The following is a 72,089-nucleotide window of genomic DNA, read 5'->3' on the forward strand; positions in this document are numbered from 1 at the left end:
CCAATTAAAGTAATAAGCTTTTCTTTGACATCCATTACTTACTTATTATTGATTTGCTTAAGCAATAGTTACTGATTGACCTAGCAGAAAAAAAAATTTTTTTAAAACTTTGTTTAAATCCCTGAAAATGCATAACCAATTTCCTACTTTGCATCACAACCTCAGCATTTAGTCCTAACAAAACAATGGGAAATCACAAATTCTGCTTATGTTCTCTTCTCTACGGCAAATAAGAGAATGGTTCAATTCATGATTATTGACCGATTACACCGTTCCCCTTCTTTTATGCATATTATCTATAATACAATGCTAGATGCATCCCTCTGTCCGAAGCCTCTATAGACTGCGCAGACGCAGCGCGCCTGCGCAGTTTGACTTCAGACAGAAGACCGCATCCAGCCGTTACAGGTAAGAGGAGTGTATGGCGCTGGAGATCGCGGTATGCGTAGTCACTGAACGCTTACCGCGATCTCCGGCGCCATAAGGACATACTTACCTGACCCGGAGGAGTGTTGCTGTGGGGCGAATTGGTGATGAGGGGTACTTTGCTTACCAGGATAGTGATGAGGGGTACAATGCATACCAGGATACGGATGACAGGCCATACATACCAGGATAGGGATGAGGGGTACCATACATACCAGGATAGGGATGAGGGGCCATGCATACCAGGATACGGATGAGGGGCCATGCATACCAAGATTGGGGATGAGGGGGCCATACATACCAGGATTGGGGATGAGGAGGCCATATATACCAGGATATGGATGAGGGTCCATACATACCAGGATTGGGGATGAGGGGTACCATGCATACCAGGATTGGGAATGAGGGGGGCCATACATATCAGTATTGGGATGGGGAGCCATACATACCAGGATACGGATGAGGGGCCATGCATACCAGGATATGGATGAGGGGCCATACATACCAGAATAGGGATGAGGCAGTATAATGCATACCGGGATTGGGGATGAAGGGGGGCCATGCATACCAGGATTGGGGATGAGGGGGGCCATACATACCAGGATTGGGGATGAGGGGGTACCATGCATATCAGGATTGGGGATGAGGGGGTACCATGCATACCAGGATTGGGGCTGAGGGGGTACCATGCATACCAGGATTGGGCATGAGGGGGTACCATGCATACTGGGATTGGGGATGAGGGGGTACCATGCTTACCAGGATAGCGATGAGGGGTACCATGCTTACCAGGATAGGGATCAGGGGTACCATTCATACCAGGATACGAATGAGGGGCCATACATACCAGGAAAGGGATGAGGGGGGCCATACATACCAGGATAGGGATAAGGGGCCATGCATACCAGGATACGGATGAGGGGCCATGCGTACCAGGATTGGGGACAAGGGGTGCCATGCATACCAGGATTGGGCGATGTGGAGGCCAGACATACCAGGATAGGGGTGAGAGGTGCCATACATACCTGGATAGGGATGAGGGGCCATGCATACCAGGATTGGGGATAAGGGGCATCATGCATACCAGGATAGGGATGAGGGGATACCATGCATAGCAGGATAGGAATTAGGGGTGCCATGCATACCAGGATAAGGATGAGGAGTGCCATACATACCCGCATTGGGGATGAGGGGCGCAATACATACCAGGATAAGGATGAGGGGTGTCATGCATACGATGATAGGGATGAGGGGTGTCATGCATACAAAGATAGGGATGAGGGGTGCCATGCATACCAGGATAGGTATGAGGGATGCCATGCATACCAGGATAGGGATGAGGGGTGCCATGCATACCAGGAAAAGGGGTGCCATGCATACCAGGATTGGGGATGAGTTGTGCCATGCATACCAGGATAAGGATGAGGGATGCCATGCATACCAGGATAAGGATGAGGGATGCCATGCATACCAGGATGGGGATGAGGGGTGTCATGCATACCATGACAGGGAATGAGGAGTGCCATGCATACCAGGATAGGGGATGAAGGGTGCCATGCATACCAGGATAGGTGATGAGGGGTGCCAGGCATACCAGGCTTGGGGATGAGGGGTGCCATGCATATCAGGATTGGGGATGAGGGGTGAAATGCATACCAGGAAAAGGGGTGCTATGCATACCAGGATAGGGATGAGGGGTGCCATGCATACAAGTATAAGGATGAGGGGTGCCATGCATACCAGGATTGGGGATGAGGGGCGCAATACATACCAGGATAAGGATGAGGGGTGCCATGCATACGAGGATAGGGATGAGGGGTGCCATGCATACAAAGATAGGGATGAGGGGTGCCATGCATACCAGGATAGGGATGAGGGGTGCCAAGCATACCAGGATAGGGATGAGGGGTGCCATGCATACCAGGAAAAGGGGTGCCATGCATACCAGGATTGGGGATGAGTTGTGCCATGCATACCAAGATAAGGATGATGGGGCCCTTGCATATAAGGATGAAGGGTGCCTTGCATACCAGGATGGGGATCAGGGGTGCCATGCATACCGGGATGGAGGTGTGCCATGCATACTGGGATGGAGGGGTGCCATATACCAGGATATAATACAAAAAACAGAGAGGCGCCAGAGGGGTGCCGTATACCAGGATGGGGGATATTAACAGAATTGGGAGACATCTATAATATAACCAGGGATGTGTCCTTCTGTCCGAAGCCTCTATAGACTGCACAGGCGCGATGCGCTTGCGCAGTCTGGCTCCAGACTGAAGAACGCGTCCAGCCGTTACAGGTAAGAGAAGTATATGGCGCCAGAGATCGCGGTATGCGTAGACACAATACATACTGTGAGCTCCGGCGCCATGGGTACATACCTGACCCAAAGGAATGTTGCTGCGGCACCTCTGTTTTGGCCAGAGTCTGTGGGAGGAGTGCGGTGTCAGAATCGGCGCATGCGCATTGTGCACTATCTAGTGCCATTTTAGTGAAGACACATTGCCACCAGACAGCACGGTATGGGCACACGCGCACTCTGGCGGCACACTCCTACCCCAGCCTCTGGATGGGGACAGCACATAACAGGATGGGGGCAGCACATAACAGGATGGGGGCGCAGGATGGGGGCTGCACATCGAAGGATGGGGGCTGCACATAGCAGGATGGGGGCTGCACATAACAGGATAGGGGCGAAGAATGGGGGCTGCACATAACAGGATGGGGGCTGCACGTAGCAGGATGGGGGCTGCACGTAACAGGATGGGGGCGCAGGATGGGGGCTGCGCATAGCAGGATGGGGGCTTCACATAGCAGGATGGGGGCTGCACGTAACAGGATGGGGGCTGCACGTAACATGATGGCGGCAGCACGTAACAGGATGGGGGCGGCACGTAACAGGATGGCTGAGCATATACTAATAAAAATGCTCGCCACCCGGGCATAGAACGGGTTCAATAGCTAGTAGTATATATTAAAATTCTAAATGTCCTAAGTGCAACTCAGAAGCAGCAGATCTACTCCATATGTGTTGAGACTCCATGTCCGTTAGGGAATTTTTCGAAAAGGTTGTCTCATTTGTTACTGAGAGGCTGAATATTGTTTTGTCTGTTGAGTCTCTTTTTTGTTTATTTGATCACTCTATAGAGGTCAAGATAGATCCTAAGACTAAGGATCAAATTACTTTACTGTTATTATTTGCAAGGCTAGTTATTATACAAAGTTGAATGTAATAAAATTGCCCCCATCACATGTTTCAAACAGCAGCCCATCCCAGTCACGTGTCATCACCGGGCTGCAGTCTGAAGAAACACAGCTCCCGAGGCCTCTGTCTTAACTAGTAGAGGAGCTGTAGCCTTAGAACACATACTGAAGCAGCTGTAAAACTATGTGACAGGAAAATAAATAAAACTTTTCCTTGGCTGACTGAGCACACAGTATTTTCCCTCCAGCCTCAGTCCTCTGTGCTCAGTCAGACGAGTAGATTTATTTTTTCTCCTGTCACACACTTCTCTGGCAGTTTCATTATGTGTGCTTATAATACTGGTCTTCTCACTTTGAGACACAGGTCTTGGGAACTCTGTTTCTTCAGACTGCTGCTTGTCCTGACTCAAGATTAGGAAGGGCTACCATTTGAATTACTTGACCAGGATTTTATTACATTATTGGGGAACACCTTTAAGAACTGGATAACTTCTATACATACTCTGTTTTATACATGGAAGCAACTGTTTTGGCTAAGTTGCAGGTTTCGATATATTTAAAGCCAGAATGATAAGTATATTAAAACAGTTTTGGAAATATGGGTAGATTATTGATTGATTTTTCTTTTTTATCCTCTCCTCCTCTCTCTATCCTCTGTATGGATGGGTGTGGGGTTGAAGACAGGTTTGGCAGAAAAAAAGGAAAAATGATTGTGTTGTCTTTTTGTGCTCATATGTCTACTGTTTTTATTTGGGCAAATAAAAAAAAGGAAAAATCTTAAAATAAAAAAAAACAGTGTTCAATTATCATTGTTTCTTCATTTCATATTTTCAAAAGTAAGTAGTCTAATTGCTTTCTTCAACTAGTATATTTTTCAGACCATTAAACATCAGTCTAGAGTTATTCTTCCCATTTAATTTTGAAGTAATCAACATTCATTGCTAATTGGTCATCACCAATCAAACCAAACAAATTAATTATATTGGGGCAGTAGCTAACTTGATAGCATTTTATTTCACAGTTCTACTTTCATCAAAGAAAGCCATAATACATTAGGTACATTACACCTACAGGAGCTTTTATGATGTCCCATTGTAAATCCATCGGCATTAATATAGTGTTGCTCTCCCCTTTGCAGCTATAACACTGTCCACTGTTCTGGAAAACCTTTCTACAAGATGTTGGAGTTTGTCTATGGGAACTTCATCCAGAAGAGCATTTGTGAGGACAGACACTTATGTTAGACGAGAGAGTCAAGCTAGTAATCTCTTCTTTATTTCATCCCAAAAGTGTTAAATGGGGTTCAGGTCAGGGTTTTGTGAGGTTGTGTCAAGTTCTTCCACACCAAACTTAACCAACCATACTTTTATGGACATTGCTTTGTGGCCTAGGGCACAGTCTTGCTGGAACAGAAAAGAGCCTTCCCCAATCTGTTCCCACAAACTTGGAAGCATACAGTTGTCCAAAATGTCTTGGTAAACTAAGGAGCCTAGGCCAATTCCTGAAAAACAACCCCATCCCCGCCTCCACAAAATGTTACAGTTGGCACAAAGCAATCAATCAGATAACTTTCTCATGGCATTTGCCAACCCCAGACTCAACAATTAGTCTGCCAGTTATAGAATAAACTAAATGGGTCTATTTCCTCTCATCGGGTTGCCAGTTAGAGAAGCGTGATTCATCACTCCACAGAATATGTTTCCACTGCTTCATAGTTCAGTGGTGGTGTGCTTTACACCTCACCATCCGAAGCTTGGTATTGTGTTTGGTGATGTAAAGCTTGCCGGCTATGGAAACTGATGCCATGAAGCTCACAGCTCACAGTTTTTGTGCTGAGGTTAATGCCAGGAGAGGTTTAGAACTCTCCAGTTAGTGAGTCAGCAGAGTGTTGTTGACGTTTATGCACTATGCACCTCAGTACTCAGCTAACAAGCTCTTTAAATGGTCTCCACTCTGTTGCTGTGGTTCTGAAACGCTTTTACTATTTAATAATATCACTCACAGTTGATTGTGGAATATTTAGGAGGGAAGAAATTTCATGGCATCCTCTTATTACATTACAGAATTAGCTAATCACATGTTTAATAGTAGTCAGTATACAGCGGCCATAATTTAAAGTAATTCTGAGTAACTCCATACAAAGTTTTGCTCTTCAAGTAGGCTTTTACTGACATTTTCTTAGTTGCATTTTACAGAAAAAGCCATGGTCCATAACCAAAGTACAACACAGCAAAGGGATCTCATTGTTGAAAGTTATCATACAGGAGAAGGGTACAAAATTGTTTCCATCGCATTAGAAATACAATGGAACACTTTGAAGATGGTTATCAATAAGTGGTTTAAATTTGGCACTGACATTACCTAGACCTGGATTTCCCTCAAAAATTGTTGAAAAGACAAGAATAAAATTAGTCTAGGAGGTTGTTATGAGGCCTACAGCAACATTAAAGTGGCTGCAAGTATTTCGGGCAAATACTGGTTGTGTACTTCATGTGACAGCAATCTCTCATATCTTTCATATGTCTGGCTTGTGGGGTAGCGTGACCAGATGGAAGCCTTTTCTTACAAAGGAAAACATCCAAGCCCAGCTATGTTTTGCCAATACCTACTGTCATGCATCTGGATTCAAACCCTTCCTCCTGTGTTCTGTGGTTGGCGTCTCTTTCCGCTGAGCCACAGCAGATATACCTTTTATTTGGGTCTTTTAGCTCTGTTACCTTTGTTTCTGTCGGTTTTGGGTAACAGGTGTTTTTAATTTACTCTGTTTGTCTGGCCTATCACCTTTCGGGTGCAGTTTTATATACTTTCCTCTGCAGGTGTTTCCTGCTGGTGATAGTCTTTGCTGGATTCATTCACTTTGCTGTAGTTTATGTTGGTTGCAGCCATTCCGTGTGATTCCTTTATTCCTTAGGCAATTGCTACTTTAGTGATTCTAAGAGCTGCTAAGGACATTCAGGGTAAGCCGATGTCGAGTGGGGGTGTCATTGCATATTTTTTAGGATGCATAGGGTCAGTGTTAGAGTCTATGTTGTTTTATTATCGGCCATCTTGTTGTGGTTTGCTGGCTTCTAGTCTTTTCCTCTGGTGCTGGGTGTCTTGGTCACGTGATCTCTTCACTCTTTATTACTCAGCACCTGTCTCCCATTCCCCGCTGGACATCAGAGTTGTTTCGCTTGTGCTCTGGCTTAGTTGCCTTGTTAGTTTTTTGTGCTTAGGACAATTGATATCCTGGGACTTCTTGTTCCAACAGTTTTGTTTCCTTTTATCTTTGTTTCTGCAACTTACTTTTCTTTTAGGAGGTCTCCTGTTTTTGCTCCCAGTCCTTAGATCTTATAAGGACACCCTTTCCTCTTCTTTCAGGTCTTCGTTTAAGTTCAGTGCAGGAGTTTCGGTGGGGCTATTCACAAGGAATAGGGCACCCACCCCAGAGTAGGGTTAAGCTGAGTCTCAGTGCAGGGACAGCTTTTCCCTCCTATTCCTTAGTTCTAAGTTGCAGTATATAACAGTATGTCCAGCCCCGTTTAAAAAAAAAAAAGTTTTTTTTTTCTTTTTTTTTTCTCCTCTCCTCTTCCTGGGTTTTCTTCAGTATGAGTACCATCCAGGAGCTTGCTCAACGTTTGCAAGGATTGACTCTGGAGGTTGCCGGTCTTTAGCAGTACGTGAGTAAATACCCTGCAGAACGCTATGAAGAACCTAAGGTAGGATTACCTGAGTGTTTATCGGGGAAGCAACAGGATTTTTTTTCATTTAAAAATGCTTGTTTGTTGTATTTTCGGCTCAGACCTAGATCTTCTGGGAGTGAACTACAGCGTGTAGGGATTATTATGTCTCTATTGCGTAAAGAACCTCAAATCTGGACGTTTTCCTTGTCTCCTGATGATCATTGTTTGAGGTCTGTGGAGGCATTTTTTGATGCCATGGGTTTGCTGTATGATGATCCTGATCGGGTTAAATCAGCTGAGGCAGAGCTCAGTTGTCTCAAACAGGGTTCTCTGGTTGTTGAGAATTATTGCACCCTGTTCAGACGATGGTCTGCAGAGGTCAGGTGGAATGACCGTGCGCTCAAGTTTCAGTTTCTGGCAGGCTTGAGTGAAAGAGTTAAAGATTTGCTCATTGCATTCCCTGCACCTGATACTCTGCAAGTTGTCATGCAGTTAGCTATCCGTGTGGATAGAAGGTTGAGGGCCAGACAGAATGAGGAGAAGTTTCCTGTATTGCTGGATTCTGTTTCTCACGATATTCCTGTTGACACTGGGGAACCTATGAAGGTGGGGGCAATGTCATCCCGTTCCAAGGAGAGGGACAGGAGGTTCTCTTAGGGACTTTGCTTGTATTGCGGTAAGGCTGATCATTTTTTAAAGCAATGCAAGGTTCGCTTAAGGAAAGAAAAAAAATGTTTAGTAGAAATAACACTCCCGTTCGCATTGCGTTTTTACGTTCTGCTGGGTGTTTTTTCCTGGTAATACCACCTGTCAGGGTCGTTCGATTGAGTTTCAGGTTATGGTGGATTGTGGTTCTGCACTTAATTTGATTGATCAACAATTTCTTGAAAGGTATAAGTTTGGTTCTGAACCTTTGTGGTCTCCTTTTCCTGTGGTGGCAATTGATAATACTCCCCTGGAGCATGGGAGCATTCTTCGAAAGGTCACTGGGTTTTCCCTTACTATGAATATGGAACATCAGGAGCAGATGGACTTATTTGTACTTGCTAAGTTGCCTTCCCCGGTTGTCCTGGGGTTGCCCTGGTTAAAAGTGCATAATCCTTTGCTGGACTATTCCTCTGGTTCCATAAGATCCTGGGGTCAGGGGTGTTATGGTAAGTGTTATAATGTTCACATTGCGGCTGTTGTGAAGGGGGAGTTACCTGAACCAATTCAGGATTTTTGGAGGGTTTTTTCGGAGGTGGAGTCAAAGCTTTACCACCTCATAGAGATTACGATTGCGCTATTGAGTTCGTCCCTGATGCTAAGCTCCCTAAGAGTCGGTTGTTTAATCTGACAATTCCCGAGAGGGAGGCTTTGAAAGAATACCTTCAGACTAGTTTAGCTGCAGGTCACATAAGACCCTCTAAGTCTCCTGTGGCGGTAGGGTTCTTTTTTGTCAAAAAGAAGGATGGGGGTCTTAGGCGATGTCTGGATTTTCTGGAGATTAATAAGATCACTGTGCGCAATCCTTACCCTTTACCACTTATTCCGGATTTGTTTAACCAATTGACCGGAGCTAAATGGTTTTCTAAGATTGACCTTCGTGGGGCATATAATTTGCTGCAGGTGAAGGACGGAGATGAATGGAAGACAGCTTTTAACACCCCGGAAGGTCATTTTGAGTGTTTGGTGATGCCTTTTGGGCTTACTAACGCTCCTGCATTTTTTCAAGATTTCATCAATGACATTTTGAGACCCTTGATTGGTAGGAGTGTTATTGTTTATCTGCATGACATTTTGATTTATTCATCAGATCTTGAGTCTCATTGGCAGAGAGTCTGCGAAGTTCTTCAGATACTGAGAGATAACACACTCATTGCTAAATTGGAGAAGTGTCAGTTTGCTGTCAAGAAAATTAGTTTTTTTGGGTTACTTTGTCTCTTGTGATGGTTTTGAGATGGACCCGGTGAAAGTTCATGCTGTGCTGGAGTGGCCGAGGCCTGAGGGTTTGAAGTCCGTACAGAGGTTTTTGGGGTTTACCAATTGTTACAGGAAATTCATAAAGAATTTCTCTGTCATCGCTAAACCCATTACTGATCTCACCAAGAAGGGTGCTAATACAGTCCAATAGTCCACTGAGGCTATCGTAGCTTTTGAGTATCTCAAGGAGAGGTTCAGCTCTGCTCCTGTTCTTATCCAGACGGATGAGACCAAGCCATTTCTGGTTGAGGTGGATGCCTCATCTATAGGCGTAGGGGCTGTTCTGTCCCAGGAGGGTGAGGATGGAGTGCATCCCTGTGCTTTCTTTTCAAAAAAATTTTCTGAGACAGAGCTCAACTATGATGTTGGGAATCGTGAGTTATTGGCTATTAAACTCGCGTTCCAGCATTGGCGACATTTTTTGAAGTGGGCTCGACGTCCTATACAGGTTTTCTCTGATCATAAGAATTTGATTTATCTGGACGCAGCTAAACGTTTAAATTCCCGTCAGGCTAGGTGGGCACTGTTTTTTGCCCAGTTCAATTTTTCCTTAACCTTTGTCCAAGGGACAAAGAATGTTAAAGCTGACGCTTTGTCTCGTGGTTTCTCTCCAGCGGTGAATTCTGAGAGGAAGAAGTGTATTTAGCAGAGAGGGGTGGTGGTGGCCGCATTGGATTCAGAGTTGGAGAATAGCATCCTAGGAGCTCAGAGTGCGGCACCAACTAACACTCTGTGTGGTAGATTGTTTGTGCCTAAAGCCTTGAGGAGAGCGTTGTTTGTTGAATGTCATGAGTCTCGGTTGGTGGGTGACGCAGGGATTTCAGAAAGTAGGAAGTCTATCGGTCGGAGTTTCTGGTGGCCAGGGTGGCAAAGGGAAGTCATCAAGTGGGTGCGTCAGTGTTCTGTGTGTGCTAGGTCGAAGGCCTCTCACGCTCTGGCTGCGGGGTTGCTGTGCCCCTTGAAAGTTCCTAGTTCACCATGGACGCAACTTGCCATGGATTTTATCACTGATCTGCCTCTATCAGAGGGTTTTTCTGTCATCTGGGTGGTTGTGGACTGGTTTAGTAAAATGTGTCATCTGGTTCCGTTCAACAAGTTGCCTTGCGCCAAGACTCTTGCTAAGGCTTTTGTGAAGGAGATTGTCAGGCTCCATGGTGTTCCCACGGACATAGTTTCCGATAGAGGACCACAGTTTGTGGCTCGCTTTTGGCGTGCTTTTTGTGACAGATTGAAAATTCATTGGTCATTCTCGTCGGGGTATCATCCAGAGTCCAATGGAGAGACTGAAAGGAACAACCAGGATGTCGAGCAGTTTTTGAGATGTTTTGTGGCAGACAATCATGAAATGTGGTCAGAATTTCTACCACTTGCGGAGTTTGCCCTTAATAATCATACTTCTTCCTCGGCTGGGTGTTCTCCTTTTTTTTGTTGAACTGGCAGGCATCCATCTCTTGGTCCATTTTCCAAAGTAGGGGCTGCTGTATCGGAGGAGGACAATTTTTCTGGTGATTTGGAGAGGGTTTGGAACAGTATACGCCTGAATCTTAAAGAGGCTAACAGGAGATCAAAAAAGTATTTTGACAAAAGAAGAAAGGAGTCCTTGTTTGCTGTTGGGGACATGGTTTGGTTGTCCTCTAGGAATCTTCGTTTGAAAATTCCTTCTAAAAAACTGGGGTCTAAATTTGTGGGTCCTTTCAAAGTGCTTCAGATTGTCAACTCGGTAGTGGTGAGGTTGGGCATTCCCTCGTCCTGGAGGATTAATTCTGTGTTTCATGTGTCGTTACTTAGGAAGGCGGACACGCATGATAAGCAGGTGAAGCCTACTGTTCCTCCTGTTGATAAGGACGGTGAATTTGAAATTTCTCGCATTTTGGATTCCAGGTGGCATAGAGGGAGATTACAGTATCCTGTGTCCTGGAGAGGTTTCGGCACCGAGGATAATTCCTGGGTGAAGGCCGAGGACGTCTCGCCTCAAGGCTAATTAAGGCTTTTCATAGGAGATTTCCTGGTAAGGCTCGACCTAGACGATCAGGAGGATCCTCGTAAAAGGGGATGTAGTGTTAGAATCTATGTTGTTTTAGTATCGGCCATCTTGTTGTGTTTTGCTGGCTTCTAGTCTTTTACTCTGGTGCTGGGTGTCTTGGTCACATGATCTCTTCACTCTTTATTACTCAGCACCTGTCTCCCATTCCCCGCTGGACATCAGTGTTGTTTCGCTTGTGCTCTGGCTTAATTGCCTTGTTGGGGTAGGCGCCACACAGCTCTGGTAAAGTATATAGGTATGAACATGCCTGCGGAAGGCAGTACAGTTTACAATATATAGAAAAACTGGCACGTTGGTCCTACTTTAGCTAAGACCTGTAGTCTGATATGTATAACTCTGCACGGCATTTCATTGAAGAACTATTGATTACACTATGCCACTTTTGCTTAATCTAATTGTGGGTTTGATTGGGCAATTATTTGCATCTTTTCGCATGTACTATGTGATATAATATCCATATTTCGTATGTCCTCTGGATAATTACGTGCTATATTACTTGCCCCCTTATTTTGTTAATATATAAACAGTACAGGATATTATATCATATACATATAGACATATTGACTTACTTCTATCCTGGACTGCTTTTTATGAATCTGCATGGCACTTTATTGATCCAGTATATATTGCACTAAGGCACTTTTTCAACTCATGGATATTATGGTTCTGACCAATTAATTGTTTGTGCTTTTGTATTTATGCTATGAAATGATAATATTTTGATTCAGTATTTATTGCACTAGGCACTTTTTCAACTTCTAGTTATTATAGCCTTAATCAAATTAAATGTTGTGCTGTTCCATCAGTGCTGTGAAAGATATGATCAATGTTTTATAGTGTCTAGATGATCATGTATCACGTTGCTGGTAATTGTATCGATATATATGTTATGTTCATACTATATAGGGATAATGTATTTCCCCTAATGCACATCATTGTTGTGTGAGCGTCTCTCTGTGCAGTGCCATCTATTGACCGAACCATGATTTATTAAAGGTTTTTTAATGAAGTTGTCTACCTCTGATCTCCTTTGTTAGGTAATTCTCTGTTTGTTAATTGGTACTATATCAGCAAAGCATAATAAATAAAAGGGTGTGCAAGGATTTCAGTTTGTTTTTCAACTGAATTGTACTGATTATAGGGGACATTAAAGGTAGAAAAATCTATGAAATGATTCTACTTGGTATGATTTTTTTATATGAAGAATCATTTTAATGAGGGTGTGTAGAGTTTATGTCCAATGTATATGTGTATATTTATACATATATATATATATTTACTGTATATATATAAATATACAGTACAGACCAAAAGTTTGGACACACCTTCTCATTTAAAGATTTTTCTGTATTTTCATGACTATGAAAATTGTACATTCACACTGAAGGCATAACAACTATGAATTAACACATGTGGAATTATATACTTAACAAAAAAGTGTGAAACAACTGAAAATATGTCTTATATTCTAGGTTCTTCAAAGTAGCCACCTTTTGCTTTGATGACTGCTTTGCACACTCTTGGCATTCTCTTGATGAGCTTCAAGAGGTAGTCACGAGAAATGGTTTTCACTTCACAGGTATGCCCTGTCAGGTTTAATAAGTGGGATTTCTTGCCTTATAAATGGGGTTGGGACCATCAGTTGTGTTGTGCAGAAGTCTGGTGGATACACAGCTGATAGTCCTACTGAATAGACTGTTAGAATTTGTAATATGGCAAGAAAAAAGCAGCTAAGTAAAGAAAAATGAGTGGCCATCATTACTTTAAGGAATGAAGGTCAGTCAGTGCGAAAAATTGGGAAAACTTTGAAAGTGTCCCAAAGTGCAGTTGCAAAAAACATCAAGCGCTACAAAGAAACTGGCTCACATGAGGACCGCCCCAGGAAAGGAAGACCAAGAGTCACCTCTGCTTCTGAGGATAAGTTTATCCGAGTCACCAGCCTCAGAAATCGCAGGTTAACAGCAGCTCAGATTAGAGACCAGGTCAATGCCACACAGAGTTCTAGCAGCAGACACATCTCTTCAACAACTGTTAAGAGGAGACTTTGTGCAGCAGGCCTTCATGGTAAAATAGCTGCTAGGAAACCACTGCTAAGGACAGGCCAGAAGCAGAAGAGACTTGTTTGGGCTAAAGAACACAAGGAATGGACATTAGACCAGTGGAAATCTGTGCTTTGGTCTGATAAGTCCAAATTTGAGATCTTTGGTTCCAACCACCGTGTCTTTGTGCGACGCAGAAAAGGTGAACGGATAGACTCTACATGTCTGGTTCCCACCGTGAAGCATGTGTGGCGCCCAGGGGATGGGGACGACTCGGCGCCCGGGCCTTAATGCCTGGTCTTGGGGGACGTCGCGGTGGTCGGCTCCCGGGCCCGTACCCTGGGGTCTCTCTTAAAAAAGGGGAAAATAAAATGTCAAATTTCGTGACGCCACCTGTGGTGTCTGGTGAGGATCACCAGCGCTGCGGCGGTCCACTGAGGCCGGTGTTACGGCAGCTTTGATGGTGTAGCTCCCCACAGGTGGAGCTAGGCCTCAGGGCAGCGATGTTTAACGAGGTGCACGATATGGCGGTGACCCAGCCAGGTCCAAGGAAGAACAGGGGACACACACACATGGTTTGCTTCTGTACCTTTTACTGGTGGGAATGCAGGTACCGTCCGGAGCACTGTAGGGTGAGGGGTGCACTGCAGGACTCTCCCCAGTGAGCAGGTGTAGGGCCTCCTGTTTCTTCGCCGCTTAGTGTTAGTCTCTTGCCTGCCTGGAGCTAGGCCTAACTTAGTCTCTGTTCTGCACCGGCTGATCCTGTGGTAGGGCCTTCTGTTGGAGTACACACTCCCTGGTATATGGGGGCTCGGTAACTTCTGAACCTGGTATAACAGTCAGCGTTTGGTATTCCTGGGACATGTAGTTCGCCAGGGGTTCTGGTTGTCTTCTGCTGGGTGTAAAGAATCCCTGCAGACTCGGACCCTGTGTCTGGTATATGGTTTCTGGGGTGAGCAGGTAAAGCTCCTCTGCCCCCAATGCTACTCACTCCTCTAGCCTTCGGCCTACTAGGGCCCTCACAAGGCTATACACACTGGCAGTTAGGTGGCGGCCTCTTCTGCTGTTCTCTGAGCATCAGCAACGCTCCTAGCTCACTTAACTCGAGTTGCTTGAGTCTGACTGAGCTCCACTGCAGACTGACCTGTTTCTCTGTGTCTCACTCTGCAGGAACTGGCTATGGACTCCAGACTGTTCTGTCTCCACTCTCTTCCTGAGGAGAACTCACTCACAGACTCTCTCTCCTTCTGTGTCTGAGCAGAAACTAAAACCGCTGAATCACTCCACCTTCCCTATTTATATCCCTATCCAGGCTCCCTCTGGTGGTCTGGGGTGGAAGATGGAGGTGTGTGTATGCTCTGAGGGCCTCTTGTGGAGAAAACCTGAAATGCACCCCTCCAGGATCTGTGGCTCCATGCACAGCAGGGCGTCACACATGCAGGAGGAGGTGTGATGGTGTGGGGGTGATTTGCTGGTGACACTGTTGGGGATTTATTCAAAATTGAAGGCATACTGAACCAGCATGGCTACCACAGCATCTTGCAGCGGCATGCTATTCCATCCGGTTTGCGTTTAGTTGGACCATCATTTATTTTTCAACAGGACAATGACCCCAAACACACCTCCAGGCTGTGTAAGGGCTATTTGACCAAGAAGGAGAGTGATGGGGTGCTACGCCAGATGACCTGGCCTCCACAGTCACCAGACCTGAACCCAATTGAGATGGTTTGGGGTGAGCTGGACCGCAGAGTGAAGGCAAAAGGGCCAACAAGTGCTAAGCATCTCTGGGAACTCCTTCAAGATTGTTGGAAGACCATTTCCGGTGACAACCTCTTGAAGCTCATCAAGAGAATGCCAAGGGTGTGCAAAGCAGTCATCAAAGCAAAAGGTGGCTACTTTGAAGAACCTAGAATATAAGACATATTTTCAGTTGTTTCACACTTTTTTGTTAAGTATATAATTCCACATGTGTTAATTCATAGTTTTGATGCCTTCAGTGTGAATGTACAATTTTCATCGTCATGAAAATACAGAAAAATCTTTAAATGAAGTGTGTCCAAACTTTTGGTCTGTACTGTATATATATATATATATATATATATATATATATATATATATATATACACACAGATACTATATTCCTGGAAATCCTTTAAGGAGATATAAATTCCATGTCTTGTACATGTCTTGTAAACAAGTCCCGCTGCCTCAGTTGGCCTCATAATCACATCGATGGCTTTAGTTCTTAAAAAGTCTGGTATTATCATAATCTGATTTCCTGGCTGTATTTCAGTTTCTTCACACTCTAGTCCTGTATGTGGCTAATAATCACAGGTAATTGTCATCTCACGTGAAATGTTCATTTTAAGTTAAACTACTGCCAAATTATTTTTCTTTTTGCATTTTAATGCTGATGTATAGATTAGAATTGGAAGTTACTTTTTATTTTACTAACCATGACTTTTCTGTTTAAAAGTATCATTTTATATATATATATATATATATATATATATATATATATATATATATATAAACATTAGTAGCACCCATATAGTCTAAAGGAGTCTAGGAAGAAATAGCGAGAGAAAGATTTACAAAAGTTGAAAAATCACCTATATTTATTTATTTATTTTTTATCCAAAACCCTAACCGCACTGCATATAAATCTACATATTTTCTATATATAAGTGTAATAAAACACATTTTATTAGTGAAGTACTGTGTTAATATTTACTCATTACTGTTATCCAGCAATGTATACCATATTTAGAGAATAGAAGAAAGGGTAACAGCTATAAGTGTGACACCACATAGCATTATTGACGCAATAAATTGTCCTTCACTGCAGCACTGACGCCTGTCTCCTCCTCCATCATCTACTGAAAGAAATGCTGTTGAGGAGGCATCAGTGCCATCAAGCTCATCATTCATGTTTGCTGCGGCTTCCACAGTCCACCTTAACACATTGACCTTCAACTCCATGTCAGTGATCATCTCGTCCACCTTCAGAATTTCACTTTCTAGTTCACTGTGCTCCAATTTCTCTTTGTTAGTTGGTGAATTGCTGTAGTTGATGTTCTGGACGCTCAGTGCCCTGGAGGCAATAGCTGAAGTGTTCCCTGGAACATAAAAGGTACTTTAGAAGTCTGAAGCTGTATAACAGGTCAATAAGGATGCCTAGTACACGTCATTAGAGCCGTTATTTATAGTAGATTAGAAAGGAACAGACCGGATGCTCATGGCGAAATAACCACTCAATAATAAAAGAAAAGGTAAAGAAAAGAAAAAGTAGGTCATCCTAACTAATAACAACTATCATGCTGTTAGAACATTTAATACATTTATCCTTAGAAGTAGCTATTTTAATCCTAGCATGTAAAGAGCAATATCTGATACATGCGAATCAGGGGTGGCCATTGGGAAAAACCTGTGTAGCCACAGGGGCCCAAGAGGCAAGGGGGCCCACCTCCACCTTCAAAGCAGCAAGCAGCTTTTGTCATAGACACAAAGAGGGGCCCATATACTGTTCTTGCACAGTGGCCCTCTTCTATTTGTGTTCGCCCCTGATGCAGGTGTTTTCTTACTTCCAATATGATTTGGCTAGGTACGACTTACATTTGTCTCTTCTCCACATTTTATGATTTTCTTATTTTACATAATAAAATTACATAACAAAGGAACACAAATTTTTTCATGACAAGTGGTCCAGAACATAGATTCTTAGTGTTTTTCTACTAGGGTCTTAACAGGGGGAACATAAAATAGGAGCCTTAATATTGGTCATAGTACATGTCAAAATCAAGACAACTTAAAAGCAAGCACAATGTGGTCATTAATGTTGCTAACGTGGAGATTGGTGTAAATATAGAAAGACCTATATTTCATGATGTTGTCTGCCATAACTGCCTCCTTAGTTGAACTTTCCCATTTCTTAGTGTCCACCTTACTGTGTAATTATTTAACGGGGATATCCAGGACTTTGTGAAAAGCAAAAAAATGTGCCTAAGCATTGACAGGCAGGTAGTAGCTACCTACCTGCCTGTTGTGCCCAGCGCCATTCATTACCGGTACAGAGCGCACCTGCCGGCGATTCAGCTACCTGTGCTGACATCACATTGACAGAGAGGCCACTTCTTTTCCGCTACGCTTTGTTGACAGGGCGGGACTTCAACGTCATTTTGATTGACAGCCGGATTCCTGCTGCCTAACTGGGGGGCCAATCAAAATTATGTCGAAAGCCACACCCTGTCAACAGAGCAGGGTGGAAAATAAGCCGCCGGTCTGTCATCGTGACATCAACAGAGGCAGCTGAATCCCAGGCAGGAATGGTCTATGACCGCTCTGTGCCGGCAATGAATGGCACCAGGCACAACAGGCATGTAGGTAGCAACTACCTGCCTTTTAGTGCTTAGGTACATTTTTTGCTTTTCACAAAGTCCCGGATATCCCCTTTAAAATTAAATTGTAAGTTATATATACCTCAAAGGGAATTTTCAAATAAGGCTGACGATATGAAGCCTCTGTCACTCCAGCTCTATTCCCCACCCAGCACCACCTCTTCTTGCTTGACTGCCTCTATGCTGTATGACTTCAGGCAAAGAAGCCTTCAGTCAAGCAGGAAGAGGCGGTGCTGGCTAAGGAATAGACCTGGAGTGACAAAGCCTTTAGATCTTCAGCCTTATTAGTATATCAATTCAAACTTTGATTTCTTAGTAGCGGAGGAACAGACTAGCCATGTAAAGGTATTACTGGACTTGTCTTTGAAAGAACTATATATAAATAATTCGGGGTGTGAAATCCTGCTGACAGATTCCTTTTAATGTTATCTATATGTTCAAAATTAGTTATGGGTCATTTGCTGTAATGGAAAGGCTGAGGGTATGTGCCCACGGTGCAGATTTGCTGCGGTTTTGACGCTGCGTTTTTATGCAGAGTCAAAACCGCAGAGGCCAGATGTTACAGCTTAGTGGATGGGATTTCTAGAAATCCCATGCCCACTATGCGTTTTTGTGCACCTGCGGATCACCTGCAGAAACTGACATGAGGTGCGTTTTTCATATCCGCAGCATGTCTATTTCTCTCGCGGAAACGCATGCGGATTTTCCCCATAGACTTGCATTAGATGAGGAAAATCCGCATGCGTAAAAAACGCATGTGTGTTTTGTGTGCGTTTCTGCAGCGGAAACGCACACAAAAACGCTACTAGATGATCAATAAAGTTTGTTTAAAAAAAAGCTATTCCCTAATTTCAACATGAAGACATGGAAAACACATGCGGCAAAATCGCATGTAAAAACCGTACCTAAAACCGCAAGTAACCTAATTTGCATATTAGGTGCGGAAATGGTGTAGAAATTCTACAGCGTCAAAACTGCAACAAATCCGCACCATGTGCACATACCCTAATAGTATTGCAATCTATTTTCTTTATATTCTAAAACTAAATATCTGAATAAATGTTGTCTTGAGAAGACACTTAAGGTGTTAGGATTTTACAGTGGAATGTAAAAGTTTGGGGACCCCTGGTCAAAATTACTGTTATTGTGAACAGTTAATCAAGTTGAAGATAAAATGATCTCTGTAAGGCTATGTGCCCACGATGCAGAAATGCTCAGGATTTTTTCCTGAGCGTTTCTGCATCTCCCTGGCAGAAAAAAACGCATGCGGATTGTACATGTGGATTGTACATGCGAATTGTACATGCGTTTTCCTGCCAGGGACATGCGGAAGTGAAGCGTTCTTCACTTGCATTTCCATATGCGGGTTGACAAGCGCTTTCCAAGCAATTTTAGCATCACTTGGAAAGTGCTTGTCAACTTGGTCACACTATATAAATCCATGCAAACAGCATGGATTTATATAGTGTGACCCGAGAGAATGTCAAAAAATAAAAAAATAAATATATACTTACCCTCCGATGGCCCGCGCTGGCTTGCTTCGCTCGGTCCCGGCTGCCAGCAGCGGTAGAGTGAAGGACCTGCCGACGTCAGCGTTGTGTGACCCCTCACATGACTTAGACGTTAGCGCAGGTCCTTCATTCCATCGCGAAGTGCCGGGAAGCAAGGAGGAGCGCAGCGCGGGCTGCCAGAAGGTAAGTATACATTTTTTTTTTATTTTATTCTTTTTTTACAGCTTTTTTAATAGTACCTGGGTGTGGGTGAGACTCTCCTCTCCTCTACACCCGGGTACCATCCGTACATTAGAACGCGCCAATTACGCAAGTACAGATGCAGTCTTGCGGAATTGGCGCGTTCTAATGCAAGTCAATGGTGGCGAAAACGCAGCACTTCCGCAAAATAATTGGTAGTACTGCGTTTTTTTCCGCAATGATAATCCGCAGCGGAAATTTACGCAGCATGTGCACAGCACATGCGGATTATCATTGGGGGACATGGCAGGCCTTCTACCATGCGTTTTTTAAGCGTTTCTGCAGCGTTTTTGCCGCTGTGGAAACGCTTAAAAAATGCATCGTGGGCACACAGCCAAACGTCTAAAGTTAAAGATTACACATTTCTTTTGTATTTTAGGGGAAAAAAAAAAAAAAAAAAAAAATATATATATATATATATATATATATATTTTCATCTTTTACATTTTAAAAATTACAAAAAGTAAAATGGTCAGATGCAAACGTTATGGCACCCTGTATGGTTAGTACCCTTTTGAAAGTATCACAGCTTGCAAACGCTTTCTGTAGATAACCAAGAGTCTTTCAATTCTTGTTTGAGGGATTTTCATCCATTCTTCCTTGGAAAATTCTTCCAGTTCTGTGAAATGCCTTGGTCATCTTACATGCACTGCTATTTTGAGGCCTAGCCACAGATTTCAAATGATTTTCAGATCAGGGGACTGTGAGGGCCATTGTAAAACATTCAGCTTGCTCCTTTTGAAGTAGTCTATTGTGGATTTTGATATGTGTTTAGGATCATTATCCATTTCTATAAGGCATCCTCTTTTCAATTTCAGATTTTTTACAGATGATATTATGTTTGCATCAAAAATTTGTTGAAATTTCATTGAATCCATTTTTCCCTCTACCCGTGAAATATTCTCTGTGCCATTAGCTGCAACACAACCCTAAAGCATGATCGATCCACCCCCATGATTAATGGTTGGTGAGATGTTCTTTTCCTGAAATTCCGTGCCCTTTTTTTCTCCACACATACCTTTCATCATTGTGGCCAAAGAGTTCTATTTTAACCTCATCGGTCCACAGGCCTTGTTTCCAAAATGCATCAGGCTTGTTTAGATGTTCTTTTGCACACTTCTGACGCTAACTTTTATGGTGAAAACGCAGGAGAGGTTTTCTTCTGATGGCTCTTCCATGAAGGCCATATTTGTGCAGGTGTCTCTGAACAGTAGAACAATGTACCACAACTCCAGAGTCTGCTAAATCTTTCTGAAGGTCTTTTGCAGTCAAGCGGGGGTTCTGATTTGCCTTTCTTGCAATCCTACAAGCAGCTACCACTGAAATTTTGCTTGGTCTTCCAGACCTTATCTTGACCACTGTTCCTTAATTACATTTCGAACTGAGGAAAAGGCAACTTGAAAACACTTTGCTACTTTCTTATACCCTTCTCCTGCCTTGTAGGCCTCTACCATTTTCATTTTCAGAGTGCTAGGCAGCGGTTTCGAAGAATTCATGGCAGCTGTTTTTTGGCACAAGGTTAGAGGAGGCTGGGTTTTTATAAAGCTGGGAAATTTGCATCACCTAGCCTTTCCAAACGATGATAACGGACAAGAAATAACCCCAACAGGCTAATTAACGTCTGAAACCTTAGTGAAAGTTATCTGAGCACAAAAATGTCCAAGGGTACCCAAACATTTGCATCTGCCCATTTTCCTATTTATAATTTTTAAAATGTAAAAAGTGACAATTTACAAAGAATACAAAGGAGATGTGTCATCTTTAACTTTAGGCCTTTTTTTTTTAGATCATTTCATCTTCAACTTGATTAACTGTTCACAACAGCAGTAATTTTGACCAGGGGTGCACAAACCTTTACATGCCACTGTACCTTTCTCTACCCACTTTTTAAATATGATCAATTAGTCTTGTAATTGTGTCTGTTCACAGACAAAGACATTGACTATAGAGGTTGGATATCTGTGAACAATGTAGTGTCTTCACATAATCGGTCACTACAGAGGTGAAAGGAGATTAAGACAGAATTACTCTTTGTCACGTATGCACTGTCCCTGCACATGATGTTGATGCGACTGAAGAGGTAATCTATTTCCACTCTATTTCCACTCACTTAATCTTGCACTTACACTTTTCACTCAGGTTGCAAACTTAGCATAAGGCCTGGTTCCATTGCACCGTTTGCCCTTTTTTGGCAGTTGTGCGAAAATCTCACTGTTTTATTTTGATCTTTTTGTGGATCTGACTATGCCATTTAAGCTTTTGGAAGTGAGTAAAAAGGAAAAGTAAAGACATCCTTGTGCTTTCTCTTCTTCACACATCCACTTTTTGTACATGAAAAATTGGACATATTCATGTGAATGTAGCCTAATACAATGAGTTGAATCTCTTCTGTTTCCTTGAGGCTGGAGAAACAATGGATACGCACTTAGATGCATCTAACCCCAAACACGTGAATCAACCTTTCATGTCCAAATAATTCCTTGGAATGCTCGTTTCACATTACTCTTACAGCCTAAACAAGCTTCATTCTTAAGGTGAAATGATCTGTTGTACTACACTAAAGATCATCGTTCTCAGAAGAGATCATCCGGTGTAAAAATGACTCATGCTATCGAGAGCAATGACAGCCAAGTCACATTGAACGATTTGTTAAGGATATGGATTGTTCATAGTGCATCAAAAGAACCGTCTGACTGTGCTGATGAATGACTGATGATCAGCCAGCAAGTAGCTGATTGCCAGTTACAGTTATATGAAAAAGTTTGGGCACCCCTATTAATCTTACAATGTTCTGGAATGGCCATCCCAGTCCCCAGACCTGAATATCATTGAACATCTGTGGGATCATTTGAAGAGGGCTGTCCATGCTCGGCGACCATCAAACTTAACAACTGGAATTGTTTTGTAAAGAGGAATGGTCAAAAATACCTTTATCCAGGATCCAGGAACTCATTAAAAGCTACAGGAAGCGACTAGAGGCTGTTATTTTTGCAAAAGGAGGATCTACTAAATATTAATGTCACTTTTCTGGTGAGGTGCCCATACTTATGCACCTGTCAAATTTTGTTTGAATGCAGATTGCACATTTTCTGTTAGTACAATAAACCTCATTTCAAGGCAGAAACATTACTCTGTCCAACAGTTATTACATATATCAAACTGAAATAGCTGTTGCAAAAACACCAATTTTTATAAAACATTAAGCTTAAGATTAATAGGGGTGCCCAAACTTTTTCATATAGCTGTATTTTGTGCCGCTGGTGAGTTGTGTAAACAGACCCTTAGTCCTTGGCTCTGGTTTCCAAAGCCACCTACCATTTCATTAGGGAAATGTTGTTTATGACTGGACAGTGTGAGGCAGTGACCGGGATCGTGTACGAGGGGCGGTATATCTCCCCCAGAATGTGTACAGAGACCTATTAAAACCATTGGAGTGCATTGCAGTCACAGACACACCTGTGGTTGCAATGCAGGAATGAAGGTGAGCGTGCACCTAGTCAGGCTATCTGGCTAAGGCAGATTAGTAAAAACCTAGCAGGTCCTTCATTTCTGGGAGGAGGTCACAGGAGGCAGTGGGGCAGGCTCCTCACTCCAACCCGGGTTTTCCAGTGGCTCTTGCCACAGATCCTTTAAAACCCTGCACTAAGGATTAGTGTTGTTCTATGTTGGAACCTGCTAGAAGCACAGCAGGAAACCTCAGCAGGATTGAGTGTGGCTGAACCTACGCCTGGGAACCCTCTGCACCTGTCAGGCTCTGAGCGGCCGGCACGGCCGTTGCCCACGGCAACCATTGCGTATGGACTTTCTGTTAACCCGGTTGCGAACCGGAGGACTTTCTGTTAACCCGTGAGTCGCTGAAATAAAAGCTGTTTTTATTGGACTTGCTTGGGTCACTGCCTCAGTTACTGCACAGTGTGAACACCGCCGCCTTACAGCTGGTGGAGAATGCGGGCATAGTGACTGAGGCATACCCCAACCGGCAGCTGCATGACCAGAATCCGGCCAGAACGTCGCAAGGCCCGGGACAAGGTTCGCTCAGCATTGAGGAAGATGGGACCGGAGGACGACGTGGAAGCTTTCCTGACCATTTATGAGCGCACGGCAGAGCGGGAAAACCTACCAGCTGGCCAGTGGGCAGAAGTGGTGGCTCCGTTTTTGATCGGCGATGCCCAAAAGGCCTGATTCAACCTCAGTCGAGAGGACGCCCAGGACTACCAGAGGCTCAAAGGTGAGATCCTTGCCCGTCTGGGGGTCAATACGTATGTGAGGGTTCAGCGTGTGTTTTCATGGGCCTATGTGGTGACCCGACCTGCCCGGTCTCAGGCTTATGACCTCCTGCAGCTGGTAAAGAAGTGGCTTCAGCCTGAGACTTTGACTCCAGCCCAGATGGTGGAGAGGGTGGTGATTGACCGGCTGGTGAGGACTCTGCCAGCCGCTATCCAACGTTGGGTGGGGCAAGGGGACCCTGGCACACTCGACCAGGTGGTCAGCCTGATTGAGCGCTACTCGGCCACTCAGGACTTTATCCGGGACTCTGCCCCCTCGCGGCTGTCACGCCGATCCCTGCCAACCCAGGAGTCAGGAAAGGGGTTGCGTCCCTCTGCTGGGGACAGTCAGCACCGTACACGTGCTAAAGGGGAACCCCGGAGTGAGAGTGGCAGGAGACCGGTTCCCTCCCAAACTGTCATAAGACCTAACAGTACCTCCACCCTTAGGTGCTGGCGGTGTCAGGGGCCGGGACATGTGGTTGCTAATTGTCCCCTGACTACGGAACCCATGGACTGCGGATATAGCCGCCGGGTCTCAATGTATGCCCAGACCGTCTGCACGGCGAGCGCCGACCCCCGAGACAGTGAACTCCAACTATGCCAGGTACTGGTTAATGGGTACCCCACGGAGGCCCTCTTGGACTCAAGGAGCCTTGTGACTTTGGTACATGGGTCGCTGGTGGCAGGAGACAACCCCAGTGGACGGCCAGTCGGGGTTGTGTGTATCCATGGGGACCTCCGAGAGTACCCAACTGCGGAGGTAGTCTTGTCCACGCCATGTGGAGAAATAAAACATGTGGTAGGGGTGGTAAAAACTCTTCCCTATGGGACTGTGTTGGGAAGAGACTTGCCCCTGTTCTGGACTTTGTGGAAAAACAAAATCCACTCTCCCCCGGTAAAATGTATTACAGGTGTTGTACCCGACGAACCTGAGTCAGAGGAACCTACCGTAGGGGTGTCCAACCTAGGGACAGAGTGTGACCCCGATAGGTTTCCCTTAGAGGTACTGGCAGGAGAGGTCGAGGAGACCCCATCGATCCCCGAGCTGGAAGTGTCCCGGGAAACGTTTGGGACGGCTCAGCTACAGGATCCCACCCTGGCTAAGGCGCGGGAAAGGGTGTTAGAGGTAAATGGCGTAGCTCAACAGCCCGGTGCAGATACTGTATTTCCACGCATGGCAATCAACGGTGAGTTGCTCTATAGGATAGATAAAATCAGGGACGAGGTTGTGGAACAGTTAGTGGCACCTCAGTTGTACCGTCGGGTGGTTCTAGATTTGGCACACACACACCTGCTGGGTGGACACTTAGGGGTAAAAAAGACGCTAGAACGTATCTTACAGTGGTTCTTTTGGCCTGGGGTTTACGCGGAGGTCAAAAAGTACTGTGAATCCTGCCCCGAATGTCAGTTGACCACACCCACCGCAAGTTTCCGTAGCCCATTGGTACCCCTGCCAGTGATAGAGGTACCTTTTGAACGGATTGTAATGGACTTGGTAGGGCCCATTGTAAAATCCGCCCGTGGCCACCAACATATACTGGTGGTCGTCGACTATGCCACCCAGTACCCGGAGGCTATACTACTACGCCACACCTCAGCAAAACTGATTGCACGGGAGCTGTTTGCCATGTTCTGTCGCCTTGGACTACCTAAGGAGATCCTGACGGATCAAGGGACCCCTTTTATGTCCAAAGTGACAAGGGAACTGCAAATTGCTAAAAATTAAACAATTGCGCACCTCGGTGTACCACCCTCAAACCGACGGGCTAGTAGAACGGTTCAATAAAACCCTCAAGTCCATGTTAAAAAGGTGGTTTCTAAGGACGGAAGGGATTGTGACATGTTGCTACCCTATTTGATGTTCGCCGTCCGTGAGGTACCCCAAGCTTCCACAGGGTTCTCTCCCTTTGAGTTATTGTACTGCAGACACCCTAGGGGTCTGTTGGACGTAGCCAAAGAGACATGGGAACAAGAGCCGACTCCACTTAGGAGTATAATTGAACACGTGGCTAGTATGCAGGACCGGATCGCGGCAGTTATGCCCATTGTGATAGAACATCTGTTAGATGCCCAGGCAGCCCAGAGGCGCACATATAATAAAAGGGCCAGAGTCAGGTCTTTTAACAAGGGCGATCGGGTGTTAGTTCTGGTACCCACAACTGAGAGTAAACTCATGGCCAAGTGGCAAGGGCCATATGAGGTTCGAGAAAAAGTGGGGGAGGTAAATTACTAGGTGTATCAGCCCGGAAGGAGGAAACCTGAGCAGCTTTACCATGTAACCCTGCTAAAACCTTGGAAAGACAGAGAGTGTTTAGTTACAGACGTCACCCCGGGCATATCGCCATAGAGTTCTCTACCTTCAGCCAGGAAAGCGCCCGAGGGGGATGTCAGGATAAGTGATGCTCTCACTAAACAGCAGCGACGGGAGGCTCGCTCGCTGGTGCAGCGCAATACCGACGTGTTCTCAGAGCTACCGGGTAGGACTACGGTTATCCAACATAACATTGTCACCGAACCTGGGGTAAGGGTGCGAATGAGACCGTACCGGGTACCCAAAGCCCGGAGGCAGGCCATCACGGCTGAGGTAAAACAAATGCTTCAGTTAGGCGTCATAGAGGAGTCACGGAGTGAGTGGGCTAGCCCCATCATACTGATTCCAAAACCAGACGGATCGTTACGCTTCTGTAACAATTTCCGGAAATTGAATGAAGTGTCAAAGTTTGACCTTTATCCAATGCCCAGGGTGGACGAGCTGATTGAGAGACTGGGGCAGGCCCAATACTTTACCACGCTCGATCTCACCAAGGGTTACTGGCAGGTACCTCTCACAGATTCGGCAAAGGAAAAACACCGCCTTTGTAACTCCGGAGGGTCTATACCACTATGTGGTCTTACCTTTTGGGTTACATGGGGCCCCGGCTACATTCCAGAGGTTGATGGACATAGTGCTCAAGCCTCATCAGGAGTACGCGTCCGCGTATTTAGATGACATTATCATCTTTAGCACTGACTGGCATACGCACCTATCCCAGGTACAAGGGGTTCTGGATTCTCTCAGAGCTGCGGGGTTAACGGCAAATCCAAAAAAATGTGCGATAGGGCTAGAGGAAGCCCGATATTTGGGGTATGTGATAGGCCGAGGAGCTATTAAGTCCCAAATCAATAAAGTTGAGGCCATAAAAAATTGGCCTAAACCATTAAGTACAAAGCAGGTGAGGGCATTCCTTGGCATCCTTGGGTATTACCGCCGGTTTATACCTAATTTTGCTAGGAGAACGGCGGCCCTGACTGATCTCTTGAAAGGAAAAAAATCGGTAATGGTTCTGTGGAGCCCTAAGGCAGAAGAAGCTTTTCAGTCCATGAAGTTGGCCCTGTGTGGACAGCCGGTCCTCATTAGCCCCAACTTCAAGGAAACCTTCATTGTACAGACAGATGCCTCGGAGGTAGGCCTAGGAGCGGTATTGTCACAAAAAGTGAATGGTGAAGAGCACCCGGTCACCTACTTGAGTAGAAAACTTGTCCCGACAGAGAAAAACTATAGCGTGGTAGAGAAGGAGTGTTTGGCTATTAAGTGGGCATTGGAATCGCTACGTTATTATTTACTTGGGCGTCAGTTCCGCTTGGTGACGGACCACTCACCCTTGGTATGGATGAGAAATGCCAAGGAGAGGAATGTGCGAGTCACCAGGTGGTTCCTGTCTCTGCAAAATTTCAGTTTCTCTGTAGAACATCGCCCTGGGAAGTCGCAGGCAAACGCGGATGCCCTGTCCCGGGCACCCTGTATGATGGCAAATGTTCAACCCCACAAGGGGGGGATATGTGAGGCAGTGACCGGGATCGTGTACGAGGGACGTTATACCTCCCCCAGAATGTGTACAGAGACCTATTAAAACCATTGGAGTGCATTGCAGTCACAGACACACCTGTGGCTGCAATGCAGGAATGAAGGTGAGCATTGTCCTGGTCAGGCTATCTGGCTAAGGCAGATTAGTAAAAACCTGGCAGGGCCTTCATTTCTGGAAGGAGGTCACAGGAGGCAGTGGGGCGGCCTCCTCCCTCCAACCCGGGTTTTCCAGTGGCTCTTGCCACAGGTCCTTTAAAACCCATGCTCTAAGGATTAGTGTTGTTCTATGTTGGAACCTGCTAGGAGCACAGCAGGAAACCTCAGCAGGATTGAGTGTGGCTGAACCCCTGCCTGGGAACCCTCTGCACCTGTCAGGCTCTGAGCGGCCGGCACGGCCGTTGCCCACGGCAACCATTGTGCATGGACTTTCTGTTAACCCGGTTGCGAACCGGAGGACTTTCTGTTAACCCGTGAGTCGCTGAAATAAAAGCTGTTTTTGTTGGACTTGCTTGGGTCACTGCCTCAGTTACTACACGGTGTGAACACCGCCGCCTTACAACAGTTAGTTGATAAAGGGGAAGCACAAGTTATATCACAAAGCTCATGTCTATCTACCCATTCTTGAAAGCTGTTGAAGACAAGGGAGTGACATTAAACACCTAAGGTCCCGCACACTGCCAACCTGTGATAAAATCCTAACCAATTCAAAGATTTTATTCCCTTGAAAAAGTTGTCCAGGATTATTTGACTGAAATTTTCTATGGCAAAAAGACGGTAAATTGTATCTTTCTTATAGAAATCTAGTGCATGTAACATGACTGTCCCGTCACTGATTTCTCCACTTTCTGTGACATTCCATATAGACAGACCTCTGCCCTGTCTTCCACACTTGTATATACATGGGACGCCACCACTGACATCAATTACACAAGCACTGGGGGGCTCTGAGGAGACGGACTTCACCCTTCACACATGCACTGTTCTGTTTTTACACAGCACTCGTGCATTAGGCAGTGAAGACTTGCCTTCCATCTCTATGCATGCGCCACAGACCAGCAACTAATCGGCGTCCACCAATATTATGATGGGACATTTCTAAGCAGCGTCTGGGGCTCTATGAAAATGAGCCATACTTTTTTTATAGAAATGAACAATAACTTTTTGTTGTGCCGCACAAATGACTGAGAGGTATAAAATGGTGCTAGAGGGAGTTATGGGTGGAATAACACATAATTAATAGAGCTGGTATAACCAGTGCTACGATTGATGACACTGGAGGGAGGAGTGGGCATGGTTACATCATTTTTATTAATATTATTGCACAATTAAAAAATATGTCTGTCAGATTGTATCACCACAGTTAACTGTTTTATAATACAATCAATCATAGTGTCACATAACCAGCTATACGTCTGTTGGGCTACGTGGGCGGTGTCATAATTATGACATATAATAATTACAGAATATTTATTACATATCATTGCATGATAATGATTAACCAATTCTTTATCCTGAAAGTTAAACTTTGATTTTTTTGACCACTTGATTGGTGTCAGTCTTGTATGATTCCTGTGCATAGTAAAGTACTTACCGGACGCTGTCTTTTGCTGTTCCTGGCACCGCTCTGTTCCTCTTCTGCACCAGGTGACCGGAGTTGTGACTGGCTGATCATGCCAGTGTTTGCTGGGATGAACGGAAGTCACTTCTCAATGTAAGTCTATGAGACTCAGAGCAAGGCTCTCAGACTTACATTATGGCTATGTTCACATGTTCGGTATTTGGTCAGTATTTTACATCAGTATTTGTAAGCCAAAATCAGGAGTGGGGTAAAAATACAGAAGTGGTGACGTTTTTATAGCATACTTTTCCTCTGATTATTCCTCTCCTGGTTTTGGTTTACAAATACTGATGTACAATACTGAACATGTGAACGTGGCCTGAGAGAGATGTTGACCATTAGCAGTAACTTCCGGCCGGTCAGAGGTGCGGTCACAATATGGCAAAGAAGGACTGGAGAGGCGCCAGACACAATAGAAGACAACCACCAGTAAGTATTTTAATTTACACAGGGATATATGTTACTGATATATATCTGGTGGTGAAATGAAAAAAAGCAAAAACCTTGGAGTGGTACTTTAATAAGGATTTAAGGATGTGCTCTCCTATACATAATAAAAGAAAAAAAAATCCCTGAAAAATTAAGGTGTGACTCTTTTTCAGTCGGATTCCACCTGATACAAATCTGAAATGGTGCTTTAAAAAACGCTAAAAATAATGAACATATGCACAGCAATGTAAAAACGACCTGCTGTTCTGTCTTTTGTAGTGTTAGGCTTTGAAGGCCGTGAAGCAGCTGAAAGAAGTTACACATAGTGATGATCGAGTATGCATCATTAACCCTTTGGCGAGCATTCTCGGTGCTCGCCGAGTATTTTGGCATGCTCGGCATTTCATTCATTGTCGCCGGGCCTACAAGTCTCATGGCTGTTAGACAGCTACGTTTTCCCACCTACAAAGAATGGAAATGTCTGTAATTTTTATCGTAGTTACACTTAACCTGTGAGAGACAGAATCTAAAAAAAATCCAGAAAATCACATTGTATGAATTTTACATAATTAATTTACATTTTATTGCATGAAATAAGTATTTGATACAACAGAAAAACAGAACTTAATATTTGGTACAGAAACCTTTGTTTGCAATTAGAGAGTTCAGACGTTTCCTGTAGTTATTGACCAAGTTTGTGCACACTGCAGCAGGGATTTTGCCCTCTCCTCCATACAGATCTTCTCTAGATCTGTCAGGTTTCCGGGCTGTCACTGGGCAACATTGAGTTTCAGCTCCCTCCAAACATTTACTATTGGGTTCAGGTATGGAGACTGGCTAGGCCACTCCAGGACCTTGAATTGCTTCTTACAGAACCACTCCTTAGTTGCCCTGGCTGTGTGTTTTGGATCATTTTCATTCTGAAAGACCAAACTTCAATGCTCTTACTGAGGGAAAGAGGTTGTTGGCCAAAATCTCACTATACGTGACCACATCCATCCTCCCTTCAATACGGTGCAGTCGTCTTGTCCCCTTTGCAGAAAAGCACCTCCAAAGTATGATGTTTCCCCCACAATGCTTCACGGTTGGGATGGTGTTCTTGGGGTTGAACTCATCCTTCTTTTTCCTCCAAACACGGTGAGTGGAGTTGATAGCGAAAAGTTCTATTTTGGTCTCATCTGACCACATGATCTTCTCCCATACCTCCTCTGGATCAGATGGTCATTGACGAACTTCAAACGGGCCTAGACATGTGCTGGTGTGAGCAGGGGGACCTTGCATACCCAGCAAGATTTTAATCCATGACGACGTAGTGTGTTATTAATGGTAATGTTTGAGACTGTGGTCCCAGCTGTCTTCAGGTTATTGACCAGGTCTTCCCGTGTAGTTCTGGGTTGATTCTTGACCTTACTCAGAATCATCCTTACCCCACGAGGCGAGATCTTGCTTGGAGCCCCAAACCGACAAAGACTGACAGTTATCTTGTGTTTCTTCCATTTTCTAATAATTGTGCCAACAGTTTTTGCCTTCTCAACAAGCTGCTTGCCTATTGTCCTGTAGCCCCTCCCACTCTGTGCAGGTGTAAGGGGGAAGACCGGGGTTTAAGTACTTTCAGAGCAAGGGATCCGGAACTGCCGGGGCCGTACCTCTTGTTGCCGGGGGAAGACAGACTGCAAGCAGAGGAGTCATGTGACAGGGAAGCAGGGGTTGTGTCGAGAGAGAGAGCTGGGAGGTCAGGTGACAGAAGGACTCCTGGTGTGACGAGAGAGAGGGAGAGACGAGGACGCTTGCGTGGGAAAGCGGAGCTGAGTCCTGCGGAGCAGAGCAGTGTGAGAGGGTCCAGGCTCTTGGCTACAGGACTTGGAGAAAGGGATCAGGGTGCAGTGGACCGGAGGAGTCAAGCTGACTGTAGGGAGAAGAGACGCAGGGTCCGTGGAGCTGAGCACATGAGGTGCCGTGTTATGGACTAGGGGCTCAGCGGGTAAAACCGGAGACCGCCCGCTGCCGCCAGAAGACGGAGCATTGTTTGGGCGGGGAAGCCTGAAGACAGCGTCACCAGCACCAGCTGGCAGCTGCCTTGTAGAGGATACAAGTCAGCTAAGTGAAAAAACTGTCGTTTGTTACCGGTTTGACTCTGCTACATCTAGTTAAACTGTAAACTGTCAGTTACAGACTAATACCTGCTATTTCCCTTGTTTTTCCCCATATTTTCCCCTGTTACCCCCTGGGGGAGATTCATCTTGTTATCATAAACTTTCCCTGTTTATTAACCGTGTATTGGCTGCTCTGTGCTTCTTTGTCACTGCATCTAAAGTACCTGTGTTACACAGGTCTACAATTTTGTCCTTTGTGTCATTAGAAAGCTCTTTGGTCTTGGCCATGGTGGAGAGGTTGGAGTGTGATTGATTGAGATTGTGGACAGGTGTCTTTTATACAGGTAACAAGTTCAAACAGGTGTAATAATAGAGGTAATGAGTGCAGAGTAGGAGGGCTGCTTAATGAAAAACCAACAGGTCCGTGAGAGCTGAATTCTTGCTGGTTGGTAGGTGATCAAATAGTTATTTCATGCAATAAAATGCAATTTAATTATTTAAAAATCATACAATGTGATTTTCTGGCTTTTATTTTTAGATTCTGTCTCTCATAGTTGAAGTGTACCTATGATAAAAATTACAGACCTCTTCATTCTTTGTAGGTGGGAAAACTTGCAAAATTGGCAGAGTATCAAATACTTATTTTCCCCACTGTATGTTGCACATGATCATATGTACAAAAGAAGCCAACATTTTGGCACACGTGGCATGCTCCACATTTAGGTATTTTAGACACTTTTTGCATTTTGCTCGACAAGGGAGTTTAGCTTACTGAAAAGTAGATGTGACTTTGCTGGAATGGGGCTACGCTAAAGTTGCACCACAGCAAAAAATGGTCTAAGTAAGCCAAACAAGAGGTGGTATAAAGGTAGACAAGAGTGTTTAAAGATGCGTCAAGTTCATCATCTGGCATTAGCCACTGAAATAAATTTGGCACATCTTCAGACTGTCTAATCCAAGTTTATACTCTCTACGTATTAGACAGGATTAGTAAATCAGCCCCAATGTCTCAGGATCATGTAATAGCTTAAACACCAAAAGATTTAGAGGAACACTAAATACAGAAAAAATATCCCAGAAGGGAATTGCAATGAGTAAAATCCACTGGGCGAATCCACAGAAAGAACTGACATGCTATAGATTTAAAAACGCAGAGCAGTTCAATTTTCACAGGGAAATTATTTGAAGAGGTTGCTGAGATTTTTTAAATCTTTTATACTTTTTTGCTGCTGTAATCCATTGTGGATTTTCCTGTTGCTAAATATGGATGGAAAATCTGCAGCAAATCCACAAGTGAACAAGCCCTTATTTATCTCTTTTCCTTTGACCCTACTTTGTCTAATATAAAAAATTAAAACTGATAAATCTATAAAGGAATCTTCTCCAGGTGTCCCAGGAACATAGCCATGTCCTGTCTCCTCCTTCTCACTATCACTGGCTGTATGACTACTAGCTATTAAATTTTTCTCTAGAATTTTAATATTGATGGCTATTCCTTAGTATAAGTAATCAATATTACATCTCTATCAATGAGCCGTTTGTAGGTCCAGCGGTGGCTCCTATTGGAGCAAATGGAAGCTAAGCTGCAATACCCAAGAATGGCCACTATACAGTGTACAGAGCTGTGGTGTCCCAGCTCCATATTCTACACTCTATTTACTTCTGTCCATCCGCAGTCAGCTGATCGGAGGGGTGGTCGGGTGTCGACCACCTTTAACTCTTGTATTGCATGAATTTTACAAGACTGTTTATTTCAGGAATATGCAGAAAATCTTGCTGACTGAGGGTACTTTCCCATTGTGTTTGGACACGCTCGGTGGCTACGTCGAAACGTACACACGTGGTCAAAATTGTTGGTACCCCTCGTTTAATGAAAGAAAAACCTACAATGGTCACAGAAATAACTTGAGTCTGACAAAAGTAATAATAAATTAAAAATCTATGAAAATGAACAAATGAAAGTCGGACTTGCTTTTCAACCCTGCTTCTACAGAATATTTAAAAAAATTTAACTCATGAACTAGGCCTGGACAGAAATTATGGTACTCTTAACTTAATATTTTGTTGAACAACCTTTTGAGGCAATCACTGCAATCAAACGATTCCTGTAACTGTCAATGAGACTTCTGCACCTCTCGACAGGTATTTTGGCCCACTCTTCATGAGCAAACTGCTCCAGTTGCCTCGTGTTTGAAGGTTGCCTTTTCCAGACGGCATGTTTCAGCTCTTTGCAAAGATGCTCAATAGGATTTAGGCCAGGGCTCATAGAAGGCCACTACAGAATAGTCCAATGTTTTCCTCTTAGCCATTCTTGGGTGTTTTTAGCTGCGTGTTTTGGGTCATTATCCTGTTGCAAGACCCATGACCTGCGACTGAGACCAAGCTTTCTGACACTGGGCAGTACATTTCTCTCTAGAATCCCTTGATAGTCTTGAGATTTCATTGTACCCTGCACAGATTCAAGACACCCTGTGCCACATGCAGCAAAGCAGCCCCAGAACATAACAGAGCCTCCTCCATGTTTCACAGTAGGGACAGTGTTCTTTTCTTGATATGCTTCATTTTTCCGTCTGTGAACAAAGAGCTGATGTGCCTTTCCAAAAACTTCCATTTTTGTCTCATCTGTCCATAGGACATTCTCCCAGAAGCTTTGTGGTTTGTTAACATGTAGTTTGGCAAATTCCAGTCTGGCTTTTTTATGATTTTTTCAACAATGGTGTTCTCCTTGGTCGTCTCCCATGAAGTCCACTTTTGGATCAAACAATGACGGATGGTGTGATCTGACACTGAAGTTCCTTGAGCTTGAAGTTCACCTTTAATCTCTTTAGAAGTTATCCTGGGCTCTTTTGTTACCATTCGTATTATCCGTCTCTTTGATTTGTCATCAATTTTCCTCCTGCACCCACGTCCAGGGAGGTTGGCTACAGTCCCATGAATCTTAAATTTCTGAATAATATGTGCAATTGTAGCCACAGGAACATCAAGCTGCTTTGAGATGGTCTTATAACCTTTACCTTTAACATGCTTGTCTATAATTTTCTTTCTAATCTCCTGAGACTCTTTCCTTTGCTTCCTCTGGTCCATGTTGAGTGTGGTACACACCATGTCACCAAACAGCATAGTGAGTATCTGTAGCCCTATATACAGGCCCACTGACTGATTACAAGATTGTAGAAACCTGTAATGCTAATTAGTGGACACAACTTGATTAAACATGTCCCTTTTGTCACATTATTTTCAGGGGTATCATCATTTCTGTCCAGGCCTATTTCATGAGTTTAATTTTTTTTTTTAATTCTGTGGAAGCAGGGTTGAAAAGCAATGTCTGAATTTAATTTGTTCATTTTCATAGATTTTTAATTTATTATTACTTTTGTCAGATTTAAGTTATTTGTGTGACCATTGGGGTTTTTTCTTTCATTAAACGAGGGGTACCAACAATTTTGACCACGTGTGTATGTCCAAATCTTCCCCTGCAAAATGGACGTATGCGTCAATGGGGCCATAGGCTATAATGGTGCCAGCAACGTGCGCTCTGCCGTGAATCATTTTTGGGCATATACGCTTACTGGAGGCGGACAACCGGACACAGTCTACTACGTCTGAATGTCCGCATCCAGTAGGCATGCACACTCGAAAATGATCCATGTCAGAGCACACATTCGATCTGTCGGCATTATTATAGCCTGTGGCCCCATCGGCTCATACGTCCGAATCCCGTTTTGCAGGTGATTTCAGATGTATGTCCTGATGGGACCCACGATTATGTACTAAGCGCAATGTGAAAACACTGTATCACCAACTATCTACAAATTTATTTCCTATTAAAGAGAGGCAATTATCAGAAAATGACCATTGTGTAAATCAGATTTTTGCGTTACATGTATTTTTTTTTTACTTTTATAATGTTTTTTTTCATATAACAATCTTTATTAAAAAATAAAATTAGTAATCTTGCAATTTTCACACTGGTCACTGGGGATTTTTATTTAGACTCATACTTCTTGTCTTTCTGGAAGAATTTAGAGACATCCTGTTATCAGTAAAGGCAGGAGGATTCCAATGACATGGACACCTCTATACACAGCTGATAACACAGGATCCGTCAATCACATTAGCTAATGTCACAGTTGACCCTGCTCTCTCTCCCTTTACAACGACCTTTGCACATGTTTGTTAGATGCTTCAGTACAAAATAGAGGGTGAGGGTCTGACAATTATGGCTATGTACATATGTTATTTCCTGAAACAAAAGGAAGTTAGAGCCTTAAAAAGCTCTAGTGGCCAGAGTGAAATTACAAGATTTTTATTTTTAATACAGATTGTGATATTGCCAAAAATCAAAAAACAAGTTTGAACAATAACCTGATTTAATCAATAGGTAATTTTCTGATGGCAGCTTCCCTTTAATATTTGCTATTCATTTCCAGGTTTAGCTTTATTTTAAGAATATAAGTATCTAAATTAAATGGTTTGTCTAATCTTAATTGTTCAGGAGTGCAGCGCTCTCTGGAAAACAGGAGAGAGAGAGGTGTGCTCCTGAAGATTAATGCTTTAGACCAGCAGCATGGCTACACCACTGGTCTGAACTCAACTGATCTCTTCAAATCTGCTATATGAGGCCTCTTCAGCTTCGGAAGATCTCAGTGGCAGTGAAGTTGGCCAGATCCACCAATCCAGCCTGCTTCATAGCAGAGCAGGGGTGACTGGTAAACTATGCAACGAGCAGTAAGCTATAAAATAAAAAATATCTCTATTCTTAAAAATGGAGAGGATTTTACATTTTTAAGAGGTTAATGTCACAGTTGCTTATTTTTAAAAACATTTTGTAATTTCACTGATTTTAAAAGCTGAGACAACAAATTTAGCATCATAGAACATTGTAAAAAAATATATTGTTACAGCATTTTATTGCATTAGTAGACATTTATTTTTTATTTTTATTTATTTATATAGCGCCATTAATTCCATAGCGCTTTGCTGACATTATGAATGTTTACAGATATTTAGAATGTTGTCAGATTTACAATGGACACATTAGTCATTTAGTCATACTCCTGTAACTAGGCTTGTACTTTGCAATGCCTAAATCAATAACTATGCATTCGCTCAATATACTAGATTTGTATACCACAGGCACAGTAAATCATTATGCTATTGCAATATCAATGGACTTGGTAAACAATGCATGATCCCTGATGGAAATATTTGTAAAAAACTTAAAGTGAACCTGACAGCGGATACATGCTGCCCAATTTGCTGGCATGTATCAGATACCAGCTGCATGATTTCAGCCATGTATGTTTGACTCTGAAACGCTTTGGCATTTCATAGAAAAGTATACTTTAAGAGTCATCGAGAACCAAGCCAGCTCTCCTGACTGTATTTAGGAAGAGACCTGTCAGTCATTGGCAGCGGGCAGGGAGAACCTGCCGGAGACTCGCCTTTTCTTTTGAATGAAATATATTTATTGTTATCTCAGAACATACAAAACCAGATAAACAACAATAACAACGGGCATATAATGAGTCAGACATCTATGACATGTTAAAATCTATCATTTTAATTATAATCATTTATAATTTTATAAATTTATAAATGATTGAAGCAATTGATGTGAGGAAAAGGTATTCCCCCAAGCTCTCAAAACCTTGTCGGAGAAATCCTAGTCAATCAGTGCTGGTGGCAAACAAAACTGAGAATGTACTTACACCCCATCTATAAACCTCTTATAAATTGAAAAAAGAAATGGGAATAAGAATGAATGAGGGAAGGGTAAGGTGTCAGGAGTGAAGTAAACATGCAAGAGAACAAAAAAAAAATCATTTTGCATTTCCTCAACAGTGAGAAACAGTGGGTGGGGTATCCATAAGTCATCTGTATTCCTACAAGAATGTATCCCAATAAAACCATGTTTTGCTCAAAAGTGAGGGATTTTTCTTGTTTAATAAGGTTAATTGCTCCACACAATAAGTCTCATTCACCAAAGCAAACCAGTTTGGGATAGTGGGAGGGGTAGTAGATTTCCATAACACTGGGATACAGGTCTTGGCTCCATTAAGTAAATATTGTAATAAAGAATGGAGGTAACTTTAATAGGAATGTTGCTGTGATGGAGGAGGGATAAGGCCAGATTCTCCGGAAGTCTCCTTCCTGATAGCTCAGATGAAATGCTGGGCACTTCTATCAAATAGTCTGAGAGTAATGGTGTACTCAGATGGGAATTTAAGTCGGAACGAGATCAAAACACAGTGCACGGACTGGCCGGCGGCTCTCCCAACCCAAGCGTGTCAGCTTCATGTATTCCTGTGCAGGTGTGACGCTTGGGTTGGGATGGCCACCGGCTAGTCCGTGCACTGTGTTCTGATCTTGCTACGATTTATATGACCATCTGACTGCGCCCTAAGAGGCCGGACCAAAATGTGCAGAGTAGAGTTTGTCGCGCCCCTGGGGCCGTTGGGTACTCGGCAGCCGGGCCCTTAGATGCTTGGGGGATATCACGGTGGCTGGCCCGGTCCGTGGCCCAGGGCGCACAACTGAAAAGAGGGGAATGTATATTGGGATAATAGGTTTGTAAATGTTCGTGACGCCACCTGTGGTGTCTGGTGAGGATCACCAGCGCAGCAGCAGTCCACTGAGGCCGGTGTTGTGGCAGCTTAGGTGGTATCACTCCCCACAGGTGGAGCAGGGCCTCAGGGCAGCATAGCAGGGGGATGCAGGACAGAGGGGACCCAGCCGGGTCAGAGCAAGAATAGGAGCACACACGAAAGTCACTTCAGTACCTTTTACTGATGGAAATTCAGGCACGTCCCGGAGCACTGTAGGGTGAGGGGTGCACGTCCGGATTCTCCCCAGTGAGCGGGTGTAGGGCCTCCTGTTTCTTGCCTCTGTGTAGTAAGTTTCTGACCTGCCTGAAGCTAGGCCTAACTTTATCTCTGTCCTGCACCTGCTGACGTTGTGGTAGGGCCTTCTCTTGGAGTGCACGCTCCCAGTTTACAGGGCCTATGTGTCTCCTGGCTCTGTTACGTATCAGCTCTCTGGTGAACCTGGGACCTGTAGTTCTCCAGGGATTCCGGTTATGCCTTACTGGGTCGTAGAGATCCCGGTAAGCTCGGACCCGGTGTCCGGTATATGTTTCGGGGTGAGCTGGGTAAGCTCCTCTGCCCCCACTGCTACTCACTTTCCACTCGCCTTTGGCCACGCTCGGGCCCTCACTAGGCTACTCACACTAATGGCAGCTTGCCGCTCTTCACCGCTCTTACAGGCATCGGCACACCTTGTTCTCACTTACTTGAGCTCCTGAGTCTAGACTGGGCGTCAGGACAGCTGGAGGCCTAGCTTGCCTACACAGCAACCCACGTGCTTCTCCGCACACACAGCTTTTTCACTCTCTGTGCACTCCAGACTAACTGAGCTCGGCTCTGTATTCAGGTCTGCACTTGCTGAACTCTCCAGAGGAACTGACTGCCTAGCTCCACCTTCCCTATTTATATCCCTAACGGGCTCCCTCTGCTTGTCTGAGGTGGAAGGTGGAGATGTGTGAATGTTTATGGGGGCCTCTTGTGGAGGATTCCATTAATGCACCCTTCTAGGATCTGTGGTACCAAGCGCAGCTCGGCGTCACAAGTTCATTCCCCAGAATTACAGTGCCAACAACGAGATGTGATGGATGTGAGGAATACTTTCTGCACTACGGACCTACCTTTTCAACTAGTCACCCATGCGGCTTAGTCCCTGGCGGCTTTTAAAGTATGTTTTTGTCCAAAAATGAAAGCATACATTCAGTGACTGATACATGCTGCCCGACACTAAAGCAAAAGTATTGTCATTTTATAAAATACTTTTTGTGTAGTTTTCAAGAAAAAATCGTGAACAAAATGCTGTGAAAATAAAACATGTGAACATACCCTTAGGCCATGATTGCTCTGAACGGATGCAGTTGATTAGTAATAGGTTTCACTACTGAGGTTTTCATAGCACTCCATACTAATAGTGACAAATGGCAGTGTGAACACATAGGAAAAAGAAGGCCGTGACATGAACTATTTGCTTGATAATGTGCAATGAGAAAACTGCAAGTGAAATATTTTTTTCACAAGCGAGTTAGAGTAAAAATCTAATATATTATTTTAAAATATTAAATATTATGTTTTACCTTCTTTGTTTCTCTTTACACTTTTTTTAAGTGTTTCATTTATTTGCATTTGAATACTTGGAAAAATGCAGATATACAGTTTGCAGGTGCCTATGCATAGTCTGCATAAAACAGAAAAAAGAACTTGAAAAAGCCTAATGTTAAATATTAACTAATAATATCATTTTTTCTTAATTTCTGTGTATTATGGACCAAGAATACAGAATAAGTAAGAAGACTTCCAATCCTAGCTGATGTACAGTCCACTGCTTACCTGTGGCGCCAGTCTGCATTGCTGGTTGATTGGTAGATGAGAGGGGAACTGCCATGCCCAAGTCAAACACTTTGCACATATCATTGTGCAGAAGCTCCAGGCAACTGGAAAATTGCACCCATAGTCGTTCCAATTCCTGTCGCTCTTCCTTGCCCAACTGCTTGTCCCGAAGAGCATCAGTTATTACATTCCTGTTGCTTACTGCTAGCTCTTGTGCCCTTTCCCTTGTGCGTCTCAATTCATCACGCAAGTGTTTGCTGTCTGACGATCCGCCAACATTGATTGCCAAGTGTCTGTAGCAGGCCACAACCTTCCCATAAAAAAGAGAGTATGGTAAATATAAAGAAAATATCTTCTTTTGCATTATAACGAATGTGTACCGTTGAGCCTTACTAAATCACACATACTACATACATTGTTGTTAGCTAGTAAACACAAAGGCCCCGGGTCATTAAGACTGGCGTTGTACATGCTAGTCTTGATGATCCGGACCTCTCTGTGCTACTGGCAGAAATTTTACTCTAATCAGGGGCTTGAATTTTGAAGAATTAGATACACGGCCTTAGACTTGCCCCATTTTGCCCATGATTTTCCTGTTTTGGTGGAGGTGGCCAGGACTGGCATAAAAACACTAAAAGTTGCAAAGATTTGACGCAATTTCAATTTGTGACAACACTTTGATACTTTGGACAATGTCTTAGACCAGAATTCTGGCAGCATAAACACCTTTCGGAATTGGGGCCAAAGTTGGCCTCTTGATTGTTAGCCCTTGACTGTAGAATCAGATGACATGCAGGATTTGTTTGTAATATGTAGCCAGGCCCGGCATCAGCACCCGGCGTACCTGGGCAAGTGCCTGGGGGGGCACTCGCCGTCGGGCACCCAGCGCTATGGGACCCGTGAGCGGAGGAGAGCGGTGCCAGCTCCCGCTCCCTCCTGCTTGCTCAATACCTACCTCTCCCCATGCCTCCGCAGCAGGTCCTGTATCTTCCGTGGCTGCTGCACTGTGACGTCTCAGGTCAGAGGGCACGATGACATCTTTCCATTGCTCCCTCTCCTGAGCAGTCACAGCGCAGAGCGGGAAGACGATAAGCAGCTGAGGAATCTGGAGGAGCAGCAGCAATGAGAGCAGCGGCAGCAGGCGAGGAGAGGTGAGGTAAGTACTTGATTTTTTTTATTTTGTTTTTATGTATGGAGGCATGGGGTGTTATATGGGGCACCAGCATGGGGCATTATATGGGGGCCCAGGATGCATGGGTCGTTACATGGGGCCCAGGAGGCATGGGTCATTACATGGGGGCCCAGGAGGCATGGGTCATTATATGGGGGCCCAGGAGGCATGGGGCATTATATGGAGGCCCAGCCTGCATGGGGCATTATATGGGGGCCAGTATTCTGTATGGAGCATTATAAGGGGGGCAGTATTCTGTATGGAGCATTATAAGGTGGCCAATATTCTGTATGGAGCGTTATAAGGGGGCCAGTATTCTGTATGGAGCGTTATAAGGGGGCCAGTATTCTGTATGGAGCATTATAAGGGGGCCAGTATTCTGTATGGAGCATTATAAGGGGGCCAGTATTATGTATGGAGTGTTATATGGGGGCCAGTATTCTGTATGTAGCGTCATATGGGGGCCAGTATTCTGTATGCAGCGTCATATGGGGGCCAGTATACTGTATGGAGCGTTATATGGGGGCCAGTATTCTGTATGGAGCGTTATATGGGGGCCAGTATTCTGTATCAAGCGTCATATTGGGGCCAGTATTCTGTATGGAGTGTCATATGGGGGCCAGTATACTGTAAAGAGCGTTATATGGGGGCCAGTATTCTGTATGGAGCGTTATATGGGGGCCAGTATTCTCCATGGAGAATTTTATGTGGGCCAGTATCCTGTATGGAGCATTATATGAGGTCCATTATTCTGTATGGAGCATTATATGAGGTCCATTATTCTGTATGGAGCATTATATGGGGTCCATTATTCTGTATGGAACAATATATGGGGCCCATAATACTGTATGGAGGACTATACTGTCCGGTCTGCACTGTACGCTGCGAGGATTCGCCGGTTTCTGAGCTATTGTAGAATTTACAATAGATATCACTCAAGTAATGTAAGAAGTAAGTCAAATCTTCGGCACTGTATTATATATACCTATATTTCTCTGCGGTATCTGTGCATCATGAATCGTGGTATGTGTTAAAGGGGCCCACTGAGACTCTTTCGCCCAGGGCCCACGAAAACCTGGAGCCGGACCTGTATGTAGCCATGAAGATACTTTATGACAGTAGACAAAAATGAGTAACATTTCTTGTAAGCCATTTTTTGGGAGTAAAACTAGAGCAACAACAAACAGAAAGGTGGGGGGCGCAACTGCTGCTGGAAAAACTAGAGCTCAGATAAATGCAGCTATCTCATAGAGAAGGGGTGGGATGATGGCGTGCATGCACAGCTTTTGTTCCATCCTTATAGCACATTTCAGAGCTCTGATTTAAGGATGGTGATAAGAAATGTATTGCCTATCTTCATTTGCATGAGGATTAAAACACTAATTACTCGGGAATGCAGCAGCAGCATAATAAATATAGCACCAGTGTGGTTGGTGGTGTGACTACTTCTATTCTGGTTTTCTAATTATAGCAGATTATACCTACCATTTATCTACCTACTAATTATTCACTACTGAACCACCCCTTCTTAACAGCTAAATTGTCCTTCATAAAATAAAAAACATATACAAAATACTTACCTCCCGAACCGACACTGTACCTACAAGTGGTCATGTGACATTGTTAGGTGACCACAGCAGCCTTCAGTATTTAGATTGGATAATGCGTCCTTCAACACTTTGCCAGCGCAGACTCCTATTCTGATGGAATAGTAAAGGCTAAAGCTGATAAGCAGCCGCTGATTGGCTGCAGTGGTCACTATACATAACAATACACACATGAACAGTGGCATCTGTCTGGGAGGTAAGTATATGATTTATAACTGTTACGATGGACTATTTAGCTGTCACGAAGGAGTTATACTGGACTGGCCCTTTAATCACTCATTTCATTTTTATCTTGCAATGAAAGAATGTAAGCTGGATTGTGATTGGTTGCTTTGCTGATAATTTTTCACCTTATGTACATCTAGGAGCCGATTCATCAAGTATTTTCTTTCAATTTTAAAAAGTAGCAAATTTTTGTGCAATTTTGCAAAAAAGTGTGTTTGTTTTTTTACGCTACATCTGACAACTTTTTAAAAAGTGGGTGGATCTTAGGAGAAGGAGGAATGGCATAGCAAGGCCCAGCAAATTCACTGAAATATACATCACAAATGGCATAGGTTATAGTAGAAATTTACTCTAGTCTGGAGCACATTTTATGATGCTGGTGCATGGGTAGCCAAAAGATGCACCAAATTTAGAGATGAGCAAATATATTTGAGACTCGAGAGCATAATAAACGTAAAATGTGGAAAAATAATCCTTATACTCACATTACTCGTCTCCTCTCTGGCCCTTCTGCTGTTCAGCGTCATCCGTATGGTCCTCATTGCATGTTCTGATCGCCGCCGTGATCACTGAAATCCCCAGGCCTGTCACGCTAGGCTGAGATTTCTGGTGCTGACTAGGCCCGAAATGGTTCGGTGCATGTGCACACAGGTTCATGGTGCACGTCATGACCTTCTGCAAACTTGTGCAGAACCGTCCCAGGTCCCATCAGAGCCAGTCATGGCCTAGTGTGAGGAGGCCTGGAGATTCAGCATTTGTGACTGCGAGGAGCCATGGAGGTGAGCAGTAAGGTGAGTATATGGAGTTTTTTTTTTTTACATCTTACACTTATTATGGTCTGGGGTCTGGAGAGACCTCAGAGCATAATAAGGGTCATTTAATCCACATGAACAGGCATATTGGAATTTTGCCTAAGTCACTCATATCCAACCAAATTCATTAAGAGGCGAACGACACCTAATGAATTTACTTACTCCAACTGACCAACAGGTTTAATATATTTCCCCCTTTTAAAGTAACATATAGTATTTTTATAGTAACTTTTTATCGTATACTTTTAATTTATTCTGTCTTCTATCTGAAGAAATATACTGTAGCTTGCTTCTTCCTCGTGTATATAAACTAGCGCAGCTTTGCTTTCACCAGCAGCATGACATATGAGACATAATCCTACAACGTATCTATTCTTGTCCGGCTACACTGCCCGGTCATCTGTCTCATCTCATTCAGTAGGCAGCACTTATCCTTGCATTGACATTGAGCAAATGTCCGCCACACAACAAATACACTGTGATACAAAGGCACAGAGCAATTTAAAAATGAATTTGACGTAAAAAGATTGATTTATGAAAGACTGCAAAGTGCCAGCCCTGAGAAGAACAATTAAATGCCACAACATACAAAAACACTCATGTTAGCATTATAAGAAACAGCATGCAGTATAAGAATATGACAATGATATACCTTGTGCAATGCATCCAGTACAACATTACATTCATCCTTCACTTTCTGGAAGTTCGCCTGCCCTTCACTGGCCACCTTGTTACTTTGTATAGGCATCGCTGCTCAATGCTCTTCAGAAGTCTCCGATAGGTTTTAGGGTTTATAAAGCCGCTTGTTGTTCTTCAACTGGTAAGGTTGCCATTTCCAGCCTTGAATTATTAGGTGCTTTGTTGTCCTTTAGTGTCTCTTAAATAATCCCTTTTTTTCAGGATGAAATAGTGGGAGCAGCCTTTCTGAAAATGGTCAGTCGAGCAGCAGCATTAACAAGAAGAGTGCTGATAAGTAATCCAAGGGATTATGAAAGGAGGTCCTGACCCTTGGTGGATCGACAAGGCTTTTGTAATCTCTTTATCATCTTTGGAGACCAAGTGTTCACTATTATGCAGTTCTATTGAATTCTACTGTATACATTTTGTACATTTTTTTATATTATTTCTATTTATGTTCCTTAGGAACCAACCTATACACTTTATAATACTCTTTATACACAAACATATTAGAATGTACAGATTATATGACATAAACATTAGAATGTGCTTCATCTTAATGTGGAAAGTCTCACTGCTTAGTCCTGTAACCTTTCTTTAAAATTGAACAGGGATGTTGTAGAGTTGAGTTTGCAGTATAGGACAAGTCAAGAAATCCAGGTTTTGGTAATAGAATTTGCAGAACAGAAAATAATCCAAATGGTGTAATCAGTAACAAGCAAACAAATAGAGACAAAAATCAAGTACAAGCTGTAGGGTAGGATATAAACAGGGTCTGTGTTTTTAGCTCTCAGATTGGTGGAGTGGAGAGGACAAGGGGTATGGTCTCATGTCACAGCTGAAAAACATCTGCTTCTCTGGCTGCTATGGGCATAAAAGGGGACAAACTTATGGTGTGGCACCCATGCTCCCCTGACCTCAACCCCATTGAGAACCTCTGGAGCATCATCAAAAGGAGTGTCTATGATGGCGGGAGTCAGTTCACATCTAAGCCACAGCTCTGGGAGGGTATTCTGTCCTCATGCAAAACAATTAGAGCAGAAACCATCCAAACCTGACAAATTCAATGGACGAGAGAGTTCAGAAGCGCCTTTCGAACAAGCGGTCCTATGTGCAAATGTAACATCACCTAGAATAAAGTTTTGAGTTGAAAACTGTTTGATTTCAGTTTGTACTAACCTGCTAATGCTTATAATTTCAAAAATGACCATTTTTTTGTTCTTTATTAAAATGAAAAGGTTGAAAACTCTGCTGTGCATAATAATTTGGAACATGCATTTTGAGTGCAGTTTGAGTTTTTTATTTTTTTAAAAATATACTGTTATCATAGGCAGTTTGTACAAAAACCTTTCAATTGTACTCTAATAGTTATTTGACTGGAAAATTACAATGACTGCAATTCATATAGGTAATTTTGGAAAATCTGAGAAAATATTATTTGCATAATAATTTGGAACACAGTGTATTGGTCTGTGGAACAATGAATGTTTGCTAATTATGTTGATTAACCTTTGTGGACCTTGTGACTTATTGACTCACAAGACAGGAGGAGGAGGACAAACTAAGCAAATTCATTAAATGCTCAAACAATGAGACATGAGGCTGCCCTTTCCCCCCAACCTGTGGATGTGTTCTTAAAAAGGTCATGTGCTTCTTTAGAAGAGAGACTTGAAGCAGAAACAAGGCACATCAGAAAGACTTTACAAGGAGAATGAGAGACATCCTTCAGGACAGTAGTTGGATTACATGGTGGCTCCATCCAAAGAGACACAGATTTGGATTCTACATGATTCCGGCCTAAGGGTATGACCCTGTCTGGAAAGATACGGATCTGCTCCACTGACTATCAGAGAGCCCATGGATATGTTTGGGGAGACCAGGTTGGGACGATGAAGTCACCTGGCCACATGGATATGTTGTTCGGGGTTGCCAGGAGGAACTATCCGGTCGCCTAGAATGCATGGAGACATTGGGAGAAGTCAGAGTGGGACCAGCCAGTCATCTGGCCCCATGGAAACTCTCGGAGAGACCAGGGTGGGACCCTCGGGTCTCCTAGCCTTGTATCTCAATGGACTGCTAGCTTCCTAAGTTGTCGCTACTTACTCTCTGTGGATGGGGGTCCGCCAGAAGCGGGGGGCCACTGGTTGAGGTACTTGGCCCTGGAAGTCCTAAAGTCGCAGCTGTTCTATCCCAGGCGGGCGGAGCGGAAGGGAGAGACTGTGCAATGTACCATCTTGGGTATTTGCTGGCACTGTTCTTTGTGTTTATTGGTCGCTTTGTGGTTCACTAAAGTATTGCCACACTGTTTTACCCTCACCTTGTGTTGTCTGAGTAGCATTACACCCATGGAAGACTCCGGGTCTTCACAGTCATCTTCTACGTATTTTTCACAATGACTTATTCCCCTCTTTTGAGAACACATACAGTAGATGCCTAACCAAATGTGCATGGGAAACTATTTTGGGAAGGTATATAGTCAGTTTAGGAGCCCTTGTCTACTTCTTTCTGTCTGCTCAGTTGTGCCTGTTTTCCTACATAAAGGATAGTGCTAAAGAGATGGGCCATGTGCCATTTTTTAACTGGAAATTATATCTCTATATACAGTTCTAAGTTATATGCACTTATGCATTTCCTTGATGGCTTTAGGCCTCAGGATTGTTGAGCCACAAACTGAAAAGAACATCTACAGTGGTGGCCAAAAGTATTGGCACCCCTGCAATTTTGTCAGATAATACTCAGTTTCTTCCTGAAAATGATTGCAATCACAAATTCTTTGGTCTTATTATCTTCATTTAATTTGCTTGCAAGGAAAAAACACAAAAGAGAATGAAGCAAAAATCAAATCATTGATCATTTCACACAAAACTCCAAAAATCGGTCAGACAAAAGTATTGGCACCCTCAGCCTAATACTTGGTTGCACAACCTTTAGCCAAAATAACTGCGAACAACCGCTTCCGGTAACCATCAATGAGTTTCTTACAATGCTCTGCTGGAATTGTAGACCATTCTTCTTTGGCAAACTGCTCCAGGTCCCTGATATTTGAAGGGTGCCTTCTCCAAACTACCATTTTGAGATCTCTCCACAGGTGTTCTATGGGATTCAGGTCTGGACTCATTGCTGGCCACCTTAGAAGTCTCCAGTGCTTTCTCTCAAACCATTTTATAGTGTTTTTGGAAGAGTGTTTTGGGTCATTATCCTGCTGGAAGACCCATGACCTCTGAGGGAGACCCAGCTTTCTCACACTGGGCCCTACATTATGCTGCAAAATTTGTTGGTAGTCTTCAGACTTCATAATGCCATACACACGGTCAAGCAGTCCAGTGCCAGAGGCAGCAAAGCAACCCCAAAACATCAGGGAACCTCCACCATGTTTGACTGTAGGGACCGTGTTCTTTTCTTTGAATGCCTCTTTTTTTTTCCTGTACACTCTATGTTGATGGTTTTTCCCAAAAAGCTCTACTTTTGTCTCATCTGACCAGAGAACATTCTTCCAAAACGTTTTAGGCTTTCTCAGGTAAGTTTTGCAAACTCCAGCCTGGCTTTTTTATGTCTCGGGGTAAGAAGTGGGGTCTTCCTGGGTATCCTACCATACAGTCCCTTTTCATTCAGACGCCGATGGATAGTACGGGTTGACACTGTTGTACCCTCGGACTGCAGGGCAGCTTGAACTTGTTTGGATGTTTGTCGAGGTTCTTTATCCACCATCCGCACAATCTTGCGTTGAAATCTCTCGTCAATTTTTCTTTTCCGTCCACATCTAGGGAGGTTAACCACAGTGCCATGGGCTTTAACCCCTTTACAGCCCATGACGTATTAATACGCGTCTGTGCCCTGGGACTTAAGAGCCTGACCCGTATTAGTACGTCATGGCGATCGCGCGTGCACACAGGCTGTGTGGGCGCGATCGCCGCTGGGTGTCAGCTGATTGTCACAGCTGACAGCCGGTACTATGTGCAGGGAGCGGTCCCGCACCGCTCCCGGCACATTAACCCCCGCAATGCTGAAAAAAAACCAACAAAAACAATAAAAGTACACATATTTGGTATCGCCGCGTCCGGAACAACCCGACCTATAAAACTGTCCCTCTAGTTAACCCCTTCAGTGAACACGGTAAAAAAATAAAATAAAAAACAAAGCAAAAAACAATGCTTTATCATCATACCGCCAAACAAAAAATGGAATAACACACGATCAAAAAGACGAATATAAATAAAAATAGTACCGCTGAAAACGTCATCTTGTCCTGCAAAAAAAAGCTGCCTTCCACTCTATCATCCGAAAAATCAAAAAGTTATAGCTCTCAGAATAAAGCGATGCAAAAAAATAATTTTTTCTATAAAATGGCTTTTATTGTGTAAAAGCGCCAAAACATAGAAAAACGATATAAATGTGGTACCGCTGTTAACGTACTGACCCGAAGAATTAAGCTACCTTATCAATTTTACCACACGCGGAGTAGAATAAAAAAAAAACAATTCCTGAATTGTTGGTTTTTGTTTATTCTGCCTCCCAAAAGCTGGAATAGAAAGTGATCAAAAAATGTCACGTGCCTGAAAATGGCACCAATAAAAACGTCAACTTGTCCTGCAAAAAACAAGCCATCACATGACTCTGTCGGCCAAAATATGGAAAAATTATAGCTCTCAAAATATGGCGATGCAAAAACTAGATTTTACAAAATATGTGTCTTTTAGTGTGTGACAGCTGTCAGTCATAAAAACCCAATATGATTCTGGTATCTCTGTAGTCGCACCGACCCGAAGAATAAGGTCGTCTAATCACTTATACCGCACGAGGAACGGCGTAAAAAATAAACGCTAGGGCTGGGGTTGGGGTTAGGGTTGTGCTAATGTTAGGGTTGGGGTCAGGGTTGGGGTCAGGGTAGGGTTAGGGTTGGGGTTAGGGTTGTTGCTTTTTTTATAAAAAAAATAAAAAAATGACGATATGGCAACTAGTGTTGAACGCAAGTGCTCGCTACTTGAGTTTGCATCGGGTGCTTGGGTATGCATTGAGTATCGCGGGTGCTCGAGTCTCCGCCCCATATGCTTCACGGCCAAAAAAAACTCACGGGGATTGCCTGCCATGCTCGAGCGATCCCCGCATGTTTTTTTTGGGGTGTCTAATAACCGTGAAACATGCGGGCGGGGACTCGAGCATTTCACTTAAGCACCCGTCATACATGGTGCATACCTGAGTACCCGATGCAAACTCAAGTAGCGAGCACTAGTGCTCAAGACTAATGACAACTTATTCAATATGATGACCTAATGTCATCAAATTCTGTGTCGTACCTCTGGGTTCAAAATGTTCACTATACCCCTTGATAAAATCCTTGAGGGGTGTAGTTTCAAAAATGGGGTCACTTGTGGGGGGTTTCAACTATTTAGGCACATCAGGGGCTCTTCAATCGCGACATGGCGTCCGCTCTCGATTCCAGCCAATTTTGCGTTCAAAAAGTCACACAGTGCTCCTTCCCTTCTGAACTCTGCTGTGCGCCCAAACACTGTATTTTCCCCACATATGGGGTATTGGCGTACTCAGTAGAAATTTTACAAAAGTTTTTGGGGTCCATTTTCTCCTCTTACCCTTGTGAAAATAAAAAAATTGGGGCTAAAACATCATTGTTGTGGAAAAAGTTTGATTTTTTTATTTTCACGGCTCCATGTTATAAACTTCTGTAAAGGACTTGGGGGTTCAGGGTGCTCACCACACATCTAGATAAGTTCCCTGAGGGGTCTAGTTTCCAAAATGGTGTCACTTGTGGGGGGTTTCCACTGTTTAGGCACATCAGGGGCACATCCGCTAATTATTCAAGCAAATTTTACAATGAAAAAGTCAAACGGCGCTCCTTCCCTTCCGAACCCTGCCGCGCGCCCAAACAGTGGTTTTCCCCCACATATAGGGTATCTGCTTACTCAGGAGAAATTGAACAACAAACTGCATGGTGCAATTGCTCCTGTTACCCTTATGAAAATGCAAAAGTGGGGGCTGAAAAACATTTTTGTGGGAAAAATGTGAAAATTTTATTTTTACGGCTCAATGTTATAAACTTCTGTGAAGCACCTGGGGGTTCAAGGTGCTCACCACACATCTAGATAAGTTCCCTGAGGGGTCTAGTTTCCAAAATGGTGTCACTTGTGGGGGGTTTCCACTGTTTAGGCACATCAGGGGCTCCCCAAATGCAACATGGCGTCCGCTAATTATTCAAGCAAATTTTACATTCAAAAAGTCAAATGGCGCTCCTTCCCTTCCGAACCCTGCTGTGCGCCCAAACAGTGGTTTTCCCCCACATATGGGGTATCTGCTTACTCAGGAGAAATTGTACAACAAATTTTGGGGTCCATTTTTTCCTGTTACCCCTGCAAAAATAAAAAAAATTGGGTCTAAAGTAACAATTTTGTGAAAAAAGTTAAATGTTAATTTTTTTCTTCCACATTCCAAAAATTCCTGTGAAGCACCTGAAGGGTTAATAAAGTTCTTGAATGTGGTTTTGAGCACCTTTAGAGGTGCAGTTTTTAGAATGGTGTCACTTTTGGGTATTTTCTGTCATAAAGACCCCTCAAAGTGACTTTAAATATGATGTGGTCCCTAAAAAAATGGTTTTGTAAATTTTGTTGGAAAAATGAGAAATCGCTGGTCAAATTTTAACCCTTATAGCTCCCAATAAAAAAAAATTTTGGTTCCAAAATTTTGCTGATGTAAAGTAGACATGTGGGAAATGTTATTTATTAAGTATTTTGTGTAACATATCTCTCTGATTTAAGGGCATAAAAATTCAAATTTTGAAAATTGCAAAATTTTCAAAATTTTCGCCAAATTTCCATTTTTTTCACAAATAAACGCAAGTGATATCAAAGAAATTTTACCACAATCATGAAGTACAATATGTCACGAAAAAACATTCTCAGAATCAGGGTGATCCGTTGAAGCGTTCCAGAGTAATTACCTCATAAAGTGACAGTGGTCAGAATTGTAAAAATTGGCCTGGTCATTAACGTGCAAACCACCTTGGGTTGTAAAGGGGTTAAACTTCTTGATGACACTGCGCACGGAAGACACAGGAACATTCAGGTCTTTGGAGATGGACTTGTAGCCTTGAGATTGCTCATGCTTCCTCACAATTTGGTTTCTCAAGTCCTCAGACAGTTCTTTGGTCTTCTTTCTTTTCTCCATGCTCAATGTGGTACACACAAGGACACAGGACAGAGGTTGAGTCAACTTTAATCCATGTAAACTGGCTGCAAGTGTGATTTAGTTATTGCCAACACCTGTTAGGTGCCACAGGTAAGTTACAGGTGCTGTTAATTACACGAATTAGAGAAGCATCACATGATTTTTCAAACAGTGCCAATACTTTTGTCCACCCCCTTTTTTAGGTTTGGTGTGGAATTATATCCAATTTGGCTTTAGGACAATTCTTTTTGTGCTTTTTCATTGAAGACAAATTAAATGAAGATAATAATACCAAAGAATTTGTCATTGCAATCATTTTCAGGAAGAAGCTGAGTATTATCTGACAGAATTGCAGGGGTGCCAATTCTTTTGGCCACCACTGTAATATCTGCTAAAGCATGGGAATTTTCCATAGATGTTTCTGTGAATAGTATTTGTTAGCTGTTTTGCTCTGTCAAAACACAAAAATTACAGACATAAGTAGTGCTCATTGCTCTTCTGCTAGTATCTATCTATTCATTCCTCCAGATGCTAATAGGCCACTCACATGTGAAAGTCGAGGGCTTCAGAACTAGTAGAACTTAGAAGAGGTAAGTATTTATGGTGCCAGAGGAAAATTGAGTTGGTTGCCACAGAAAGGGTCATTAGTGGTGGAATATAGGAGATCATTTTGGTATGTACTGAGTAGACATTAAAGCTGGCAATATATTGGGGTTAAGGTAGCCAACCATCCTGAAATTCCTGGACAGTCCCTAAAAATAGGACACTTTTCTACTGTATGCAAAAGGATAAATAAATTGATGACTCGATGACTCTTTTGAAGCTGGAGAAGCTTGTACAGGTTAATTTTATTGTAATTATTGTTTCACATACCACGGTAAAGGTTACTAATGTATGCGCATCAGTATTCTGAACAAAAGTGTAAAAGCGTGTGTGAATATGGCCAAGGGCACGTGACCTGTTTTTTTGAGCTGTCAAAAACTATGAATTTTCTGGTGGGACCAATTCAGGAATGTTTGTAGAGTTTTTGGAAGATGTTTTTTGCTTCTTGAAGCATTTCCTGATGTGATTTTGAAGATTTTTTTGAAGCGTTTTGGAAGTGTTTTTTTCCTGATGTGTTTTATTTTTTGCAACCTTTTGATTGGATAGTGACTAGTTTTGAGCTCATTCTATCAGGAGCCACTTCATAGAAGTGACATGCACTTAATTTTTTCCCACCGGGAGTTTTTGAAAAGAAACGCTCAAAAGACAGATCACATGAACAGCAAAGAATAGAAATGAATATGAAGAGTCTTTCAAGAGTTTCTTTGAGTGATTTTTCAGTTTTTTTTTTAACAAACAAGCTCCAATAAAAAATCTGTGTGCACTTACCCTAAGGCCCTCTTCACACGTTCGTTTTTCATTTCCGTATGCGGTCCGTTTTTTTAAGGACTGCAAATATGGACACATGCACACCCATTGTATTCAATGGTGGTGGCACATATGTCAGTTTTTTCACCCGAACGGTATGTCCGTGTGAAAAACTCGCAGACATATCTTGATTTTACCAACACCATGGACGAAATGCGTGCTGCTCAGTGCACACTGATGACACACGGATGACACACAGATGACAACCACCAAAACCACAGTTTTGCCTGCAGATACCGGTAGGTCAGTAATAAAATCCTTGGACAAGTGTGTCTGACGCGCCCCCTGGGCCGTGGGGTACTCGGTGCTGGGCAGGTCGTTGCTAGGGGAGATGTCACAGTTGCGGTGACCCGGTCCGTGACCCAGGGCGGTCAATAAAAGGAGATATTTACAGGGGATTTATAGTTTTTATATACAGTTCGTGACGCTGTGGCGCCCCTGAGGGTTCAGTCGCCACAGAGGTACTGCACCTCACCCAGAGGTGTGGTGTCTCCTTTTCTCAGGTAAGGAGGGAGTGCTGCCCGGAACCCCAACACCCGCATTCAACACTACACTGCTCCAGGCCGGCTGGAAGGGCAAGATGCACTGTGTTCCTGCTGAGCCCTGTCACTGGCTGGAGTGGGGGGAACCAAAGAGAGGGGGAACCAGTAGTGGGTGTGGGTGGAGGATGTAGAGTAGGGGAGCACCATTATAGGTCTATATAAGGGAAGCCATCTTAGGGTGGCAGAGCAGAGTAGTGCAGAGGACAGAGAGTGAGTAGCAAGGAGAGGAGGGGAGCAGAGGCTCTTCAGGAGCTCTGCTCCATGACTGGGGCCTAGTAATAGAGGCCCAGGAGGGGAGCAGAGGAGAAAGGCTCCCGTAACATAAGGGATCCCAGGGGTATGGAAGGTGCAGGAAGCCACCCGTACGCCCGTGTCTGCCAAGTGTCAGAGGGATCAGGTCGCAAGAGGGGAACCGGTCCCTGGACCAGTCATGTTACTCCAGGTCTCGGCTGGAAAACCGGAGGCTTTTGCACTTCCATGGTGCAGTTGCCACAGTCTCACCCTAGTCACCGTGAAGGGCATCAAGTAGGTCCGGGAACTCCAGGTTGCCCAGAGGGACTTCAGAGCACCCAAACGGGACTGTGTGTGGGAAAGCGCAGGGCAGGAGGGAGAAGACCCGGCGCGAGAAGTCGGTCTAGTAAGGAACATAAAGAAAGTGGGGTTCCATCAAGCGTTCCTGATCTACTTGAGAAAGTGCTGGACCCCTTATCTGGTAGACGCAGTGCGACGCGGGAGGCTGACACCCGTACAGTGTACCTGAGGAACTTGAACAGAACTGTGAGTAAACTTGGATGACTGCACTCCACTGCCTCTGTCAGTTATTTCCGCTGCGCCATCTCTCCTGCACCACAAGCCCCAGCATCACCACCATTTCTACTACACTGCCCTGGGGCCCGCTCCACCTGTGGGGAGCCGTTCCAACTCAGCTGCCCTAGCAACCGCCCCAGAGGTCTAAAGCAGCGCCGGTAACCATTACCGGAAACCACAGGTGGCGTCACGAAACAAACTATACACTAAAAACCCCTTTTTCAAGAGAGACCCCAGAGTACGGGCCCGGGAGCCGACTGCCGTGACATCCTAAGCAAGGTAAAAGGCCCGAGTACCGAGTCCCCTATATCCCCCCTGGGTGACACATCTCTCTACTTGGCGTCACGAACAGGATTTCGTGCCCGTTGCCACCGGGTACTGTGTGCCTTATTAGAACTGTATATTTTCACTGGATGTGGCATCCGCCCCAGAAGAACAGGCGCCATTATGTGCGTGATCAAAGACAACAATATGGAACCTCCCATCGTGGTCCAGGTCTCAGAATGGCGCCAAAAGCACAACCCGCCCCTTGCAACTGTGACTGTCCGCATAGATGTGTCCATCAAGGCGGGGAGGACGTCCCAGGGAATGACCGACAGCAGGCTGCCATGGAACTGCCCCCGAAAAGTGAGGGGAGGAGGAGAGAAGGAATGGAGACTGGGTGTGGTCTTAACCAGTCTAGACAGACCGCACCCGGCAGCCAGAATAGAAGGAGGTCAGGAACCCCCTCTGCCTGGAGGAGGCAATAGTGAAGCTGTCCCCGGAGGAGACCGAATTCCTCCAGGGCGAAGTAATGGAGCTGAGCCAGCAGTTGGAAAAAGCACAGCAAGTGACGATCGCCAGGCGGAAAACAGAGCTGCTGGCAAAATTCACTGCCCGGCGCCAGTCAGAGCTGCGTGCCACCTGCAGCACTCCAGCCCCGGCGGAGCATGACGAGCGTCAGGAGGCCACGTCCAGCACGGGAGCAGGTAGGAGAAGTTCCCCTGTCCCCGGCGCTGCAAGTGCCGATCTGCTCCTGAGCCTCCTACAGCACCCTCCGTCCCCAGCCACGTACACCCTGGAGCAGCTGCTAAGCCCGGAACCTCCACCCCCGGGCGCTGACTCTGTGGACCTCCTGCTCGGCTCCCTCCCAGTCCCGTACCCAAACGGGACTGTGTGTGGGAAAGCGCAGGGCAGGAGGGAGAAGACCCGGCGCGAGAAGTCGGTCTAGTAAGGAATATAAAGAAAGCGGGGTTCCGTCAAGCCCTCCTGATCTACTTGAGAAAGTGCTGGACCCCTTATCTGGTAGACGCAGTGCGACGCGAGAGGCTGACACCCTTACAGTGTACCTGAGGAACTTGAACAGAACTGTGAGTAAACTTGGATGACTGCACTCCACTGCCTCCGTCAGTTATTTCCGCTGCACCATCTCTCCTGCACCACAAGCCCCAGTATCACCACCATTTCTACTACACTGCCCTGGGGCCCGCTCCACCTGTGGGGAGCCGTTCCAACTCAGCTGCCCTACCAACCGCCCCAGAGGTCTAAAGCAGCGCCGGTAACCATTACCGGAAACCACAGGTGGCGCCACGAAACAAACTATACACTAAAAACCCCTTTTTCAAGAGAGACCCCAGAGTACGGGCCCGGGAGCCGACTGCCGTGACATCCTAAGCAAGGTAAAAGGCCCGGGTACCGAGTCCCCTATATCCCCCCTGGGTGACACAACGCCACCTGTGGTATGCGGCTAAAGGGAGCCGCCGCTGCGGAGCAGGTCCTCTGGAGCTGGTGTAAATGCAGCAGAGTTGGTTTAGCTCTCCACAGGTAGAGCTTAGCTCCAGGGCCGTGCTGAGTTATTATGGATGTTGCGGTGTAGTGCAGGGGGGTGATGGCGCAGCAGTAATTCACGGAGACAGTGGGGTGCAGTCTTCAGGGTTTACTCACAGTTGTTGCAATCCACGTTACAGATACCGGTGTAACTTCCCACGTCGCGCTGCGTTCACCAGGCAAGGGGTTCAGCAATCCCTCAGGTAGTTCCAGAGCACTTAACGGCACCCCCTTCTGTGTGCCTTTCTCAGTCATCTTCCTGCACTGGCTCTCACCCTCCTGCCCTGCGCCTCACAATCAGTGTCCCAAGCCGGTAGCCTCGGGTCTTTTCGGGCGACCTGCAGTCCCCTGGACCCTCTGTGACCACCTTTTCGGTGATGTAATTGTAGCTGTGGCAACTGCACCCTATAAGTACAGAAGCCTCCTGTTTCTAGCTGAGCCTTGTAGTTCTCCACTAGTTTAGGGGCCGGTCCCCTCTCTGCGGCCTGATCCCTCCACGTTCCTGCAGATTCGGGCGTACGGGTGGCCTCCAGCACTGCCAGTACCCCTAGGATTTCCTTGTTCCTCCTGGAGCCTTTCTTCCTGCTCCTCTCCTCTCTTCAGTCTGTCCTGGGCCTCTCTCACTAGGCCCTGCTCCTGAGCAGAGCTCCTGCTGAGCTCCTGCTCCACACACTCTCCTCCTCTGACTGACCTGTCTGTCCAAGATGGTTCCCTCTTTTATATCACTTCCTTTCCTGTGCTCCCCTGAACTACGTCCTCCACCCACACCCACTACATAGTTCCACCCTTTAGCTAGGGACCAGGGACTGTGCTCTCCCTCAGGAACAATCTCGCCCTGCCCCCACTGAAGTGGAATGTGTTGGATGCAGGTGTTAGGGTTCCGGGCAGCACTCTATCCTTACCTGAGAGTGAGATACCACACCTGTGGGTGAGATGCAGTACCTCTGTGGCGACTGAACCTGCAGGGGCGCCACATGTCCATGACCTGCTAGGAATAGGTAGGTGAAGAAGAGTACCAGACGGAGTACCATAGTTTAGAACAAGCGCAAATACTACAAGCAAACACGTGTTCAATCACATCCCGATGTCACCCCGGCCACCAAAAACGACGAGAAAGGAGGTCCGCAGTTGCCTTACCACCTGGATGACCAGCAAGCACAGAGTTGTGATGTTCCTTAATAATATCTTCCTTAATTACTTTGTGGCGGTATAAATAACCTTACTGAGTGGAAGGAGGCAGGGGCGTCCCCCTGAGCCTCCAACACCTCAACCTCCAGTTTAGGGTACAATGCTGAAATGACTACCCCCGTCTGCAAAATTGGGGCAGGGTTCTCTTGGTCACCACCACCAGGGAAGCTCCGTGACAAAGCATCAGCCTTGACGTTTTTCACCCCTGGACGGAAAGTGACAACAAAATTGAACCTAGTAAAAAACAGGGAGCATCTAGCTTGCCTAGGGTTGAGACGTTTAACCGATTGAAGATATGACAGGTCTTTATGGTCTGTGATAACAGTAATAGGATGGACAGCCCCCTCCAACCAATGTCGCCATTCTTCGAATGCCAATTTAATCGCCAAAAATTCCCTATTAGCCATGTCATAATTTCTTTCAGCCGAAGATAATTTCTTAGAAAAGAAAGCGCATGGACGCCATTTACCAAGGAACATACCCTGAGACAACTCAACCCCAACCCCCACCTCCAATGCAACAACTTCCACAATAAAGGATTGGGAAACATCTGGCTGACTTGAGTATTGGTGCAGTGGCAAAAAAGGCTCTTTAGGGAGGAAAAAGCCTGCAGGGTGGCATCCGACCATTTAGAAAGATCAGATTCCTTCCTTGTCATGTCAGTGAGGGGTTTCACAATTACTGAATGATTTTGGATACATTTCCGGTAAAAATTAGTAAAGCCCAGAAAATGCTGTAAAGCCTTCAGGTTCTCAGGACGGTTCGAAGGACAGCACGGATCTTCTCCAGATCCATCCAAAACCCCGAAGATAACAACAGGTACCCCAAAAACTGCACCTCTTGGATGGCGAAAACACACTTTTCTAGTTTAGTATATAGTTTGTTATCCCTTAATATCTGAAGCACCTGTTTAACATGTCCCTGATGTGTCTCAAAATCAGGTGAGTAAACCAAAATATCATCCAGATAGACCACAATAAACCTGCCCACCAAATGATGGAAAATACTAATGAAATGTTGGAACACCGCAGGTGCATTGGTCAAACCGAAAGGCATAGCCAGACTCTCGAAATGCCCTTCAGGGGTATTGAACACTGTTTTCCATTCATCCCCCTATCTGATTCTAACCAGATTGTAGGCTCCCCTTAAATCCAACTTCAAGAACACCTTAGCTCCCACAACCTGGCTGAACAAATCTGGAATCAGAGGAAGAGGGTATGGATCTCGGATAGTAATTTGATTTAATTCCCGGAAATCTAAACAGAGACATAGACTGCCATCTTTTTTCTTCACGAAGAAGAACCCTGCCACCACGGGCGAAGATGAGGGTCTGATATGTCCCTTCTCCAGACTTTCCGCAAAGAAATCCTTTATGGGTTCTCCCAAGAGACTCGGGCAGACGCGGTCCGTCGTCTGGAGGCCTGTCATCAGCAACTGGCGACCTTTGAGCGGGAGCGACGAGAGAGACGCGTCAGAGAGGAACGGCTCCAAGCCCAGAGTGCTGAACAAAAACGTAAGGCCCGACAAGACCCCAAAGCTGCCCGTGGTCCCCGAATCACCGGGACCATAGTCAAGTTCCACATGGAGAATGGCTGGGGCTTCATCAGGGGCCCAGAAACAGCAGGCGACGTCTTTGTGACCCGCAGGGACGTCGAAAGTCATCTACCTGAGGGGCATCGTGGCCGTGACCTGTACCCTGGTGATGTGGTCACCTTCACCCGCCACGTAGGTGCAAAAGGACCATATGCCCTACATGTCCACTGGCTCACCGAGGAGGAGCTACAATACCGTGGCTATGAGGAGAGCCAAGAGGACCCGGACGGGTCTGAGGAGCCATATGAGGAGGAAGAAGGAGCATATGGAGGACACCGCTACTAGTAAGTAGCAAAGTACCTGTGTACATAGTTACCCGTCAGGACATCCGAATCGTTTTTGGGACTGTTCCCGTCTTGAAAGTGTGGTCCCCGTTGGGACAAGTATCGAACTGTTACCTGTGTGCCCCTATCCCCTAAGTAATCAGGCTGAGGACTGTGAGCAGCCATTCCCCTATCCCCACCGGCCGAGGACTGGGAACGGCCAATCCCATGTATGTAGTTGCGCTTCTTAAAGCGCCCCCTACTGGTTTTATACAAGAACCGCAACGTCTACCTCAAACTTAAAAAGGACTGTTGCACCTTTAAAAAGGAAGAGCACCTGGTTGCAAGTTGCACCGCAGCCAAGAACCCAAGAATGTGCTTTAATTAAAAATGTTTTATATATGAAAAGTTTTTATATGCTGCTAGATATTGATGTGAATGTTTTCTATAGTGTGAAATGTCAAAAGAGTTCCGGAAGTATTGAAAAAGTTTTCTATAATGCCTAGTGAAAAGAAAAGTGTGTCCCATAAAGGGAGTTGAACCGTAATGTCTGTTTCTAAATGTAAAAAGTTATTGAAAAAGTTTTGCATGTCCTGTAATCAACTGTTTTTGCTCTTTTCCAGCCCGAGGACGTGCTGTGCTTTACCAGGGGGGAATGTAGCGCCCCGAGGGTTCGGCCGCTACAGGGGTATTGCACCTCAGTCCAGAGGTGTGATATTCCACTCCCGGGTAAGGATGGAGTATGGACCAGAGCTCAGTTAGCTGCATACAGCACACACACCCCATTTCCCAGGGACAGCTCAACGGTGCTCCCACTAGACATAAGTGCAGGCACGACCGACCATGTCCCTGCTGGAGTGGGGAGGGAGGGGTGGAACACCCAGTGCTGTAGGGGCAGATAGGGGGCGGTTCCTGAGCGTAGGTAGGAGCCCATTGGTTGCTGGTCACCTGGGCTCATGGCTAGAGGGAGGTATAAAAGGTGGGCACCATCTTAGATCGAGGTTCGTTCAGCCAGAGGAGAAGATAGGGAGTAGAGGCTCTGTAGGAGCTCTACTCCAGAAGGGCCTAGTGAGAGGCCGAGGAGGAGGTGAAGGGGAGCTGAGATTCTAGCTCATCTCAGCTCCAAGAGAAAGGAACAGAAAGGAACAGAACAGGAAAGAAAGAGAAGAAGAGACAGAGAAACAGAAGGGCTCAGGAACAAGAAGGTGGAAGGGACCCTAAGAACCCACGAGAATCCAGGGTGCAGGGTCAGGCAGATTAAGGGTACCGGATCCCAAGTTGGTGGAGGAGAAACAACCCTCAGCCAAAGACCGGTCGTCGTGATCATCTATTGGTGCGACACCTCATCAAACCTGCTAGGAAGGCACCATATAGGACAGCGGAGGACGGGGCCCACGTTTAACCGCACAAGTCCGCGGCAGCCGGACAAAAGTGGGTCACTGGTGAGGCAGGCCAGAGAAAGGATTAAAGGGGGTCCTGTGCCATGCTCCTGAACTGCCTGGGAGTTGACCGAGCCCCTCACCTGGTGGACGCAGCACGGCTCGGGCGGTCACTGCCGACGGAAGTGACCCGGAACAAACGAACTGTGAGTAAAGACCCTGGACTGTAACTTGTTGTCCGTGTGCTCCTTCGCTCCTCCGGCACTACTGGTACTGGGACTCTCACCGCCATCACTTCCACCAGCCACTACACTGCCCTGGGGCCGCACTCTTCCCGTGGGGAGTCACACTACCCTAGCTGCACACTTCATCAGCCCCAGCGGTCTGCATGCAGCGGCGGTTCCTAATAACCGCAATCCACGGGTGGCGTAGTCGGACATTATCTCAAGTACGTAGCAGACTACCAATGGTCTGACCACCCTGAGCCGCGGGACCGGGCCGCCACTACTACTACCCCCGTCGTTCCCCTATCGCCCGGATCCGCGTGCCCCACGGCCCAGGGGGCGAGTCACTAACATTATACTCAAATGTAATAAAGACACAGATGGAGTAAAGTCCTTTAACTGAAATAAACACACAGAGTCCTTTATTTGAAATAAACACTCTTCATCCTCTTTTACTCATTTATTAATATAAAATTTAAAATAATAAAACACCATATTCCTCATCGTCCGCAGATAATTTGTCAAATGAAAAGCCCAACTCAGCTACATCTGGATGCATAGCTGAGCGGTGGCATGATGCGACCGCTCAGTCATGCATCCAGGAGATACTGAGCTAAGCGTGAGGGTGCAGCTTCAGTGACCAGTGGGGACATCATTGAGGTTACCGCCTGTCACAGGCTGCGGTTGCCACGGGCAGCTCAGTGTGAGCCAGCTGATGAACTGTGGAAACCTTCCTGACATCACCACTTGCACCTTGAGAAATTTCTCACAGTGACGCCATTAATAGCCTGGGAACCTTTAGGGTTATTGGTCCCTTTCCCAGATTATTAGCATCAGCCCCCAGAGGTTGGCTTTCCCTCTGCTGTTTATGAAAATTACGGGAGACCACATGCCATTTTTTTTGTGTTATTTATTGATACACGATGTACAAACACGGTACTGAATACAACTTCCATCAGCGTCACCTGGTTGCGCTGATCTCTGGGGGATCAGGCGACAATGATAAGAGCTGCCTTCAGCACCCGGCTGTCACGGGTGTGTCAGGTGTAATAGACAGTCGCTCTGGATCTAGCTGCAGAAGGTCACTGCGCTTGGCATTGCCGACACCTTCTTAATTCTTCTTCCTTTAACACCCAGCGGTGACCTCCCTCCTGCTGCTGATTGACACATCCTTGCATGGGAGTTAAGTTAAAGTTAAAAACCCTCAGTTTGCTTCAGGCAATCGCCGGTGATACTTCTATGTTCTTTCGTGCATGCTTGGAGCACTAGCTGTTGGCTGGCTTCTTCTCTGGTGCCATTGGAGGACAGTTGGCGTTACTCCTCTGGTGTCTGCTCAAGCTAAGTTAAGCCCCTACCTTGTTGTCTTTAGTTTGTAGTGTGACCTGACCAGTGCTCACCCCTGTCCTTCCCTATATAGGGCCAAACTATAGGGATATGCAGGGTTTAGGGTCCAGCTCGGCGATTGGTGTGGAACCAACATAAGGATGGTAGGGTAGGCAGGGTGTTATTAAATCTGCCTAGGGGTCTCCACTCCCCCTTTCCCTAGTGTTTGGGCTTCCTTCCCCTCTACCCTTCATGTTGCACTTAGTCTTTCCCACACGTTGCGTGACACCGGAGCCTGGGAACAGCGTGAACTGTACAGCTTTTCCCAGGCGCCGGTACATGTCACTTGTCCGCTATGAGGTTCTGCAGCAGCAACAGCGGCTGCAGGTCCCTAATGTTGGGGTTTCTGCAGGTAGGCCGGTCCAACTTGACCCAAGGTTGCCCTCCCGGACAGGTTTTCAGGAGGTGTGGACAAGATTTCTGTGTTCAAGGAAGCTTGCAAACTGTATTTTAAACTTCGTCTTTATTCCTCTGGTGGTGAGGAGTAACAAGTGGGGATTGTGATCTCACTACTGCAAGGAGACCCTCAATCCTGGGCTTTCTCTTTGACACAGGGTTCAGTTTGTCTCCATTCTGTGGAGGGGTTTTTCAGGGCTCTAGCCCTCATCTCTGATGACCCTGACCGAATCTCCTTGGCTGAGTCCAGGCTGTGTCGCCTTCAGCAGGTGAATCGGTCAGTAGAGATGTGTAGCTCCAAATTCCGCAGATGGGCAACTGATACAAAATGGAATAACCCGGCTCTCAGAAGAAAAATTTTGTCAGGGCCTTACTGAAAGGGTTGAAAGATGCTTTCTTGGACCAGCACTCCTCCCATTTGACACAGGCGATTTTAATTAGCAGGAGACTGCAAAGAGGGTCTAGCCTATTTTTGCTCTCACTTGAGAGCTTGAGGAAGGTGAGTCACAATGCTCCTTTCATGTGGTGTTGGTGCAGTGTGTCGGCCATTGTTGCTGTGGTTTTGTGCTTGTGGGGCGGCGTGGCCTGGAGTCATGGGGACTCGGTCTTGCAGCATGGGTGCTGTGAGGCACCAGGCCTCCTGCCCTGCTGGTGCATTGTCGCTGCGGCGGTGTTTGGCGCACAGCTCCGCTCCCCCGTTCAGGCAGGAAATGTTAGGACCCACTACGAGGTTTGCCATGACATGGCAGTGGGCTTCATACAGTCTGATCAGAATGTTAAACTAAGAACCTCATGTTCAGTTATATATATTTTTTCCGAGAGGCATTAGATCAAATGTATGATTTGGAGGTGCGGTCCATGCTCCATTTTTTACATTGAAAGATGCTTTGGCAGTGTATGAAACCCCAGAGTTCTTGGAAGCTGCCATGTCTTTGGCCATACGTGTTGATAGACGCCTTCGGGATAGGTGGGAGAGACCACCATCTCCAGAGCCCTCTTTTCGGGGTAATGCCCCTTTGCCTTGGGAGCGGCCTGGGGGTGAACCAGTACTGGAGAGGTGGAAGAACCCATGCAGTTAAGGGGTGCCTCTGCATCGTACATTTCTCCTGAGATCCGCAAAAAAAGGGCGTTTTTTTTTTGTGGAAAAAGGGACATTTTATTGGGGCCTGTCCCTTGATTCCTAAGCAAAAGGAGACCCGATTAACCCTTGGTAGTCTGGATTTGGATAATCAAGGGGTGCATTTATCATCAACCTGCAGTTCTCGTTTTGTTCTGACAGCAGAGGTGGTGCTAGAGAGCAAGACTGAGAAAATTTCTGTGTTTGTTGACAGTGTTGCTGGAGTCAGCATGGTTGATGCTGAGTTTGTGAGAACTCATGATCTTGCTTGTTGTACTTTAGCTAAGCCCATTCCCATCTTTGCCATCGACTCAGTGCCACTTGCACAGAAAGCTCTAACTCTGATTGTACATAATGTAAGACTGAGGGTGGCATCAGCTCATTGTGAGATAAATCCTTGCTATGTCCTGGGTGGTCTTCCCACTCCAATTGTACTTGGTCTACCCTGGTTGGTTAAACATAATCCATTGGTGGATTGGCAATCTAGAGAGATCATTGAGTGGGGAGACTACTGCCGTGAGAACTGTTTAAACATTTCCCTTTCTACAGTCTCTACAGAGACCTTTCCTACATTTTTGTCTGGTTTTGAGGACGTTTTTTCTGAGAGAGGGTATCAGGATTTGCCTCCTCATCGTGCATATGACTGTAACCTGACCCCCGGAGCTAAACTACCGAAGTCCAGACTGCGTAATCTTTCTGGCCCTGAGAGACAAGCCCATCAAGTTCTCGCCGGTGGGGTCCCACGCAAATTGGATGTCCTCCAGTGGGGGTAGGGGGACCTCCACGGGTTCTGGAGCCGGTAACAGAGGCTCGCGCGGGGGCTGGGTCTTCCATGGCTGATTGCTGATGACTTCGGCCGGCCACTCCAGGGGCAGTCCATCCGGACCGGTATGATGGGCAATCAAGTCCACACCCAGTCGTGGTATGGTAGAGGGACTTGATCTAGGGGCAGCGCCCGGGGGCACTCGGCCTTGCGACCAGGCCAGGGGTCTCTCGGTCGCGCTAGGTGGCAGTCCCGTCCGGGACAGGGGCGCAGGCTCAGCGATGGCGCCCGGGTCATCCAGGCCTTGCGACCGGGCCGATGACGCTTCTCGTTTTACGGCGCCTGGGGTCAAGGGGCGTGGCGACGGGCGGGGCGTGGCCGCGGCGCTCACCGCTTGAGGCCTAGCTGGAAGTAGTGGCGGCGCAGCAACAGGCACGGTGAGTGGGGCTTCGGGTGCCGCGACTGGGGGCTGGGGCAGGCTTGCGGTTGCTGGGCTTGGGGTGGTGACGTCCCCTTCACTTGCCTCAGTCCTCGCGGCTCCCTCCGCGGCGTCGCCTCCGGTCCTCTCTCCTCTTGCGCCGTCCTCCGAGGCAGGCAAACCGCGGGGTGCGGCTGAAGTCTGTCGCTGGTGGGTCTCGGCCTGCCGGGCCAGTTCTTTTCTCCACTCTGTGAGTGCATCTTGCTGCGCCCGGACCATCCTCCGCTCCAGGTCCTCCAGTGCAGCTTGCGCACGCTCTGGATCTCTGGGGAGCTGCGCCAGGACTTCTGCTAGGCTGCAGAGCGGTTCGGCCTGCAGCAGGCTCAGGGCGTCCATTCCCGGGTGCGGTCTGTCTGGACTGATCCAGACCACCCCCTGCCCCGCAGTTTTCTTCTCTTCCCACCCCCATTGGGGGCGGCCCCGGGGCAACTTGGTGACAATCACTTTCAGGGGCAGCCCCCCCATGTTGATAGACATCTCCACTGCTGCATTCATGGCTGGTGGGGGCGGGCCCCTTCTTTGGCGCCATTCTGGGATCTGGCCCACGATGGGAGGTGGCTTCCGGCTGTCTTTTGGTGCACACATAATGGCATCCGCTCTGCCAGGGCGGGAAAGACGGATGAAGATGGCGGGAAATGGTCCAAGATGGCGTCTGATGGCGGGAATCGGCTCCGGACGGCGGGAAACGACTCCGGACGGCGGGAAACTTCTTTTTAAGGTACATGTGCAGTTTTCTTCAGGCACGCAATACCCGCTTGTGGCGGGTTGGTAATGATCCTGCCGACTACGCCAAAGCTGACTCGCCCCCTGGGCCGTGGGGCACGCGGATCCGGGCGATAGGGGAACGACGGGGGTAGTAGTAGTGGCGGCCCGGTCCCGCGGCTCAGGGTGGTCAGACCATTGGTAGTCTGCTACGTACTTGAGATAATGTCCGACTACGCCACCCGTGGATTGCGGTTATTAGGAACCGCCGCTGCATGCAGACCGCTGGGGCTGATGAAGTGTGCAGCTAGGGTAGTGTGACTCCCCACGGGAAGAGTGCGGCCCCAGGGCAGTGTAGTGGCTGGTGGAAGTGATGGTGGTGAGAGTCCCAGTACCAGTAGTGCCGGAGGAGCGAAGGAGCACACGGACAACAAGTTACAGTCCAGGGTCTTTACTCACAGTTCATTTGTTCCGGGTCACTTCCGTCGGCAGTGACCGCCCGAGCCGTGCTGCGTCCACCGGGTGAGGGGCTCGGTCAACTCCCAGGCAGTTCAGGAGCATGGCACAGGACCCCCTTTAATCCTTTCTCTGGCCTGCCTCACCAGTGACCCACTTTTGTCCGGCTGCCGCGGACTTGTGCGGTTAAACGTGGGCCCCGTCCTCCGCTGTCCTATATGGTGCCTTCCTAGCAGGTTTGATGAGGTGTCGCACCAATAGATGATCACGACGACCGGTCTTTGGCTGAGGGTTGTTTCTCCTCCACCAACTTGGGATCCGGTACCCTTAATCTGCCTGACCCTGCACCCTGGATTCTCGTGGGTTCTTAGGGTCCCTTCCACCTTCTTGTTCCTGAGCCCTTCTGTTTCTCTGTCTCTTCTTCTCTTTCTTTCCTGTTCTGTTCCTTTCTGTTCCTTTCTCTTGGAGCTGAGATGAGCTAGAATCTCAGCTCCCCTTCACCTCCTCCTCGGCCTCTCACTAGGCCCTTCTGGAGTAGAGCTCCTACAGAGCCTCTACTCCCTATCTTCTCCTCTGGCTGAACGAACCTCGATCTAAGATGGTGCCCACCTTTTATACCTCCCTCTAGCCATGAGCCCAGGTGACCAGCAACCAATGGGCTCCTACCTATGCTCAGGAACCGCCCCCTATCTGCCCCTACAGCACTGGGTGTTCCACCCCTCCCTCCCCACTCCAGCAGGGACATGGTCGGTCGTGCCTGCACTTATGTCTAGTGGGAGCACCGTTGAGCTGTCCCTGGGAAATGGGGTGTGTGTGCTGTATGCAGCTAACTGAGCCCTGGTCCATACTCCATCCTTACCCGGGAGTGGAATATCACACCTCTGGACTGAGGTGCAATACCCCTGTAGCGGCCGAACCCTCGGGGCGCTACATTAGTAATGGGGGTGTCTTATAGATGCCTCTCCATTGTTAACACCTAGGCTTGATGTCAGCGGCCATAAAACAGCTGACATCAACCCCACTACTATTGCCCCACTTGCCACCGCACCAAGGCAAGTGGGAAGAGCGGAGGCTAAGCTCCAGATTTGGCGCATCTTATGGATGTGCTATTTCTAGAGCAGCTGAGGGCTGATGTTCTTAGTCTGGGAGGGGGCTAATATCCATCACCCCTTCCCTGGCTATTATTATCAGCTCACAGCTGTCTGTTTAGCCTTTGCTGGTTAGTAATAATAGGGAGACCCTACGTCATTTTTTTTCTGGGATCCCTCTGTAAACTAACCAGAAAAGGCTAAGCAAACAACTGTGAGCTGTTATTAATAGCCTGGGAACCTTTAGGGCTATTGGCCCCTTTCCCAAAATAGTAACATCAGCCCCCAGCAGTCAGCTTTTTCTCAGCTGGTTAAGAAAATTACAGGGGACCCCACACCGTTATTTTTTTTAATTAATTAATTTATTTACAAGAAATATATACAAGTACTGGAAAAAAACACCCAAAGCACTGATTATATAGCACACTGACATATTTAAATCTATCTATCTATCTACCTATCATGTTTCTCATCGCTATCTATATATTTGAACATCTTTAATACCTTACACTCTTTAAGTTCTATGCTGCATATCATTCCATACGTGTCGCACTGACAGCACACAGACACACGGATACGGACAGCAAACGGACACACGGATGTCACATACAAATGTGACACCCCAGGGGTCTGGTTGCCACAGTGATAGAGATATTACGTCTGAGAGCAGGTGGGAGGTCTCTTGGTCAGGAATCCTATGCATGCCACACATCCTGCCCAGTCCTGGGAGGGGAAGAACTTCCCCTATATAAACCTAGGGCTGAGGCAGGGTTAGTGAGTAGAGAAGAAGTAGAGACAGAGAAAAGAAGCAAATATAGGAACAGAACATCAGGAGCTCTGTGGGAGCAGTGTTACAAGGAGTCAGGGGCTGGCAGCTGCAGAGCTCGCCCTGACTGAGAAGATTTCTTACCGGACCCGGAGTCCGAGGCTGTGGGGACTAATCTCTACCCAGCAGCAGAAACCGACCGGCAGGGGATTGCAGGTCCCCTGGCCCAGAAACCCGAAGGCACGGTCACATGCGTGGGACCAGCACCGCCATCGTGGAGCGGAAGCCATTAGAAGGCCCCGAGTCACCGGCCATACGGGTGAGCACCACACGGTACACTGAGGGACGTGGGCTACTTTTACCCGCCTCTAGCAAGGTAGCCAGAAGAGTACAGTTAGTTGGGAAGGCCTACAACTCCGCCTGGCCAGGGGAGATCCCATCTGCTCAAGGACTGACCAGGCCCCGATTGCTAGCAAGTACTCCGGGAGGGTCTATCTTTGTCACCAGTAAAGACCCTGAACTACACCGCATCGTTTCTGAGTGGTTCCTGCTACCCCCATCATCCACGTCGGCTGCCCTGAGGCCATACCCCTCCCGTTGGGGGTTATACCATCCACGCTGCACCATCTTTCCACCGGCCTCAGCGGTCTGCCCTGCAGCGGCAGCTCCATAGCTGCATTCAACGGGTGGCGTAGTCATCCACCATCTACTGCTAATAGACTGCCACTTAGTCTGACTCCCTGGGCACGGACCGGGTCATCGCCACGAGACTACTACCCCCATCTGATCCGGCTCCGGGTAGGCTCCCGCGTGCGCAACGCAGCGCGACTCAGGCCCAGGGGCGCGTCACATACACATGGATGGCACACAGACACGGATCACACCGGTACTGTTTTTCCTGAACAGGAATCACCAGGACATGTGAAGGAGGTCTAACACAGCTTTGATTTCTTCTTAGCTCAGATAATCAGGTATCAGCATTTCCTGTGTTGCAGAATTGATGACAAACCTTATGTATCTGAAGGTGTCATCCAGTTCCCAGCTCATTTCACAGTATGTTGTAGAACGCAGCCTGGAGCCGGCCTCTTTATTTGTAAGCATATAATGTATTGTGTTATTTCCTGTTCATTATAAAAGACATGAAGGAGATAGAGGGGAACATAGCAGCGGAGAGAATTTTAGTAGGATGAATATGGTTTTGCATTTACTGTAACTGCTGCTCTGTCATTTCATTCCTTACACTAATGTTCTTCCATCCTTTAGTCTAAAGTGGAAAATATCTACCACTTATAGCTGTCTGTATTGTGCATCCATGGGGAATAATGTGGCTCAGCTGAATGAAACATTGTCAGTAAAGGACATGGATTTTTTTTTCCTGTTTTACATGTAGAATGATATGTAATAAAGTTAACCCCACAAATGTTTTCTCCTTTCTGATATTTAATAAAAATCTGATTAGTTAAATAAAATAGCAGCTGGAAAGTGTGCGAAAAGAAAAAAAAATCCTGCAAGAAGAACATTTTTAGCTTTCAATCTTTTAGTACTAAAATAGCTTTGAGCTTTCCGTGGTGGTCACCTTGACATGTCACAAGCTCCTGTCCACCTGAAGCACAAGAGACGGAATAATGTCATGAAAGATGTGCCATTTTGTGGTAGTGATTTCAGCTGTTAAGTTTGTGGCTGCAGAGACCTAGCACAGTTTTTCTGGCTCCAGACGTCATATTTGCCCTGTTTTGCAATACAGATAGGACAGGACATGTGAGGAGGCCTCGGCTAGCAAACCTGCAAAGGCAGAAAGGGGTACGCAATGTGGAGGAGAAAAAAAGTTTATCATACATTTTGAGTGGTTCTGTGTGTTCCTGCCATGGGCAAAATCAATGGCATGGGAGACACCTATTAGAGGAATGCAGCTGGGAAATGTAGTTTATATAGACAGTAGATTAAAGGGGATCTGTCACCTGTTTCATGCTGCCCAAACCACGGGCAGCATAAATCAGAGCCTGGCAGCACAATCAGAGCCAGGTATATTGTTCTCTGAAACGCTCCCACATTTTAGAGAAAATATTGTTTGAAGATCTGGCCAGTGAACTAGCCAGAGACAAGACTATTCCTGCGTCGCCTTCGCCGGGCTCTCCGAGAACAACTCTAGTTGATTGACAGGTCTTTCCCATGTGTGTACATAGTGAGAGACCAGACAATCACCTGGAGTGGTGTGTTCCATAGGCAGAGACGAGACTAATGTGGCGCTAATCCTGGCCAGATCATCATACAATATTTTCTCTGAAACTTATGCCTTACTGCAATCGTGCGGCCAGTCTCTGAGTCATGCTGCCCGGGGTTTGGGCAGCATGAATCAGCTGATAGGTTCCCTTTAAAGTACTGAAACCTCCACACTGCAACTTCAGAATGAAAACCATTGGTGCATGGTGGAGCAGCAATGCTGTAAGAGTTACATGTAATATGCATTTAATACTACAAGTTACCTTGTGTTTAACCCCTTAAGCCCCGCGGGTGGTTTGCACGTTAATGACCGGGCCAATTTTTACAATTCTGACCACTGTCACTTTATGAGGTAATTACTCTCGAACGCTTCAACGGATCCCCCTGATTCTGAGAATGTTTTTTCGTGACATATTGTACTTCATGATTGTGGAAAAATTTCTTCGATATCACTTGCGTTTATTTGTGAAAAAAACAGAAATTTGGTGAAAATTTTGAAAATTTTGCAATTTTCAAAATTTTAATTTTTAAGCCCTGAAATCAGAGCGATATGTCACACAAAAGAGTTAATAAATAACATTTCCCACATGTCTACTTTACATCAGCACAATTTTGGAACCAAAATTTTTTTTTGTTAGGGAGCTATAAGGGTTAAAAGTTGACCAGCGATTTCTCATTTTTCCAACAAAATTTACAAAACCATTTTTTTAGGGACCACATCACATTTGAAGTCACTTTGAGAGGTCTTTATGACAGAAAATACCCAAAAGTGACACCATTCTAAAAACTGCACCCCTCAAGGTGCTCAAAACCACATTCAAGAACTTTATTAACCCTTCAGGTGCTTCACAGGAATTTTTTGAATGTGGAAGAAAAAAATGAACATTTAACTTTTTTCACAAAAATGTTAATTTAGACCCAATTTTTTTTATTTTCACAGGGGTAACAAGAAAAAATGGACCCCAAAATTTGTTGTGCAATTTCCCCTGGGCACGCAGATACCCAATATTTGGGGAAAAAATACTGTTTGGGCGCACGGCAGGGCTCGGAAGGGAAGGAGCGCTATTTGACTTTTTGATTGTAAAATTTGCTTGAATAATTAGTGGACGCCATGTTGTGTTTGGAGAGCCCATGTGTGCCCAAACTTTGGAGCTCCCCCACAAGTGACCCCATTTTGGAAACTAGACCCCCCAAGGCACCTTTCTAGATGCATAGTGAGCACTTGGAACCCCCAGGTGCTTCACAAATTGATTCGTAACAATGAAAAAGTGAAAAAAAAAACACTTTTTCATTTTTATGAATCAATTTGTGAAGCACCTGAGTGTTCCAAGTGCTCACAATGCATCTAGATAGGTGCCTTGGGGGGTCTAGTTTCCAAAATGGGGTCACTTGTGGGGGAGCTCCAATGTTTGGGCACACAGCGGCTCTCCAAACGCAACATGGTGTCGCTAACAATTTGAGCCGATTTTCCGTTAAATTTGTTAGAGGACACCATGTTGCATTTAGAGAGTCCCTGTGTGCCCAAACATTGGAGCTCCCCCACAAGTGACCCCATTTTGGAAACTAGACCCCCCAAGGCACCTATCTAGATGCATAGTGAGCACTTGGAACCCCCAGGTGCTTCACAAATTGATTCGTAACAATGAAAAAGTGAAAAAAAAAACACTTTTTCATTTGTATGAATCAATTTG

The 72,089-nt window shown here is 45.6% G+C and overlaps 1 protein-coding gene across 1 annotated transcript; it reads right to left on the bottom strand.

The window, feature by feature from the left end:
- Positions 1 to 16,000: 16,000 nt before the first annotated feature.
- Positions 16,001 to 44,952, bottom strand: LOC141264394 (regulator of G-protein signaling 9-binding protein B-like). Its single transcript, XM_073676689.1, has 3 exons — positions 44,616 to 44,952; positions 40,149 to 40,458; positions 16,001 to 16,459 (listed from the first exon to the last, which is right to left on the bottom strand). The coding sequence occupies exons 1-3, from the start codon at positions 44,709 to 44,711 to the stop codon at positions 16,107 to 16,109; spliced, it is 759 nt and encodes a 252-aa protein (XP_073532790.1). The 5' UTR covers positions 44,712 to 44,952; the 3' UTR covers positions 16,001 to 16,106.
- Positions 44,953 to 72,089: the final 27,137 nt, after the last annotated feature.

This window comes from Phyllobates terribilis, unplaced genomic scaffold, assembly GCF_046119375.1.
Source record: "Phyllobates terribilis strain yellow unplaced genomic scaffold, ASM4611937v1 Scaffold_4__5_contigs__length_816908805, whole genome shotgun sequence".
NCBI lineage: Eukaryota > Metazoa > Chordata > Amphibia > Anura > Dendrobatidae > Phyllobates > Phyllobates terribilis.

Bases quoted from the DNA above. Each gene is read 5' to 3' on its own strand.
- LOC141264394 (XM_073676689.1), bottom strand. From the start codon at position 44,711: ATGCCTATACAAAGTAACAAGGTGGCCAGTGAAGGGCAGGCGAACTTC. The intron at 40,459-44,615 runs GTATATCATTGT...TTTTATGGGAAG, and splicing joins TACTGGATGCATTGCACAAG to GTTGTGGCCTGCTACAGACA. The intron at 16,460-40,148 runs GTAAGCAGTGGA...TTTATGTTCCAG, and splicing joins AATGCAGACTGGCGCCACAG to GGAACACTTCAGCTATTGCC.